Below are 72089 nucleotides of genomic sequence, written 5' to 3' on the forward strand. Positions count from 1 at the left end.
GAGAGAGAGGTGCGCCGTGGGTAGAGGCGTGCGACGCCAACCTCCGCTGCTCAAGTAACGAGCCAGTTTGGAGAATGTATTGAAAATTGAAAATGCGCGCTCACATGTCTGCCTCCACTCGCTCATCATTGTCGAGTCCTCCTCGCTCGTCTCCCGGCGCACCTGCTGCTGCTGGGCTGGTGAACCCGGCACCACATAGGTCCGTCAGTTTGGCACATTTAACAGCCTCCACCTCCAGAGACTTCAGCTTTTTTTCCCGATGCGTTTTTTACTCTTATTATCCATTTTAAGTTTCTGTTTCAGCAGCAGCCCGTCCCGCGACTCCCACCGCCAATGCCATGAGGTCCCGCCCCACCCTGGTTTGTGTTGTGATTGACAGCACTGTCAGGGCTCTCTGAGCCTGTCAGCCCATGATTGATTGACAATGACAAACAATAGACCAATAATATGTGTCGATGTTGGCAACACACTGCTAGCCCTCTGTAGCCAATTGGCCGGCCCAATTGGAGGGAATTTAGAGAGGAAGAAGAGAAAAAAAACAAAACAACAACATAGCGGACCAGACCGGCCCACATTGGGTCAACGGCCCACCGGGATTATGCCCGGTATGCCAGATGGCCAGTCCACCCCTGCCTCTGATCTTTTTCATTAAGTAAGATTTTAGAGATTATTGTATGGTTAAATCCATTGGGCACTGATAATACTTACAATGTTGACAGGTTTTGAAACAAAAAAAGTACAGAAACAACAATATTGTTAATGACCTCAAGTCCAATATGGACATGAATACAATTCAGTATAGCACTAAGTCTTTGATATAGAAGATCACTCCATTCTTTTAAAAGATTTTGCAGATTGATTGGTCTCTCTGATACTGTTTATAAATATTAGATCATGTTTGTGTAAAAGCTACAAAATAAGTATGTGTTGTTCCTCAAGGCTCGATTTGAGGTCCTACACTTTAATCACAGCTTTAAATTGCCATGTCTTCTGATGACCCAGGGCCATTTTACACTTTTTTATTACTTTTTAGATATCAAGTTGTGGAATGGAATCATAGATAGATAGAGTACTTTATTCATCCCCGAAGGGAAATTAAGTGTACATCTAATTATAGCTTACATACATATTAATTAATTAGATATAATGAATTAAACTGATAAATCATGGTGAATCAACATATACACGATCATATAAAGTAGCTGTTATGGATGTTTGCTTTATGTTCTCACTTTGTAAGACTGACATCTAGTGGCTCAACATGGACAAAGCGACCCCTGCATGTTAATCAGAGTCTCAGCTAATTTCCTAATTCATCTCAGGAGGTGAGAGGTGGCTTCCTGTTTACGTCAGCGCCACCCAGCCAATGAGAGGCCGCCTTTTCTCCCAGCCGCTCAGCCCGTGATGCTGAAGAATGTCAATGTGGAGCCGAGTCTTCCCAATGCTGTCATCATCTTATTCGAGAGACTCACAATAATGTCGACGTCAACACGAAACAACACAACGGATCCACCTGGGCGGCTAGTGACGATGTGATTGACAGGTGTGGTTTGCAGTGAGGCTACTGGGTCGCGCTGCTTGAGGAGTTGAACACATATCGAGCTCACAAATGTTCGATCCCCCGGCGAAGGTAAACCACACAGACACACACACAGACACACAGACACACACACACACACACAGACACACACACACACACACAGACACACACACACACACACACACACACACACACACACACACACACACACACACACACACACACACACACACACACACACACACACACACACACACACACACACACACACACACACACACACACACACACGTAGATGTTCTGCATGCATGTATATCCGTGCAGCAGTGCTGGATGGGAACAGACACACAGCTGCGGTTGTGTAGAGACAATAGATTTTATAGATCCCGGATTCCACATGGCCTGCAGGTTTCGCTGTCACAGCACTCGTTGTCATGTGTTTCTGGTTTGAACGGATGTAAAAGCCTCCATTGCGGTGAGTGTGGGTCTGTGTGTGTGTGTCGCCATTCTTTTTTATAATTATTGTTAGTGGAGGAGCTCTCTCTCGCTTTCGCTCTCTCTCTCACACACACACACACACACACACACACACCGAGAGCTGCGTTTAGACCATAACAATCCGTTAATCGCTCCCGTCTGTGTCCGATCACATCGCCAGGGTCTTTAACCTCGATCCGTGAGCGACAGAATGAAAACAGTCACTAGATAGATAGATGGATACTTCATTAATTGGAAATGTAAGCAGCCAGTGGCAAACAAACAGTCCAACACAACAGCATAAGAACACTAAAATGAGTCAAGAAGAATTTTTTGGTGCAGTGAGAGAGAAGTCCGGCCACCACAACTATACTACAAAGCTGTCACTGTAAAGAAAGACACAAGTAACTTGAAGCCAAATATGCATAAAACATACAAAGGTGTGCATTACACTTACAACATAGCCTGTAGAATTATGGTAAAGCAGATGTAAGTGTATTTTTTTTTAAAAAGCGACAATACAAGACTAGCAATATAAACAATATAAAACCAAACAGAAACATACAGTATAGGCAGTAATGCCTATACTGTATGTGACAGTGACAGTGACAGTGACAGTCTAAGATTCATGTGTGCTATTACAGGTGTGTTTGTAGTGTATTTAAATGGTTCAGTGTGTAAGATTGAGTGACATCTAGTGGTGAAGTTGCATGTTGCAGCTGAATACCCCTCAGTTCACCCTCCCCTTCCAAACATGAGAGAAAAACAGTGGTAGCCTTCACTAATGCCCTGAATTAGTGAGTTAGGCCATCTGTGCCATGTGGGCCACTTTCGGGTCACATCCAGATTGCACCTAGTGCAGCGAATGTTTGCCAAAAAAGGTCAACACATATATTTTGGGGCCACGTTTGCCATTTAACATGCATTATGTGCAGTCCAATAAATGTAAAGTCCAGGACTTTTGAGTTCCATTTTTGTGAGATCGTGGTCTAATCTGTTTTGTTGTCTTTTCTTGTCCAAAATTCTTGTCAACACACATTTTTAGGGCAAATGTCAAACTGTAAATTTGGTTTTGGGAAATTACGGCTGTGAAATTTGTCATTGTCTGGATCTAAAAACTGTATTCAGACGGAGAAAGTGTTTGAAAGTGTATGATTTGAAACTAATGTGTTGCATCGTTTCATTTCTGTAATGTGTATGTTAAAACTATTTAACCATGCAGATATTTGAGGTTATTGCCATTCTTGACAATCATTTGCAATTTTATATTTTGTAATTTTCAAAATATTTTCATGATTACTAAACACAATACTGTACATGAAATCCTCAAAACTGCTCACTGTAGATGGTAGATGTAATACAACGAAATGTGCAAATAAAACTGATCCGTGCGTGCGTGTGTGTGTGTGTGTGTGTGTGTGTGTGTGTGTGTGTGTGTGTGTGTGTGTGTGTGTGTGTGTGTGTGTGTGTGTGTGTGTGTGTGTGTGTGTGTGTGTGTGTGTGTGTGTGTGTGTGTGTGTGTGTGTGTGTGTGTGTGTGTGTGTGTGTGTGTGTGTGTGTGTGTGTGTGTGTGTGTGTGTGTGTGTGTGTGTGTGTGTGTGTGTGTGTGTGTGTGTGTGTGTGGTAGGTCTATGTAGACAACTGGGACATCGCAGTGCTGGAGAGTTGAGTGATAGCATGAAGGGCCCCAGCTCCAGATGGGCCTTCTCCCTGGGCTTCCTGGTGGGAGCCTGCAGCCTCTACTTCTTCCTTCACCAGGTGTGGTTTGAGAGGAGCTACCCTGTGCTGTCGGAGGCTCAGGAGCGAGGCAGAACAGTCGGGGAGACACCAACCAGCTGGAGGAAGGAGGGAGCCGCTCTCTTCGGCCTGCTCCACCCTCAACATGCAGGTGCTTTACACATCACTGCATCAAAACAGTTGCATAAATATTTGTACATCCATGGCAAATAATTTCCAGATGCAGCACTGATATTGGTCAGCTGTGTTGGTTATTGGTGACAATAGGGCAGATCGAGTCGTTGCAATATTATTCAGTCTGCGTCCATCACCATCAGACAAGTTCACAAGTAACACTGCAACGTGAAGCATGGCAGAAATCTACAGAAAGCACAAAACCGCTATATACACTGTGCCAGACTCTGTTACTCTGCCTTGTTGTTATCTTAATGATTATCCACCAGTTTCACTTTAATTCCAGTAGTACATCGACCAATACACAAGTTTAGCGTTGGCTTGTGAGCATCTCTGCAGACTGTGGAGATTGTGGCTGCAGATTGTGGGTAACTGTAGGTTGCAGATTCAGTTGCAGGTTCCCGTCATGCACACATCTAAAATCTTAACGTTGCATCAGATGTGTGTAGAATCAGGAAGTCGGTTGGTTGATTCCAAACAAATTCAAACGTTAAGTACGACAAACAACTATAAAATTAACTTAAGTAAACGGATTTGCAAACTCGCCTACATACAATTTGAAATACAAATCAGCTTCTCATGGAGAATCACTAATAGTCCTGCTATTTTTTTTTTTTTTTTTTTTTTTTAGATGAAGACACCAGGGTGGCAGATGTGTTGTACCAGAAGGTCCGTATTCTCTGTTGGGTGATGACAGGGCCGTATAACCTGCAGAGCAGGGCCCACCATGTCAGGGCCACCTGGAGTCGCCACTGCAACATGGTGGTGTTCATGAGCTCCGTTCATGACACCGACTTCCCCACTGTGGGACTGGGCACTAAGGAGGGCCGTGACCAGCTCTACTGGAAGACTATCCGAGCCTTCCACTATGTGTACGAGCACCATGCGGATGAAGCGGACTGGTTCTTAAAAGCGGACGATGACACCTATGTGGTGGTGGACAACCTGCGCTGGATTCTGTCCAACCACACCCCCGAGCAGCCCATCTATTTTGGTAAACGCTTCAAGCCTTACACCAAGCAAGGCTACATGAGTGGAGGAGCAGGTTATGTGCTCAGTAAAGAGGCCCTCAGGAGATTCGTGGAAGGCTTTCGGACCAAGGTTTGCACACACACCACCCCTGTAGAAGACCTGGCACTCGGGCAGTGTTTGGAGAAGATGGGCGTCCAGGCTGGAGACTCCAGAGATACTTTGCACCGAGAAACTTTTCATCCATTTGTGCCAGAGCACCATCTAACTGGCAAGTTCTCCAAGAGCTTCTGGTACTGGAGCTATTGTTACTATCCAATCGTTGAGGCAAGTCCTTTATCCTTCTCTTCATTGGTAAATTGGGGCATCAAAATAGTACTCCAGAGTGAATAGGAAAAAATGATATAAGCAAAATTCAAATGTATATATTAAATGAGCTCAAAGTCTTAGAGAGTGTCCATTGTATACCATACTGTGTAACTGCAACATTTTCATTTTGGTGCAAAGTGGCACTATAAAAGAAAACGACACAAAGAGGTTTATGGGTAATTCCTCGATCAGACAGACTGGGAGTTAGTCTTATTAAAAGGGGGCATGTAAGGTTAGGAAGGAAAGCCCCTGAGACCTGGTGAGGAGAAAATCCTTTAATATCATTAGCGAACACCTACATTTAAAGGTAGAGAAATATTCTTTCATTTTGAAATACACAGTCTGGACCTACTGGAAGTGATTCATACGTAATGCACTGTTTTATCTTGCTTTACTAAATATTGGTTTTGCTGTCAATCCGTCATCAGTGTGATGGGAGCTGAATGAATATGCGAGTACCTGGCACATTTGAATTCTGGATCTGACCTCTGCGTCCAATGAGTGAATTGGAATAGGAATGAGTTCATTTTAAAGTACGCGAATGCAGCAGAGACAATGTCCCGGTAACAAAAGGGAAAATTGGTCAATTTGTAGCTGAAGATGCAACTAATTTATTGTGCTTTGCAATTATAATGAGTCGGGTCCATTACTGATCTCGTCAGAAGCTGCCTGTCAGTGTGTGGAGCTGCTTTGTCTCCGGCCTGTGAAAGGAAAACATTTACTTCTAATACTAGAGTAATTGTGTTTTTATCCCACTGTCATATGTTAATTTATAAGAAGGATAAAGCGGGAGATCTTCAAAATGTTCATTGTTGTGAACAAAAGCTAATTATCTAGGCTGTCAACCTCTAACAAATTTTCCTTTGGAGCCAAAGCCTGACATTCTCATCTCTACAATGTTGTTTGAGCTTCCACTGTTCAAAAATATTTTAAAATTGAAGAGCCACTGTGTTGAAGCCTTAACCCTTATGAACATGGGCACTGTAGTTATTCTTAAGTCAATGTTACACTGTTCTGTTTTAAAATACTCACTAGTGCACACAATGTGTTTTAATCGAACACAGAAAATAGTCCCAGAAAAATTCAGAATTTACTCGTGTGTCAGTTATCTCCTTGATAAAATAATCACTGTCTAAATGGGGAAGATTACTTTGCCTTCTCTCATAAATGAAACTGTAGATTTTTTAAATTGTTTTCCAGCCCTGGTGGAAGGGAGAAGCAGGACGTGTTTGTTTAAGTTTTTTCCTGGGATTTGTAGAATATCCCGGCCTAATCCTTTAAACAATCGGCAGCAGAAAATGTAACACGAGATGTCTTACATGACACATTTTTCCTGCAAGATTAAATCACCCCATGTATATTAAAATTACTGTATAAATGGAATGTGAGGTCTCAGAGCTGTGCAGTGTGATAAATGATGGAGGCTCACACTATTTTAAACTTTTAAATGAAAGTATTTCAGTAAGATTTTCTCAATTTTGCCTCTATATTTTATATAGATCCATAACAATGTTCTAAGTGTAGAATTTCAGATTATATTCACAAGGGGTTTAAACAAAAACATTGCTGTAAAGAACTTGGGTTTAACCTTTATACAAAGTCCCTCTGTTTTCAGAATCTCAAACAATTGGAAAGATTATTTTTAATACTTGGACAGAAATTGTTTGCAGTCAACTCTTATTAAATATATATTTTTTTCCAGGCCTTTGCTGCAGCCACCTTCAGTTGTTTCTGCCTTGTTTCACCTTCACAAAGTGAAAAATGTGCCCAGTTGGCTTGAAGATGGAGGACATCCTATTTATTTTCCTTAAGAAGAACTAGGTCCTCATCATTATCCATCATGCTTAAATACCACATTATATATTTATATTCTGTTCCCCTGAAGAGATGGTAAACTCGGTAAAAATTCGACTCTTGGAATCAAGTCCAACCTTTTTTGTAAGACCTCACTTTGATCATCAATTTTCCAGTTACATCTGAGGATGTGAAAATGTAGGAACCATCTAAAAGATTTTAACGCTTGATGTAATATTTTTGTTACACCGTTTTATTGAATTTAAAAGTCACATCCTGATGGCTTTTGTCTCAAATCCATTGTGGTAGAGTGTAGAAGTAAAAATATACAAATTGTCAAAATGTTTCAAGCTAAAATGCACCTTTTAGTAAATGTTTCATTGCTCTGTGCGTGTGTACATGCTTGTGTGTATTTCGCATGTTTTGTCATGTCTGTGTTCTGTGCTTTGTTCTTCCTCAGGGTCCACAGTGCTGCTCTGACCTGGCAGTATCGTTCCATTATGTGGAAGCAGAGCTGATGTACACACTGGAGTATTACACCTACCACCTGAGAGCGTACGGCTACAGGCCGCGCTATCAGCCGTCACTTCGCCGGGGTCTCAGCCTCGGGACCCTCGCACAGCCCGCTGTGACGGCCAGATTTAAAGGAGCTCAAGAGGTGACAGACGGAAGGATTCACACGACTGCAGCCTTTTCTGTCGGTGCCAACCAAACCAAAGGGAAGATGGAGTCGGAAGAAGGGGGGAGAGACCCTGTGAACTCACAACTCACTGAGAACAGGACGGCACTCTCACACGACAGAAAACACTGATCATGTGTTTTATACTCTGATGTGTCTGATTGAATCTAGAGACTCTTGTTTCTACTTTGACTCAGTGATGCGGCTGATAGAAGTCGTGACGGCTTCCACGACTGTGCCAGAGAGTGTATCACCACAGCCAGTGTGACACTGTAAGCCCTCGGCACAGTCTTATTCGGTGGCAGCTGCAAATGGCTCAGCTATTTTCAAAGAAGATAAACACCCTGTTTAGCTTAATTAAACCTGACATGTCTGAGGTTTGACACGACAGTCATAGTTGTGTGCTGGGGGCGATGCAGGATATTTTCATCTGTTTCATGTGTGGGCCAGTAATGCAGTGACGGATGTCTGTAATGATTTTATTTTTCATTTGTTTTAATTCATTAATTGTTTTAGATTTTCTGTAAACTGAGAACAGCAGTGACAGCCTATGAACACTTTGCTTTTCTGATGTTAAATCTGATATTCTGGTGTTACTGTTTAGATGTTTAAGTTTGTTTAACAAATTTTTTTTAAATGTTTTATTGTGTGTATTTTACTTTACTTTACTTTTTAATTTTTTTTTTTTTAAATTGAGTCCTCTTGGAACCCACAGTCAGCAGTGATTTTGTTTTCCTGCAGTGTGCACCTGAAACCCTGTTTGAAAACACTGCAGCCTCTGATGAACACAATATTATACAGAACTCCATAGAATTCCTCTTGTCAAGTCATTTTACACAACACAGCAGGGACACACGGCAGCGGATGGTATTGAATGTGACTGCCTGCTCTTAAGCCACGATTTTAAAGGATCAATCAAACAGCTGCAGAAAAATGCACCCATGTTTCAAATGAATAAATTCTGTATAAAAAAATTCTTTATTTTGAACTTTGAAGAAACAGAATGACATGATACAGAAATTGCCACAGTTCACGTCTGATGTTTTTTTCCGGGTAAATCAAATACAATCTGTGTAGTTTATGGTCATTCTCATGAGCCAGTCGAAAGTTTTACACGTAGGAATCATGTTGGTTTGGTCATTTTCATCAGACACTTGATTTATTGTTTGTGTTGTCGTCGATGACTGTTGTTTCAGTGTCTACAGCCCCTGAAGAAACCTGCAACAAAACACATGCACCACACATGTATCAGTATATATTTATATACACAAGATAATGGGTTAAAATCAATGATTTAATGCACAGTCAAACTCTAAACACCCTTTTACATTTGAGTTGCAATGTTCATTTTCTGTTTTGCATACAGAAGATATAAAGACATGTTATGAGTCAGCACCACTTAAAACAGGACATTAAAACTTGAACAGCAGGAATAGTTTTTTATCCTTTATCAGTCAGGTTTAGTGTGAATTTTATTTGTATAAGTGATGGAGACATAATGTTCTATCCATTGATTGAAAAGGGAGAGACACCCACCTCAGTCTGCACTTGTTCAGAAAAATGCCTCTCCTCTCTTGGTTCTCTCTCCTCCGGCCATTATCTGTGAGAGTAGACATGATAAAATAATCCCATACACTGCGTGAGACAAACCTGAAATCCCATAAAAGCTATAACAAGGTGATTGTAGATATTCGACTCTTGTAAACTCACTCACCAGGCTCTGAGTTCCTCCTCCCCATAAGACCAACAAATATGTCATGCATTTCTCCTATCAAGAAGAATGAGATCCATTAAATTGTGTTTTTTCAATCACTTCATTATATGATTAATAAAAGACAAAAGTCTTACTTTTTTGTGGAGACTCTACAATGTTGGCATCTGATAAAAAGAAAAAGGTTTGACAAACAAAAGTTGACGGAGAATTTATAAAAAAACATGATCAAATAAAAAACAGTCTCTTGAATTTTTCTCTCCAGATTTGATCATTAACGCAACAACATTGTTATTTTTTACTATTTCAAATTTATTTAATCACTGGTCGTCAGTTGGAAAGTAGACTCACCCGTATCTCTTCTGCCCATCAGTCCCACAAAGCTGTCGTAATCCAAATCGCTATACCTCTTCAGAATGTTCCGCTTTAGGTTGTCCAAACCTGCAGTCTGTGGCATTTATAAAAAAACACAAAAACATTATTTTCTGTTGAAGTATATTCTGGATATGTTTTTGGTCATTACGCACGAAGACACCTACATCTGAAGTTGATCTGCGCGATCCGGTTTCTTCGCATCTGGACTGGCTGTGCCGAAGTTTCAGGATGAAGAACAGAGTCACCAGCAGCAAACCTCTCCTCATTTTCTCAGCACCACCTACGCGATGAGATTTAGGGAATTCCCGTTTGAATAGACTTTTTTTCACGAGCAAATACATCACATTTTCATGAAGGAACCAGTTGTGCCTGTTGCGCACAGTGCGCTGCGTAATGGATGCGTAAAAGCGCATTAAGAGGTATGGTTAAAAAGATTTAGTAAATAAATACTCATACTTTCCCTTTGCAAAAAGTCAAACCCTAAATCCAAAATATAATAATGTGCAAATATTTTTACTTTAAGCAATACGAGGTGCATTTTTCTTTATCCTTACCTGATTTCTGTCGAGCAGGTGATTTTGTCAAAGAGGGAGCTGCGTGCGCCCTGGTGCCGAGTGGAGAGGGTTCGGATAGATCCTGCAGTGAGATCTGGAGAGGGCAACTGGAGCGTCCAGGCTTTGGGGTAAGAAGCAATAGCTGGGTACCTGCTTAACGCCAATCAGCAACTAGTGAGGAGGAGGGGTGTGAGGTCTTATATCACGTTGGGCTGAAGGCTACGTAGCCTGATAATTGATGGTCATGATGCTGCTGAGAGCTGAGAGAAGACTCCCCCCAACTAAACACGCAGGCGCACACCGTGATTAAAAAAGAAATTCGTCCAGGCAACGTCACGAGAACATGCATGTTCTTGGACCTCTTTCCATCTGGGGATTTTCTTATAGATGTGCGAAAAAAAAGCGGTATCAAACCAACATAACAATTTTAATAGAAGTTTCACTGTTTGAGTTGGAAACTGAACTAAAGTACATCAGTATCATTTACCCATCTCACTGCCATCACATGCTCCTCTAGGTGCCTTTCCGCTCCACTGTCCAGTTGACATAATCACTGACAAGATAATAATCTTTTTAGGAAGTCATTATATAAAACAGCTGCCCCTCCATGTCAGTACAGAAGACGGTGATGTATGTGACTAGACAGGCTCCACAGATGGGATTGCAGTTGACTGGTGGACTCATTCATACACAAATTATAAAACAAAACCAAAGATATATCCACCTACTGAACATATGAGCAGGTTAAGGTTCATGAATGAAAGAGACATTTATTTCCCCTTCATTTCATTCAAATTAAATGAAATTTTGAAAAAAACTAATTCTTAATTCAAGTGCACTGCTTTTAAAGTGGTATGTTTAAAAAAAAACTGTTCTTCATTTGAGTTAATCTTCCAGCTGAGACCACAAGTGAAGCAGTAAACGCAGAGATTATCAACACAACCACTGAACAGGCAGGCAGACGTGCTGAGTGGTCACGACTGAAATACAGACGTGCTGCTTGGACAGACAGATCTTCATACCAGTATTGACACGATGAGTAACGCGGGGTTCTGAGGATCACTTGAAGTCGTTTTCATGACAGCTAGGTTCCCCGTTAAGCTTCTCTGACAGATGGTGAGATGAAATGTCTTACACGAAGCAGCAGTATGTGATGTAGCTGCTCTGGAGCTGTTATAAAGGCATCATTTCTATTGAATTATACATAGGCTGGGGAATAACATTTAGTGTTCATGTAAATGAATGTGTGTGAAAAAGTACTTCCCTTGCATCATCAAAAGCTCAAAAACAACTCAAATTTAACCCTCATACCAAACCCATCGTTTTTTATCGCAATTACACGAGCAATTTACGCTGATGCTTGTGCACACGTTACGAATGCAAACAAGCATGAATATTTCAGCAAAGCAAAGTTTGAGATCATAGCGGTGAAGCAGGCAGCAGGGACGACTGCACATCGCTGTGGCCTCTGGAGACTGAGGCCTGATGGGCGAGGGTACGACACCAACAACAAAGCACCAGGGAAAATTCCACAAAAGGTGAACACTACCATGTTTAAGTAATGACTTCCCGTTCCTGTATAGTGTGTGTGTGTGTGTGTGTGGTGGGAGGGGGAGCTGCAGCGGTGCAGGGGATCGGGTGGGAGATCTGACAGAAGTGGGGGGGAAGTCGTTAATTGCACTTTTACATTATTAATAATGTTTTTTGGACCAACAGGGATCACAGGGAAAGAGAGCCAGGGGTTGTTTATTCATGACTAGTCAGGGCATTGGGAAGCCTCTCATTTAACTGGATATTGGGCCAGGTGTGCTGCAGGGCCGGACCGACGTCCTGCTATACATCACAGGTAGTCACATGCCCTGCGGACCCCGGGAACACTGTGACATGCACCCTCCGCTGCTGCAATTTCAGTGTCATTCATTCCCGGCACTTGACGCACATCAGAAAACGGCTGCAGTCCCCACAAGTCATGAGCTCCCTCAGCGCTGCAGACAGTGGAGAGGGTGATTGGACAGAATCGCCCTGACATTTCAACAGGACGTTAATGGTCGGCTCGGTAACAGCAGGTAGCTCTTGGTGTCTATAGGTGGACCAGTGTGAAAGAAGACTAAAGTAAAAGGACACAGCCCAGCTTCATGCCGGGTTGATTTGAATAGGTATGTGTCTGTGCAAGACAGACTTATGTCAGATGAGGTCTCATACTTATCAGGGTGACTATCAAGTCATTTGGTGAACTGGAAAACATTCAAATCGTCTTTTGTAAGTGAATAAAGGTTTGTCTGGAGTTAATCTATAGCGTCTGGGTTAGGGTTCTCCCTTTCAGATGTTTGCCCTATTTTCTCTGCATTGACGTATTGAATAAACAGGCTGAAAGGACTGAACTAACCTTGCTGTGGCTCATATATTAAGAGAGAAAATATTCATAAAAGATGTTCGAAGGCCAAATTAACCTCGTAAGCCTGAAAACCAACTGGCCCTTCACTTTGCTCTGGGGTGCCTGTAAGAACATGAGCAGACACATTCATTCTTCTATAGTGGTGAGGAGAGCAGCAGATAGAGCCTGGAGTACAGTCACACTGTTATTCCTCTCCCGTCCCTCTAATGGAGCTGCCAATCATCCATCTGTGCAGGCTTTCATGGCCTGAGAGGGCGAAGATAAAGAAAGATCCACCCTGGAGTTAAGAGGAGACAGTGACGCCACAGCTCTCATATGGGAGAGGTGTTATGAAAGGACCAGCGACCCCGGGCAGACGGAAGCAGTGCTCGGGGGCGAGAGAGCGAGATCGAAAAAGGTGTGCCAGAATTTGGCAGGACGTCGATTGAGCCATATTTGCGCACATGCAGGCTTGGGTGGACGCACGGCTCCTATTATCTGTGGCCAGTAAGTCCAAAGGTAGTTCCGTCTGTGTCAACATGAAAGCCGTCCCTCACACACCCGGTGGCCGTCCCTGCTGTTTGCTGTTGCTTGTGGCGACTGAATCTAGACGCCGATGCACACACCTGTCAATAATTGAGTTAACAGGCTCTAATCTAATCGGGAGGGGGGGGTTAACTTCGAGTTTTCTTCGACTTCGCCTCGGGGCATGCAAAATGACTTTGATGAATGCATTTTTTTCATTCCATCTACTCCTCCCTGATCTCTGACTCATGGGGTCCTGCAGTGTCACTTCCATCTAAATGTTAATTTGAAGGCTGTTTCTTTGAGACTGGCACGGATGCTGATTTGCTGTGAAGGTCTATTTGCATTGGTTGTCAGTGGGTACGAGAAACTGTGAGCTGTGGTGATGCCAAAACAAACCACAATGTCTATTTCCCCCCCTTTCTTTTCAGTGTTGTCAAGTGTTTTTCTGCTTCCTCCTCGTCGAACCGCTTTTCGCCCCCTTTAATCTTCTCTGAGCGACAGTAGTTGGCACAGAGGCCTTCGGGAGAAAATAAGACACTCTGAAAGGATTTAGGCTCCTGGACCCCTCCTCAGATTGGAACACTGTTTTGATCTTACAGTTTTTTCCTATCGTTTTCGGTCATGTACCCATACTATGGTCACTTTTCCCTATCACTTAACACAGTGGGCTTTAGAGACACACACCTCTGCATATCTGTTAACCTTTGGTGCAAAATGCACTACAACAACCACACCACAAACAATGCTGCCATAACTTAACACATGTTTCCTCTCAGAACACTATGACCTAAAAAACACTAACATCTTGAAGCATTGCCAATTGCATATATAAAATGTTGCTGTGTCCTCCAGTTTGGCATAGATTTCCTGTAGTGTTGCATTGAAAAAAAGAGAAAAAACACAGACAAACACTTCTTTGGACTACAGTAATAAAGTTTGTAATATTACAGTATGACAATCCAAGCCAAGTATCTGCTGACAGTGTTCATATGTCGGTTTACCTCCCACAAAAGATGTCACAATTGAGTGTGGTAAATGTACTGTAATTGTAAATACAGTAAATACTGTAAGTGTTTTTCAGTTTTTGTAATGCAAATTACATACAGTAAGTACGTAATATATGATCCAGAAACAAATCACAAACACAACAGTTTTTTGAAAAATGTGTTCTAACAAAAAATGTCCTTCCTCCTACTCCACCTCCACCTTCACCTTCACCTCCACCTCTTCCTCTTCCTCTACCTCTTCCTCTTCCTCCTACTCCACCTTCACCTCCACCTCCACCTCCACCTTCACCTTCACCTCCACCTCCACCTCCACCTTCACCTTCACCTTCACCTCCACCTCCACCTCCACCTCCACCTCCACCTCCACCTCCACCTTCACCTCCACCTCCACCTTCACCTCCACCTCTTCCTCTTCCTCTGCCTCTTCCTCTGCTTCTGCCTCTGCCTCTTGCTCTTGCTCTTGCTCTTGCTGCATCCATTTTCCTATACCAACTACGTAAAGAAGTCCAAAGCAAATGCCAAAGAAGGCCCTTTTTCAACGAGGCACAAATTACATGTAAAACACCTGAGTAGGTCTTTAGCTGAGTAGGTCATTAGCTGAAATGACCACCAGGTGTTTTGCATTGCAAAACTTATCCTCTGTGTTTTGTACAGATCATTGTATGTAGTGTTGCTTTTACGTAAAAAAAGTAATTCCATGCCAATTCACCAAGAACTATGGATCACAGGGGGAAAAAAATCTAAATTACTGTAAAATAAAATAAATAAACTATAAACTAAATATTTTTTCTTATTCAAACATGTAACTTCATTTGTCTGTCCAAATGCAGCATCTTTCCATCTACAGTGATCTAAATTACTGATAAGTTAGGTTTTGAACAGAAAGTTCACTGTTTTGAACAGAGTATCTAAACATTGGTAAAATATGCTGTAGTTCCACAGCGTTTTGCCGGTAGTGAACATTGACTGGGGCAGGTATCCATGAAATTTGGAAGAAGGCGTCATTGCCAGCATTTGTATCTTAGCATAGGGGCAAGTAACCACAGTTTGGTTCACATGGTCTACTGGTATGCTCACTGTGTGAAGTGTTTAGGGAATGTGAACATGGTTTAGGTAAATTGCCTAAAACGATAGGAAAAAACTGTAACAGAACAGCCTATTTTCCACTCATGATGCCATGAGAATACTCTGGAAGACACATTACCATCTTGTTTGTCTCAGACACAATCAGTGCCTTTTATAGGCTACACACTGTAGTCGAGGAAACAGATGCAATCAGACACTCGAGTCGTGTTTTCAACTCTAGAAATGTGTTTTTCTATCCTGAGGAGGTTTGGTGTTGGAAATCAGAGAAAAATTGCAGAATTTCATCTTTATTTTCAGCCAAATGGTTCACCTTTTACATATTTACATATTTTACAATTGATGGATACATGAATGGAAATAGGCTACATGAACAGATGAACAATCCTCAATCAGCATGCTAATATATTTTCCCCAGTAATATCATCGAAACTTACCTGACTAGTCCTGCACACTACAGCAGGCCTCAATGGCTCTGCTGTAGTGTGAAGGATGCTGGGAATTATCTGTGCATGTGATGGAAGAATGCACAGTGGAGGGTTGACATTCAGCGTGTGCTGCATTCCATACATCTTTTAAATAGAGTTTTGAATGATGTTTTTATTGCTCAGCGTTGAATTTGCGTATTTTTATTTTTTTTCAAAATTCCCAAAACTCCCGAGCTTAACTTCCCATGGAAAGTTTTACCGAAATACCGAAAACTTTCCGCCCCTTTGCAACCCTAGTTCTCACCCCAACCGGTTCTGATGGAGGTATATTCCAGTTAATGAGGGAGCTTTTTCTCTCAACAGTCACCAAAGTGTTGGTGCTATACAAATAAAATGTTATTGAAATGTTACTCAACATTTATAAACCTTTGGGTAGCAGCTGTTGTATCTCACAGCTTTGTATTTGCATCCAATTTTGAATATTGCTCATTTGTATCCAACCCACCATATACCAGCAAGTGAGTGGATGAAGTGTTTGACGACACAAACACTTTTGGAGTTTCAGGGGTAAATAGTGTTGGTGCCAATAATACAATCTAGTGACCACTTCCTCAGGTTTCTGTTCTTGGCTGACAGATGTTGAACCTTACATGGTTTTCTGCTGTGGTAGTTCATCCACCTCAAGGCTCAACATGTTGTATATTCTGAGATGCGTCTCTTCCTGTCTGTCATCTTAAACCAGACTGGCCATTCTCCTCTGACCTCTCTCATCAGGTGTTTCCATCCACACAACTGTCACTCGTAAATCTCTCTATCCCTGAACTTACTTTGTTTGATGCTAACAACCAATGCTATTGTTCTATGAGCTGTCCCCCCTAGATGAACTACAAAAGCAACAAAAAACTATTTTGGTGTAGAGGTGTAAGGATTCCATCTTTTACACAGGATCTTCAAAGTGAACAAATTTTATCCATCATGTCCACCACTAGTAAACAGCTGTATTTATCTTCCACTTTGCTCCAACTGTCTTAACAACTTGCCTCTCATTCACACACACTGATAGTACAATGTAAGTTGCTGGTCTTACCATTGGGAGCCATTTGGTGACTTTGACATGTGGGCAGGAGAAACTTTTTTCTCTTCCCTGATTCCTTGGACTCCTATAACATGTCCCCCTTCTGGAAGAAAACAACCAGCATCAGCCTCGGCTACCAGTGCAGAACCTAACATGAATAATCAGCCACTAATGTCACTGACCATGTTGTCTGGGTAAACAGCTGTTGTGCAGTTCAATTCTGCACTTTTCAACGATACAACTGCTTTAATGTGTAGAACACAAGCTTTTATTTGAGTAATTGTGTTTTCTCTTAGCTTCCTGGTTTATGTTATGACACCTGCAGCGAGAATGATCAGCACCTGCACTATTGAATCTGACTTGTTTGCTGTGCCACGTTTAGATTTGCATGTTTCCATTCTTTAGTCTGAGTTTAATAGGTTCAGTGTGCAGTGCATGCATTAGGACGTTAGCTCAGGGGAAAGTAGAGCTCCAGACTCCTCCCCAGCACAGGTGTCAGGTAGTTCCTAATCTTCAATTAAAGCAAACTGCTAAGTGGCAGAGCAGAGCGGCCTCCACTCCACTGAGAGGAGAGGATCCCTGCATGCACTGTGGAGACAGCTTTTTACGACACCGATTTTTACCAAAAGAGGAAAATTTACACTTAATTATGTAATTAAGAATGTAATTATGTCTGTGGACACGACACCAGTCTCTGTGGACTGTGAAAGTGCCTAACTTCTTGGAGTGGACTCCTCAAGAAGGACGCTGCAAGGTGAGGAGCCACTGGACCGAATAAAGCTTACCTGACTTGGAGAGACAGCCAGGGAGAGAGATTTAAAGGACTCTCCTCCATCTGCTGCACAACTGCTCAACTGTCTAGGTGGGTTCCATTCCATATCTGGTCACTCCATCAAGCTCTTTTTTCTTTTTTTAAAAATTAAAAATAAATAAATCTTAACATTTACACACAAGCATGCACAGCCTCAGGGTTTCAAAACTGATGTGGAGCCAAAACGCTGATGTGGTCATGGGACATTTTGTTTTATGATCACTGTTGTTAAATATAAACACAGTATTATGGATGTAGCCTGAGACTAGCTGACTGCTTTGGCCTATCAATCAATCAATCAATCAATCAAATTTTATTTGTATAGCCCATATTCACAAATCAAATTTCAAATCACAATACTCAATCCTTAACCCTCAGCAAGAGTAAGAAAAAACTACTAAAACCCCTTTCAACAGGTAAAAATACGACCAATATCAGCTAAGTAACAGGGTTACCTGCATTTCTCCAACTGGGGGCTCAGTGGTGGAGTGGCCATCTTGCATGTGTTGCAGAACAGTTCAGAAATGATTTAGATAGTTTTTTTTATGCAGAGGTTGTACTGTCAAAATGCACTTCCTCATTATGGGACCAATTCACCAGTTTCCCATAACTACGCCGGCCTTCCTGACCCCTCACTGTTTAGTGTTGAGTGTTTTAGTGTCAGTTGTACAATTCGCCTCCATCTCTCTTCTATTTGCATTTAGAGCTCCTATTGCTGCTGTCTAGTTGAATGGTGAGAAGCCTTTAATTTCATGCATTGTAAATTAATTCCATATTTTTGGGACAGCAATCTGTGGTTCCTCTTTATTGCAGGTTGAGTGTCACTCGGGGTCACATACGTTTTCATGCAAGTTGCTTTTTGAATAATTCTGTGCCTGCATTATTTTGTTGAGCCGTTTTTATTCTTGCTAGCTGCAGCTTTCAAATCAACCATTTGTCTCTTCATATATACACGTGTTGTGACTCTTGCCTGATGCTGCACAAGAGGCATGATGACATAACCTGAGAATTCACCATAGAAGTCCCAAAATTCATCTTTTCTTCTTTCAAGGTAAAAAACGTAGACGGTAGCAGCATGAGTCACGATGGTGGTGTCAGTTTTTGGAAATCTGAGAGGATGATGGGGAAGTAAAATGGGGTTTATTGCCCATTATGCTGTGAAAGAGCTGGAAATATTTGAGTTGAGTCTCCAACACACCTTGATATGAGGCTGAGTGACTGTGCCCAGGTGTGAACTCTCTCCGCTGCTTATTTCGTTTCTGTTCCTCCGGCTCGTAAAATCGTGTCAAGGGAAATTATGGAATCATGAGATCAACGTGTGCAGGGTAGTGACTGAGACAGAAATTGGAAACCATGTAACACTAGATTGTTGCATTATTCAACGTGATTTTGTTCCCACTTCTCACTATGCGTTCTTCTGTTTGAGTAGTTGACCATATAGCAGTAATGACGACATGACAATTTTTAAGCTGGAGATTAAATACACACGAACACCAAAGTGCAGATATTTTATTGGGCTGTAATGTGACACATGCCCATGAGACAATGTTGAAAATTTCCCAGGACAGTGCTGGAAATACGATAGGTCACATTGATCCGACCTCCTCTATTGCAATTACCCGAGTCATTTCCTGGGGGGCGTTGGATTAGTTCACTGTTCTTTGCTAATATGGTCAGTAGGCTCCATATTAGTTACATAAAAAAAAGCAGAAGAGGATTTAAAGTACCATCCACCACTGGCTGCTGCCCACTGTACGCTCATTATTGCAGAATTTCAAAGCAGAAGACTGCAACAGGGATGAGACTGGACCAAGGGTGGAGTCCTGCATAAAAGGTAATTTCAGAGATCATAAAAAACTTGTCTATACATGGCCTCTGGCATTTTTGGGTTCCAATTTGTCTTTCCTTCACAGGAGACCAAGTCGATGAAACACATTATTCATGGAGCACTCACCTCGTTTACTGGACACATTCCCTGCAAGAAACAGCAGTTATTGCTTTCATGGCATGAGGGGTCAGCTGCTGATGAATCCTGACACATCAGCACTGTCGGCTCCCTCAGCTCAGAGTGTGTGAGGCACACAGACGTCGGGTAATCATGAAATATCACAACAAAACTGCTTGTAGATTGTAAGGGGTTGTGCGGTATTGAGAGAAATCAGTCAAATCAAATAAATACATCGATGTAAAAACATACTTTTCATTCTCGTCCATGTAACTCTGTACAGCTCTAATCATTTTCAAAACCAAATTTTTTCAAGATTTCCTTGGACTTTTTTGGTCAAATGTGAAGAAAAATACATTTGTTTTAAAATCATTTGCCCTGATTATCTAAGACCTTGTTTTGTTTCAAAAGAAAATTAATTTGTAAATACCCATTTAAGTTTAGCATACTTTAAATCAATGTTTAAAACCAGGATTTGAGACTGACGCAGAAGGGTCCTCACATGGTCATGATAGTTTCAGGTTGTGTTGGTTCATGTAGCAGTAGTATTAATGATTGTGATGACATTTTTATATTAGCAATGGATCCAAGTAGGTTTGTGTAATGGCAATAAAGTAACAAAAACAGCCCCAGGTACCAACTTATTTGTATTATACACTTTACAATCCCTGGCATAATGTATGAATGCCAACTGGGTATTCTCGCAAATAACACTTTTTAATTTCTTGCGTTGCCCCATTTCATGCAAATTGAAAATCTGTCTTCCGTCAATGGCAAATATTTGTGTTGCAAGTTTGAGAATGCACCAGTTTTATGATTTGCATATGTTCTCATTGCATCTGACCATTTGTGGGCGCTCATCTGTTCAAAGTGTGTGTCCCCCTCAGTGAGTGCAGCATTTTCATTTTCTCTGATTACTGATCATGCGTGAGCAGATTTGACTGTGTCTTCCACAGCCACGGACAGACAGATAAAACCAAGCCCACCCCCTCAACCGCACACAGACACACACACACAGTCATGTCTCCAAGACTCCAGAGGACATTTCATGGACTAAGATTAATTTCTTTGAGTCACACTATAACGCTCAACGGAAACTATAACTTGCCCAAATCAAACCTTAATGCCCCTGCCTTAAAATGTATCATTCACATTACCATATGACCGTGTTAACAGATCAAGGTCCCCACAACATGAACAATACGCAAACCACTCACACACTCACAGATGACTGATGGCCCTGGGCTCTCCTCTGTAAATGACAAGTGCCATCCATAACAGGCAGGCAGGGGCTGGTAAAGTGATTACTTTCATAACACACAGTGTCCTGGTAAACACAGCTGGCACCACGTCTGTCACCCTAGACACGGAGGCAAATTGCTCAGTCCATGTAAAGTTACAGAGGATGTTTTAGGTTGGTCTTAACAGATGGATGGGCTGCACCTTTATTCCACCTCACTGACCGAGGCAATGGTCTGAGCCCGAGGATGTCAGGGATGGACGAGTATGATAAACATTGATAAGATACCAGGAGGCACGGGGGGAGCAGATTATAAACTCATTATATGTCACTATCTGATAATCACATGCATTATAATTCATTACAAATCTGGCACCGCTGTATAATGAGATTTTTATCTGACTGCTGCATATCCTGATTCTAATGACTGTACTGTGATTTGTTTATCATATTACAGTATTAGTAGAAACACAGTGTATTCTCTTAAACATTTCAAGTCTTTACATACCCATGGTACACCCACTCCACTTTATACATTTGTCTGATTGGACCTGTGGGTGCAGCATAGACTGTGTACATAGCAATTCAGGTCTCGAAACTTTGGGACGTCACTTACAGTCAATTCTGTTTCACTATAAGAAAGTATCAATGTTTTTAACGGCTGTTATTCTCCAGGTTCTGCATGAGTTTGTCAAGAACATCCATTTTATGTGTTAATGCCGTGCAGCTGCCAGTATCATTGTGCATTGCATCATGGGACAATAACGTACTATATACTCAAAGTATGAACACTGACTTTTTCAAGTTATAATTATTATATTATGTTGAATCCAAATGGGTGTTTTGGGGTTTCTGCAAAAAGATGGAAAAACATGTTGTTGATGGGTCATGTCCCACAATTAAATATTAAATATATATATATGTGTTTGTGTTGGACATATACAGATTCATACAATTCAAAGTTCACAAAACAATAGTCACTAAATTTTAAACAAATACTGATGATTAAGAATTCACATTCTGTGGCTGTCCATAAGTGTTGAGCCAATTAGTCCAAACAATTAATACCGTTAGTGTAAACACACTACATACTTAGAACTAATACTATTTGTGATAAACATTGGAAAACCACAGGTACAATTAATGACAATATATTTTCAGGTCTCTTTATCGTGCATTGTCACCTATTTTATGAAACATGCATCATTAATAAGCTGAGCTCATTCATTGTCTTTTTCTCCTGCGTGGAAATTGCTCAATTGCTGTGAAAGTACCCAGCTGAGCTCAGCACAACTTCATCATCAGCCAGAATAACTGAAAACACCAGCGTGGACGTGTTGATAGAAGAAAGAGGGAAGGAGCCGCGGGTCGTCAGGGATTCCATTAAAATAAATGTAAAACACTGACGGGGAAAACATTGATTATGAAGAACTTGTTTCATCTTGAAGTGAAATGAATGAGCAAACTGAGTGAATCATCTTTGGGGCTGAGGATTGCAAATGACCACAGCTGCTTTGTGAAAAACACATCTGTGGTCCTCTCTTCCTTTTTTTCTTTCTTGAATTTGTAGACACTCCATTCCAAAGATAAACACTTGCTCACACACGTCAGTTCTTCGGGTCTTCATCAAGACTCAGTTATTTTCTCAATTATGATGCTTAGGGTGATTTTTTTTTTTAATACAGCGGCGTGTGAAAGAGATATTGCTACGGAGCTACGGAGAGGAAGACACAGATGTCAGGGGACATAAAGATAATTAGTGAGTGGCTGTCACAACAGGATACTGTTGAATGACAACATTGTTTGTTTCCCTCCATCAGTAACTCATCATCAAATTAAAGGTGGCACTTTATCCTTCACATTACATCCAGTGTCTCACCATCAAGCCTCAGTGTCACTGTTTCCCCGTCTCCCACTTGTCCCACCATTGGTTTCGTCACCACCGTTCCCAGAAATGCTGGGGGGGTTATAAATTGCATGCATTGTGGGAGATTTAAATAGAACATACTTGGGAGGACATCTGTGACGCACTGTGCCTTTTGGGTAATCGCGTCATTAAGGAGCTGTACAGTATGGACAGTGGTGGTGTGGACAGCTGGGCAGGAGGTTGAATACCAGAGGGTGGATGTGTCAAAGTGATTCTCTAAACATCAAGGTTGTTGATAGAAAATATACATTATACAGGATTTTATTCAAAAATGAACAATGTTGAAGTGGAATGTTTTTCAAACCTGCCGATCCAGGTCCTCCAATGCGACCTCGGAGCCCATCGTCTGACGCTGAATGGTTGTGTAGTCCTGGGTATTTATTTGCGTCCTTTAAGTTGTTGACTTTTTGAGTAAAAGCACATGTGTAGTTCTTTTTGATGCTTCAGTTTAACTGTAGTATTGCATGACTTGATTAGAACAGACCCTATAGATCTGTCTTAATTCTCTTGTTGGGATCTCCAGTGATTTTTATTTGTATTTTTTTTGTCTGCTTTAAATCTTATTATTTTTCTTTTTAAATTGTTCTACCGATCAGTGGCTTTTCTGTGTCTTGCTGTTTTAATGATCAAGTTTTATTCAGTTTGTACTTCAACTGAAATCCAGTTATTATTATGGCTGCGTGATAAATGTGTGTGTGATACTTGATGTATCACCGTTGTCCTTCTATCCACTCGTCATTGAGATGGTTTTTGTTGCTTAAAACCACCTCCGTCTTTTTATGGAAATATAAACTTCAAATAAAACACCACATAAGTTTAAAATATTGGACCTCAGCATGTGCACGACAAAATATCTGCTTAAAAGACTGAAGGCTGTTTTATCTTTTGTGATTTCTTTGACTCATGACTTCACTCAGTCACGACATTAAGATTATTTCCCCAGCATGCATTGATTACGTATTAAACTTGTCCAAAGACCTTTCTTCATAGTCTAAGAAACACACAGTAGGACTTGATGTGCGTCTTTAATAAAAATGTTGCTTTTAATAATAGTTACATTAGAGCAAATCACAATAAAGGTCCATGTAAAATTCTGTGCTTGCCTGAATAATAGCATTGGAAGCAGCTTTGAATTGTGTTAATAATGAGCTGCGGTTCAAAATGGCTCCATGGAGCGGCTGCACCTCGAAGTTCCTAATTTCTTCAAACTGGGAACATATAAGTGATGTACAACTTATTACCTTGAGTTTATTGAAAATAATGATAAACGTTAACACTTACAAAATCTCATAAAACTGCTTAAATTTAGTTAACCCCGATTTGTACAGCAGGAGGGCGACTTTTTAAATTAAACTTCAAATGATTTACATTTATATCGGGGACGTTCAGTTTATTACATTATGAAAATTTCACAATCCATAACCAGTTCCAGTGTCCAGTATACTGCAGTTCTTAGTGTTTTCCTCGACAGTTCACGCATGATATATAAATATATTTTCACTCATGTACCTGAAATTCAGCCATAAATAATTTGGGCCTTTTAAAAACTATGTAATTGTCTAATGTTAATCCGCTACTTGCATCAAGTTTACAGTATTTAGCTTTAAGGGTTAAAAAGGACTGCAATGAAATGATGCTTGGACAGAGCTCGTCTCTGACACTTGACAGATATTCAATAAATGTCCTAATTTACAGCAGTTTATTTATTTTCTAAAGTCCTGTTCTCACTCAAGGACAACAATCAATGTTGGCTCACTGTCAATTTTCACCCACCACACATTTTATTAAATTGCTTCCATCACTGCTCGAAAAACCGTTGATTAGATTCACCCTTGCCATGGCCTGTGCTGCGTCAGTGCAGGGGGGGGGGCGATTTTCCTTGACCGCCTACTCCAGCATGAAGCACGACAGACAGGTCTCTCTCAACCGTGGCTTTTATATTGAACTGCTGCCATGCCAACGCTACTGAGCCACCCGGTTGCCATCGGCTCGGCCCCTTGAACTGATGTCAGACTGTTAAAGCTCCTCTAAAGACAAGAATGTAAGGCTCAAGATCTACCGCCCTACACCAAACTTAAAGCTGCATCATATAATCCCCTTGTATCTAGAGTGTGGTGATTTGGGAGTTTAGTTATTGCATGTATTGTTGAGGATGTAATTTCCATGAAGAAGACTAGATGTTAGGCCGGGGACTGATCCCTCTGTCTTGTGGCCTACACACATTCCTGTCTTGAGGTTTTCACACAAATACTGCAGCCAAGTGAGGGTAGATACATGTTTGCCACAGCAAGATGGTACCTTTAGTGAGAATGGAGAGAACACAGAAACAAAAAAACATCAATGAAACAGGGAAAAAGACCAAGCGCTACAGTTGGTCTCCACACAATTTCATGACTAGTTACAGAAATGAGAAGACAGATTTGCTTGCGTCAGCGTTTTCTATCTCTCTCCTCCCAGCCTGCACTAGTTATCTCTGATGCACTCGAACCTGCCAGCTCATGTTGGTGGAGACAGACAGGAGAGCACACGCCTGGATTCACCTTAACTGTAACGCTGAGGGAGATGTGTTTTCATGCTGATGATGTCATGTTCCATCCCACTCTGCCTCTGATACGGTGTTATCTTAGGGTTCTGACATTTTGCATTTGGGATCACATGTTTGAGCTCGTTCACTCTGGAGATGAAATGCAGCGCAGAGTGTACACACTTTGAGTCGGTGGCAAATGTTTGCTCGGGTGATGTCTCATAAAATGAATGGCTGTCATGATCGTTCTTCTGTCATAGGCATAAAGGCTTTTAAAAGCTTTTATATTATATTCATGTGGACTAAGATATTAATCATGTGGACTCATATCCTGCGTATGATTCCTTTAAATTCAATTAAATTTTATTTGTGTAGCGCAAACACAACATAAAACATATTCACTCATCACACTAGGACAGGATCAACAGTGCCATGCTCTTTCAACAATATCACAATTGGTACCTTATTAACATTCCATGTCAGGGTTAAGTTAACATTCAGATATTAGAATATATTGAAACATTTAATATCCAGTGGAAATCTGTAGCAAACAAGAAGAGCTTCCTATTCCCTGCTGTATTTCTAATCTCAAATGCATCAGATTTCTTAGTTTCTGAGTCTTTTCAGTCCTGAAAAGAACATGTTCCCTAATTAGATTGGAAACATGCGCAGTGGATGTAATTATAACATCTCAATCATGCACAAAATTCATCTGGATTGTTTTATATCGTTTTTTTTCAAGGAGGCTGCCAAAATGGATTTGTTTGATTCTAGATGGCGAACAGCTGTCAACAGCTTCTCTTCTTTTAAAAAGCAGAGAGGGACATTCTTGTTTTCTCATAAGTATCAAAGATCAGATCTGTCTTGTAGTTTTCGCTTTGCATTTACACCACGTGTGATGCAAAACTCTTCACAGAGCGAGGGAGCCGGCGAGGAGGAGAGGAAGGGAGACTGAAGAACATGGGCTCTTTTCTGCAGACTTCCATTTAGAGAAAAGTGCAGGTTCGTATCTCTACCTCTTCAAATTCCATTTGAAGATCCCCGACTGGCCACATCTCAGTGTGTTATTGTCACATCTCAATGCAGGGAGCTCTGAAGATAAGAGCTTTTTGGTCCCCCTCTCATGCCTATCTAGTGCAAACCAAGGTCAGTGCCATTATGCTTTTGCTTTTAGGACCTGTGATCTTTAGAAATGAAACAAAAAAAAGTCACCAGTTTCTGCAAAAAGAAGGAAAAAACCTGGTGAGGGCACTTCATGTCAAAAAGTAATGATGTTATAAATATCTGGCAAAATAAAATGCCACAGTTAAGATACTGTATTTCAAATTCAATGTTGAAAACCTTAATTTTCATTATTTAGGATGATTATTACTATTATTTAATATTACAGACATATTGCACAGAAGGGCAGTGTCTGTATTATGTGCTTAAAACAGCCTCAGCAAACGAAGATGGTCAATTAAGCTGTAAATGCTTTTGAATTTTTGAATTCATAGGACCAAATAAAAAGGGGAGATTAAAATCAATATTTATAAAAGTGGTTATGTTCCCACAATTCCCGCCAATGTGCAAGAGTTTCCTCTCTAAATACTGTTTATTCTATCTCAGGAGGGTTAAAGTTTTAGAGACTTTGATAATAACCTGTGATATAAAGAGTCAACTTTGATTTTAAATCCACATAATTCTACTTATATGAATCACTTTACTTTTACAATGACCGTCCAGCATTAAGAAAGTAAAGATGGTAATGATACATACTGTATATTGGTCGGCTGTGCACAATGCACTGGATAGGTACTTTCTGCAGATATCAGTACTGAATGTCCTCGATCATTGGTCTTCATTTTAAGTCTAAAGCACTGCGTTGTTACAGAAGGCTGATGTGCAAATATGTTCAACTGCTTGTGCTGTGTTGAATAAAGAGCTCTTTGTTAGTCTATGGACCTGCTTCCCCGTCAGGACAGCAGGACCATCTAGTGGCTGATTTTTATATTGTTAAAAGAGGCAGAGAATTGCAGTCATTGTAGTTAGAAATGTTTTAAAAAAAAAAAAGTCCCAGTGGATTGACACAAGGGTCGTGTCTGACAGGAAATCAGCAACGCTCTGAAGGCAGAACAAAGTCGCTCTTCATCATAAAGCACAATGCAGCAACAGTCTTCTGACTGAATCTGCTCTTCACGGTGGAGTCACAAAGTCTCTTATATTCTGGCCCCTTTCTAAAGAAAAGCTGAACATCTTGAGCTTTGTAAAGAAACATGACAGAGAAGTTGTATTAGATTGCATTCGACTAAATTGAAGGAAAAATAGGCTCTTTAAGCTGCTCAAATTTGTTGTTTTCTTCTTCTCAAGCAGCATATTTACAATGCAATGGAAATGAGCTAAACCTAACTTGGAGAACAGAAAACAACAAACATGAAAACTTAACGTAAAACAATCCGGTGCAATAAAGTGTTCTAAATTTGGGCCCCTGGTGCCGACTGTGGCCCTCTCATGATGGGATGGTCTGAATCATGACATCATGGGAGAAGCTCCCTCCACTGTTTATAGCTCCTTCTTCTCCAGGAAACAACACTTGAGTTAATGTCAGTGAGTGTTTACAAAGAGATAAATTTTATGCATTAACAATAGAATAACACTCTTGAAACAATGATGGAGTATATGTACATTTAAAATGGAACATTTCCACATGGAAACAAACAATTTCCTAAGAGAGAGAAGAACCAATGATTGTTTAGTTTTCAGTCTTAATCTTAAAGGGATAGTTCATCGAAAAATGGAAATTCACTCATCTACTCACCACTATGCCGATGGAGGGTCGAGTGAATTATCCCTTTAAGGTCGTGATTTCTAAATGTTTTGTCTGGTTTTCCTTGCTCTACAAATTCAGAAGTGTCTGTTTGTAAAGTGAGTTGAGCACTTTCATACACAATCGATTCCTGAAGAGGTACAAATTTGTCAAGACAACGTTTCTTTGTCCATCTGCCACTCCTCAAATTTTTGCTGTGGCCTCCTGGAGGAATGTGGACTCCAGAAGCATCAGGCAAAAAGGCCGGTCAATAAATCATTTTCTGACTTCACTCCACAGTGGAGTTACAGTGGTAAGTTATCAGGCATCTTGTGATTAAATCTGAACACGTCTTCCCTTTTGTTTGCAAGCAACAGATGTGACGTTGGTGTCATTTTGGGATAAATCTCCACAGACAGTTAATAATTGAGCGACTCCTTATTAATGGAAGCAGGTTTTACTGAGTACTTTTGGTAATTCACAGCTATAGAAGCTCCACAATATGCAGGACTTTACTCTTTTTTTATTTAGTTTTAAAATATATATATATTTGTGGTTGCACAAATTCTCTCCTAAAAAATAAACTTTGAATTATTTTATTTCTTTAAAATTTGGATTCCAGCTTTACCATCTAAAACCATTAACGTCAAGTCAACCAAACAATGACTCATTCATAAAAAGCACAGACGTTCATTTCATTTAATGATTTATTGACATGTACTTTTTTTTTATTTCCACCATGGTTTCTCTTGATACCAATAGTATTTACCATAAAGTTTCTTTTTCATTTAAATTACATTTATAATGTTTTACTCACATACACATTTATTGTTTCATTTTCTTATTGCAATAAACAAGAGTAGCCAGAATGAGTCAGGTATTGCTACAGTTCGCCATACAAACTCGTTGTCCCCCGTGACAATGAAATTCAAAAAATAACTTTATTGGCAAGACAAAAAAATTACACCATAGCCTCTCTATCTCTCTCTCTCTTCTCTGGGAGAGACTGAGGGCAGAATAAGGCTAAGGCTAGGAGCCTAAACACAGCTAACATGAAATACCTGCCCAATAGGAATCTAACATTTACTTCCCATACGTGAATGATGAGATGGATCAATGGAAATAACCACAGACTGAACATGTTAAGGACAATATGAACATATCTGTGGTGCTGCTACTTGACTGACCTACCGGGGGCAGGACTTCTGTACTTTGTCAGGTTGGGTCATTGATTGAGTCTAATAGGAATCCAGGGTGACTGATAAATCTTCCTAAACCAAACATTGGTGCAGGTTTTTTTGTTTTGATTTGTTAGGGCACTTTAGCTCCAGGTCACTTCTGTCTCTGATTGGTGGGGGAGAGGGGGGTGAGAGCTGGTCCCAACACACACAAGGGTACATATGGTAACACACACACACACACACGCACACACACACACACACACACACACACACACACACACACACACACACACCAATGGGAGAGAGAGAACGGATCCTGGAAGAGTTATCTCACACGCAGCATGAACTGCAAAGGAGGCTTCGTCCAGCAACAACAGAAAAAAGAGCACGATGGTGGAAGCTGACTCCGAGCCAGCTTCTTCTTTAAGTAATGGCATTGATAATGTTCCTCAGGACTTACACTTAAACACATTTCACACACAGAAACAGAAACAAAATGCAATTCAGTAAGTTGAACAAAAAAAAAGATACACATCTATCTTTAATCCCTTGATACCTGGCATTGTACCCTGTTCCCCAAGCAGAGATTACCATAGTAAAAAGGCCCTTTAATATGAAGGGTCGGTACCTAAACCCAGCTCCACCTCTGCCTCTCCCTCTTTAAATCCCTGCGAGGGCTCGCACTCGCCTCGTGGAAGAACCGAAAAGTCTGTCAGCTGGCATGCTCCCGGTTTACACATGACTCCAGACAACATGTCACAATGCTAACAGGTCACTCTGATCAAAATTGCTCATTGCATTGCAATATTCAGACGAAGGTAAGACATTAGAGCTCATTGCTTCTCAATGAAAAGGGCACAGTGTACATCTTGTTCAGAAAAAAAGGGAGTGATAGCTTCAGGCAGTCGAGCGAGACAGGTCTGCGGCCGCCGAGCTCAGCTGAGCTCCTGTGGCCGCCCGCTGAGTTAGATTCTGTGTCTATCTGAGTCGAATCCACGATCCATTAAACTCCACCCCCTTTCTGCTTTTCCCTTCACGGATGCAGATATCAACATTTTTCCATCTACAAAAATATTTTTTATTGTGTTTTTTTTCTTATTTTGCTCATTTGTACGCATGATATAAACACGAACAGTCCTAACCAAACAAAACAAAGTGCTCACCAGTCTTTGCAGAAGAAAACAAATCATGGTGTGTTTCATGGCTTTCAGTCGTAAGACAGGAAGTATTGATGGACGCCTTGGGCTCAAACTCCCAGTGGCCTGTCTGTGGGCTTCTGAGCTCGGCTGGCACTCCGGCTCCACGTCATCTCTACGAGAACGTATTTGGCTTGGCTTTCATCTTCCTTTTATTAATTTGTTCCCTTTCAGCATTATGGTTGCCAGCGCCGATGTGCCCTCGACCATAGACTAATTTAAACCTTTGGATACGGGGGAGGTGAGGAGGAATGGGCAGGAATGGAAGAGGTTGACCCAGTGATGCAGAGGCCTGACCCTTCAGGAGCTTATTGCGTGGTGGCGGCTGCATGCAGAAACAACACAAATACATCGGAGCTCAGGGTCACACCTGAGTCAGACCTTCACACCCACACAGCCAATCAAAAGACCAGGGTGAGGTCCAGCATGTCAGTAAATGTTTTTTATAACTTCATGTGAATAGAAGTCTCAAGCTTAATGTGTCATGTTCCTAGACATTTCTCATTGCTGGGAGTAAAAGCACACAACCTTCCCATCTAATGGAATCTAGGCTGTGCACAGGGATTGTGTGTAATACAGCAGTACAGTGCGTACCAATGTGTGAATTCTGTTGTTTTCCCCCTTGTCTCTCCCCTTTGGAGAGGTTCTGCTCTGACTGATATGAAGGTTGGCAGACGTGCCCTGTAGCGATGCATGTTGGTGCGGTCTATTTTAAAAAACACCGATTCGTTCAGGCCTGTGTGTGTCTGCATGCCGCCTGGGGTCAATCCCTCCACTGACCCGTGCCAGCCCTCCTCTCACCTCGCCCTCCCAGGAAATGACAGTGGGGAGCGCAATCCCCCACAGTCACTTCTCTGCTCCCTTAAACCCCCCACATTCACACACACACACACACACACACACACACACACACACACACACACAGACACACACATACACAACACACACACAACCATCAGACGTGCTAAGATGCGGCCACCACCTGCCTGTCAGCCTGAGTCATGCTGTATCTAGCGAGAAGCTAAGTGTCACAAACTGAAGAGTCGCTGGCCTCCGGTGCAGAGGGGGGGGGCATGTACAGTACGGTGGAGGCCACCACAGCTACAGGACCCTACTGACATAACATTACTGACTTGGTTTTTTTGAGGTGCATAGGATGAGGAGAACACGTTGAGCCGTGATGACTGAATAACGATGTAACACTACATGTGGTTTAATGTTTCTAGAAAGGTCTGCATGGGTTTTGTCTGTAGCGATCGAGACGGCCGTGACAGGGCCACAGTGCAAGGGAGAGGGACCGGGGGGGAGGTGAGAGATGCCCAAGGGAGTTCAATGCATAATGAAGATCTCTCCTCTGCTCATTCCATCGCCCACAAGTCTTTGAAATGAAGGGAGAGTTTCAGGTAAAGGGAAGAAAGAGAGACATAGACTTCTACTCCTCTCTGTGGCTCCTTGCCCTTGTTTTTTCTCTCAGTTCGTTATTTAAATGATTGGATTCCCCGACCCCCCCCCCCCCTATCAATTGCTGTTTGTTGATCATGTTTGTATCTTCACAGTGTGCTTTTGGAGTGGCTGTTCCTGCCTGGCCGGAGTCAGCCGGTGATGTGTCAGTAAGGGGAGAAGAGGATTGGCCCGTGGGTGGTGCGCATGGGCCCCGGAGCAGGTCTTAGGATGGCGTGGCTGAGAGGTGGGCCTTGCAATAGGTGATGATGATGATGGTGCGCGTGTTGCCCGGACGCTGCCACTCGGAGGGCCATCTGGTTCGACGAGGCTGCAGCGGCCATTGCTGCAGCAACAGCCAAGGGGCTGGGCAAGAGGCCCGCACCCAAAGCTTTGGTGAGATCCTTGGAGAAGGTCAAAGTAGACTAAAAACAGAAGGGGGTGAGGCAGGAAACACAAGACGAGGGGGAAGGGAGAGAGAGGGATAAAAGAATTAGAACCAGAAGGTCGAAACATGTCGGCGAAACAAATATAGATCTTCTTTTTCAGACTCTTTGGATCAGTTATAATGCAGAGATTTCAGACGCAGCCAAAAACAGAGCGACCAGATCACCATGCTTAAACCACGCGTTCTTGTGTATCACTGTGTATTTGCTTTGTGGCTTTCAGGTTTGTTGACTGAGTCAGAATTAAACTGTGAGCTTGAAAGGTTACCGTCAGATCAGCTCCCCTGTGCTTCTTGTGTCGGCTGAGGAGTGGGTTAGGCTTGCCCGCCATGCCGTCCCGGTGCCTTCGACTTGATATGTGCTGGGAGGAAAGAACACAGGAGGACAGATTAGCCCCACTTTCTGTATAAGTATAAACATTTTCCAGTCAAACGGATGGAAAAATCCAGCCACTTGGGTTGATTATCTTCCTTCTACCTGTTTGAGTTGTAGTTCGGAGTTGACCCGCACGTTGCAAATCTCACAGTGGAAGGTTCTTTCCTGAGTGTTGGGGTCCACCGGCCCCCCTCCCTGCTCTCCAATGGGTTTGGGGCCCAGGCGAGGATACGCCTTGATGGGGCCCAGCCCGCTCCGTGCCTCCAGGATAGTTTTGTGTTTGGTACCTGCACAAAGAGACGCACACAAACAAATACACGGCAATGTCATTAACCGAGATGAAATGACCTATTTAGAAGCTAATGGAATAAAATGGAGTAATACAGTGGAGATGTATCACTATATATAACATATGAGTCATGCTGCTTCCGCCTGACTAAAGGGAAATGAGCGTGGACAGGGTTTCTCTGAAGCTCAATGCACTGAAATCAGTAACAGCCACAAAGATCAGAGCATAAAGAAAAGAATATGTTTGAGGCCCTTGATTCTCCAGTAAATCACAACATATGCAGGACATAAATTACAGAATGTGCTGCAATATCACGTTGTAGTGCCAGCTTTTCACCAGTAGATGGCAGAAGTTGGACAGCTGTGCAGCTGATGATGTGGAGGACGAACTCCAAGCCCTCTCTAATGTTAATATTATAATAACAGGTCTATTATGTTTGAATGAGGGGAGAGGTTGAGATTAGGTCATACATTATTTGCAGTATGTAGTAAATTTCCTCCACCACATGTGCCAACACCGATGAAAGCACAAAACCACCGAAGCGTCACCTTCAAAATAAATAATTTTGGCCGTAAATGTCAAAGTTTGAAATTTGAAGGGCAGGTTATTATGAGAAGCAGGTTTGTCCTGGCCTAGATTTCAGAGTCTTTGCTGTAAGATCATTCTACCTGTGCTTTTCACTGTTTCACAGTGGAAACAAGTAAAGATGTTGAGTTCTGAATGAAGTCCAAGCTGTGTAATGGTGCCTGCTGTTGAAAGGCCATTGTTTCTGTCGACCATCAATAATGCTGAGCGGTCAAAACAATGAGCAGCTTCATTATAGAAGTGTGTTCAACAAAGTGGACATAAATCGATATATAACACATAAACTCAGACATCTTAATGTGCTGACCCCCTGCGTCCTGTTTTAAATCCAATTATTATTCCTGCAATAATAAAACTTGAATACTGAGCAGTTCAGAAGAAATATCTTCTGTCTGACGCCTGTGATAAATGATGTCCACACACTAAAAATAATTACAGATATTCTGAACTGTGGGGATGCATGTTTCATACTTTCATGTATAGCATTTCTATGTTCAGCATATTTTTTATAATCTCAACAAATGCCAGCGGCGGAATTGGCAACAAAGATCTGATAGCGAAAAGAACCACTATTACTTTCCATTTCAAGTGGTCTGCAAAGCAGCAAACGACAAGAGTGTGCCAGAATCGATCTCATTAAATAATCACACGTTTTGTTCCTGGCTGAATGAACAACTGCTTGGCTCTCTGAACTCAGAGTAGAGTCTTGCACTGTCACTGGCCCCGGCTTTGAATTGGAGTCACTCTCTAAAATCCCTTTGAACAGAGTTAAGGTTACAGAAGAGAACGGATATCGTGGCGGTCGTGGCTGGAAGTGCGGATTTTGCTTGTGGCCAGAAAAGTGCTCCTGGGGTGTTTGTTTTTGTCTTTGTTTTATTTTGGTCTGACAATGGACGGCTCAGTGGTTTTCGTCTTCGTAAGGTTGACTCACAGCGTAAACTGACACACATGGAGACAAGGAGCCTTTGCAAACTCAAAAACATGCAGTGTGTTGACAGGAAACTGCATAAATACTAGAAGAACATTACATAGGCTTCATCAATCTTACTCTTTTCTCACTTCTCTGCAGTTTGGTCTGTGTCACGCATTCTGCTCATGTCTTTGTGTCTTGCACGGCATATGCTTGTAGGTTGGAACTATGCTAACATGCACCGTGGTGATTTTTGAAAACAATTGAGGGTGATTGCTTCCAGATCATTTCGCTCATAGAGTTTCAGCCATTTCCTCTCTTATTAATCCAGGGGATCAACTTTATTAATTATCTAACCAGGCTGTGGTTATGTTTAGAAGCTATAATATAGTGTGTGTTTGATCTCTTGCTTTACTTCCATGTGCATATACATAGTCTATGTGCTGGTGGGCAGATGTGATGCAAATGTACTGTAAGGAAGTTGATGCTACAGAATGAATCAAAGCGTGATATAATGTGAATTCTTAAAGCCTTCCACGGGTTAATCGGACCATGAAGTGAGTCCATATTTATTGATTAACACTTCAGCATTAAGAGTAATCGGTTGGCTGCCTTCTAACAATCCTCAAAGGAAGCGGGATTGAGTTCCACTGATGTGGAGGCCGTCCCCTGTTGTGTGTCGTAGTTTTTCTACGTGGAGTAGATGTTCGTGTTGGAGAGTACGACTCCCTGAAGACAGGGTGGAGATCCAGCAGGTAGAAACTACTCTTAGAGGTACACAGGGACATAGGCAGCGCTGAAGTGTGTCGGCCATAAAGAATTAAAGCAGGCAGACAGAACCTCGGGGGATATTTGGACCCCCATGAGAAAGTGTCGTCATGTGTGAAAGCTGTCTGACTGAATGTTGAGGCTGGTGTTGTAGTGAGCTCACACACATAACCGCCTATTTATCTTTTATTTTCCCTCTAAATCCCCCATACAGTGGTTACACGCCTAAACCATCCCTCTCTACAACTTCTCAAGAGAAAGGCTCCAGGCTATGAAAACCTCAGTTGTTTTTTTAAACGTCTCCTGCTGCCAATGACAAGATAAATCATGAGTCTCAGAGTCGAGGGGAAAGCTGTCTTTTGGATAATGATATGTCTTGTGTGATTGGGGTGTTGATGTGTTAGCAGCGTGCCGTGGGAGAGAGCAGACACTCTCAGGTGAGGTGAGGCACCTTGACTGAGCCGCTGGAACCTGGAGATCAAGGCTCGGTTACAGAGGTGCTGCCCGTCAGTGTCAAACAGATCAGCTATCTGCTGATCAGGGTTATTCTCAGCATCCTGTGCTGGGTCGCACTCAACCTGAAACTCCTACTGAGGACATTTCTTCGATTGACTTTATGCGTGAGTGTGTGTGTATGTGCAACTTTGAGGAGGATTAGCTCATATATATATTATACATCAGTCCATTAAATATTAGTAGATCATTACCTACACTAGTAAACATGTGATAAAAACCAAGGGGGATGTATTTTCATTGCCATTTGTTTGTTGTTGAGCAGGATCTGAAATTGTGTGAAATTTGGTGCAGATCCAAATAAAAATCAGAATCTTTGAATTTCAATGTGGTTTCATAATGGGGCTGTTGGGCGTTGGCAGAGGAATTCACTCTACTGAGGGACATTCTAGTTCTTTATGAAGTTACTATTCCTTTGTCCTGGCAACATTGATGTTAAGCTTTCAAAGTTGTGAAATAAAATTGAAATTTTCATTTCAATTTCAACTCTCTCCCCACTTTCCACCCACCTCTCTTCTCTCCCCCATTTCTAACTTCTCACCCACGTCTAGTCAAGGACAAATTACTTTTGACACACACAGGTTGGGAAACATTGTGTTTGCATCAACAAAATCAGCAGTGTTTTGAGAATCCAACCACAGAGACAAACCAGAAACACAACATCCAAAGAGAACCACACTCAACCTCTCGTGGTTTGAGTGACAGTTAATTTCAGGCAGCAGTCAGAGCTCACACATGAACTCACCTTTGTTGTGGGCCTCCAGCTGTGACAATGAGTTGACTGCCACCTTGCACAGTGAGCAGTACAGCAGCTTCTTGGCCTTGTCCTCCTCTGTCTCTGGGTTGGACGGGCTGCTGGAGGCCGAGGCGGCGCCGGCTCCCGCTCCGGATCCCAGCTGCTCCGAGGGGGCGCCACCACTGCCGCAGCCTGGGGAGGGGGAAGGGGGGATCAAGGGAGGGGTGAGGGTGGGCAGGAGGGGGCACACTGTGGGCCCGGAGGTGTCCATGGGCGTGGCGGGCGGGATGGGAAGGGTGGGAAGGTTTGGAAGGGGCCCCGGGGCCAGCAGGTGCACATTTAACTGTGAAAGAAGCCGTGGTTCATCTATAAAAAGCAAAGGAGAGAAAGAAAGTTAGCGTCAATTGCAACGTGTGGAAGAATATAAGCACTTTTATTGTCCAAAAAGTGAATTACACACACAAGAGAGTCAGACGCCATTGTCTTTAAGCTCTGTGGTGAAGGCTGGAGTACAACTCTACCATATCAACACCCAGCTGAACGAGGCTCCACAGATCAGACAAACCAGCATCAAGCGCTCACAGGCGGAAGTGCTTTCTATTTCCTACTGTACAGGCCCGTTCAGAGAGCGCTCCTTTTAATTAAAGCTACACATAAAGTGGTTCCGAGGAGGAAAACTCATGTCCCACGTGTTTCAAGGGATGGCCATGTGTTTAATATGTTTCAAGGCTTTTTGAAGTTTGCGGGCCAATCTGTCACTGATGTGGTCTGAATATCTTCCGAAGCGAGGAATAGGAAACAGATCAGCTCAGCCTGCATGTGCATGTTTCCACTCTTTTTTTACACACCTGCTGTTTTTGGCAGGGGTTGAAGCTAAATGACACCTTCTTTGTCATAGGTCAGTTCGGTGAGTCCAAAGAAAATATCATTAGGTGAGCTCTGCTCTCACTTCCTGCACACGTCTCTCTCGGCTGTCTCTCCCTCTCTGCAGTTTCTTATTATTGTTTTTTCTCTTTTCCCTCACGGAACATGTTTATGCATACATTTCCAAGCACATGTTTCTGGTCAGCCACTCCCATGCGCAATGCCTTCGGTATTCACCAAGCGGTGGGCGTTGGCTGAAAAAAGACCCCCTAAATTTGGGTGGGGTATTCTGAACTCTCCAATCAGGAGGCACCAGCAGGTCCCTTTCTCGAGCTCTCCAGGATGTAGCGCCAAAGACAGACAATGCAAAAAGCCCTAGTGGATTATGGTCTTAAAGGGATAACATGGAGTATTTCTGTGAAGAAAGAAGTATTGACTTTAACTACTCGGTTTCCTTTTTAAGGATCACATCGCTTTGTCATTTTTGTCACATGACAGAGACCATATATGGCCCCTGGAGTTTTCTGCTTTTGTTCCACCCTGGGACTCTTATGTGACTATATGGTAATTTGTGCATTGTATAACTACAGAGCTGCTCTGCCTATTCTATTGCATCATCTCTGGTGAAAATGCCATTTTGAGAGCTTTCCATTCCACTGCTTTCCAGGATCAAAATTCCCTTTCTTTCCATGGAGAGAGTTTCCAGCTGCAGAGCTGCTGGCTGCATGTGGCGTTTGTCAAACAGATGTTTAATTAAAAAGGATAAAATCATTTCTTGGGCCGACTCTCTGCAGCAATATCGAGACCATAAAGCAGGATCAAAGTGCTGTGTGCAGGCCTGAAGTGGTAATTGTGACTCTTAATGTGCCTGCTTGTGCCACTGTGCAACGGAGCTAGTTGGGTTGAGTAGCTCAGAATGACTAGGCAGAATAATAATGACGATACGTAATTTCCAGTATGGATGTCGACGTTTGCCCACACGCAGCACAAACACATGACCATTAATTCATAAAATGTGGGGGGAACAACACGCAGGAATCCACAGAGCCAACAACATGTGGTTTGAGTTAAAATCAAGAGAGGAGAACAGAGGTGGCTGCCCAGATAGAAGTGAGGGATAACCTGGAGGACCGCCACGCCGAACCATCACATCCAGTCACCATTACACTTCATACCACACTGAACGTATCCTGCACTCACCCCCCCTCAGTACAAGTTCAGCTTGAGGCCAACCCCTTTAGGCTGCCTAGCAATGAAGCTACAGTCATGCACTGAGTCTGTCTTCAACCCAAATCCCCTCCTCTCAGTGTCTCTTTTTGACACATTTGGTGTCTAAAATCCAAAGCCTGCAAGATTCTGCACAGAAAAGACAAAATGCTTTATTTTTCCTCACCCAAAACTCAGATTATCCAATTTTTCAGAGTTACTCGATTCTTCAGAAAGTGCTGTAAGTCTAATTACAGATTGATAAGGCAGTTAACTGACCTCTGTCCCCTTGTAGCTGGCCTCACAGCCAAACAGAAGAAGGGATTATTCACGGGGAGAGGTCAGCGGAGGGAGATAACTCAGTCCAGATGCTTTACACTACAGCCTGGTGTGTCTGCATGGACTTAATCCGCTTCAGGAAATTAAAGCTATGTATAGAATGCAGTCCGTGGGGAGAGGTTCTGTTGATAAAGCCACGGGATTGAATACAGACAAATTCAAATGCAGGCCCAAGCAACTTCCACTGGTGGCGGGGGGGGGGAGAGCCAATGTTCATCCCGATTCCTTAGGGGGGGACATCCTATCTGCTCGCAAAAGCTTTTTGGAAAATTAAAATATATCTGATTGTGGAATTGGTGTGGAAGGCAGAAAATGAAAGAGTTCCTGCCTAAGCTTTTAATATGCCTTTACATCACGAAGTCTGTTACTCCAACTGGTCCTCACAAAAAAAGAAGTACAAGGGTGACGCGAAAAGAGGAATGAATGGAGGGTGAGATCCCATGTTTGATGTTGGAAATAATGTAAAGTTGAGAGCAAAATCACAGAGTTATGGCCGTAGTTAAGGCCAGTGCATGCTTCGGCTTTTTCAGGGGCCCGGAAGCGCTCTTGCGCTTGCCCCTTACGTGCGTCACCCAATTTTTCTAACTAGACGGCAAAGTTCCGCAACCCTCACGCAGCCCGCAAGGCTGTGATTGGTCTGCTTTCTACATCCTTTCCGGAGTTGCATTTCCGGTTTCATGACCCATAATACCGGCAGAAACCACGGAAGATTTAGAAGAACGAAGATGGACCAAATAGAAGAGCCTGGCAGAAGAGAACTCCGAAAACTATGACCACTAGTATAACCCGTCACTGACTGGTGGATTTGTCCGCCCGAAAAAGGCTATGAGGAGCCGCCGTGGCGATGTAAATAAACAGTCGACGAGGACTACCACACACAAAGAAGGGCCGACTTCGACAAAAGACATTACTCCGCCTAGTGGTCTTGCGGTGAATTGCTTTGCATCAAGCGCAACCCTTGGAACCATAAATTAAAACGAGTCCTTTGAGTCAGCTGCGTGAAAAGCCGCAGACGCAGTTGCAAAAGCATGTGCCGGCCTTTAATCCTGAGTTTGGGAAACAACATTATGAAGTGACACAAGTGCTTTTTTTTATGTAAATATCCAATCAAAACCGTGCAATTAAAATCCAGGTAACCAGATTACAGAGGTTTACGTTACTTTCAGTTTCAAATGAACAGGTTTGCCTCAGCAATGGGGTATTGAGTGAGTGCAGGTATAGCACTTTGTAGGGCATTTGTGTATGTGTGTGTGCGTGTGTGTGTTTGTGTGTGTTTGTGAGTGTGCTCAGGGGTAAGAGTTACAAAGGCAGGATGACATTGTCTGCCACCAGTGCCCTGCTGGTGCCCTGCCAGTGCCCATTCTCAATGATTAACGAGCAACGAAACGTAATGCAAGACCCCAGCCTCATTCATTATGCAGCTTGGTGCTGTTTTCCCCCGTCTGGCCTACATCTGAACTCTGAGTCGCACACTCCCACACAAAAGCACACATACACACTGACAAGCAAATTATCTTTATCAGATAGCCGTGTTATTGCAGGTACATTTCATCAAATAGTTCACCACGGAGAAAAAAATCGGGTGAATTCCCAGAAACTAAACAGTCCAAGACAAACAGCCAATGTATCAGCTCCGTGTAAGCCGACACTGCAGTCACCTCACTGCCGTGCAACCCTAGCCCTCACTTGCAAGTCCTCTGTTTAATTGACCTTGGGTGTGTGTGTGCGCGCCCGGGGACTGTTTGTGTGGACTCAAGCGTGCTATAATATCAGGGTGGTTTTAACAGGACCCTTCATTAGTGTGGGAGTGGCAGCGGAGGGATGAAGAGAATGGGGAGGCAGGGAGGGAGAGCAGGGTTTCTCTCCAAGTAAACAGCTGCCGCTCCATCGGCCAAACCCTCAGTTCTCCACGCCAAATCCCCCAGAGCCAAAGGGCCTCGTCTTTGGGGGTTAACACCGACCACGAACCCGTGAAGAAAGTCCCGACCTGCTCTGGCAGCCATTCGGTTGAAGAAGCAAGAGCAAAACAAAAGAATAACTGACCTTCCACTGTATAAGCCGTCAGCAAGCCAGTGTTAATGTTATATCCTGTTTATGGCCATCACTATTTCATGTGACTGTGTCCACGAGAAATGATGAGGCGTGAAAGAAAAGATCATTATTGCCAAGCTTAACTGTGTAATTGTTGAATGACTCACAATGAGGATACTGTTATACTGTTCAATATCCCATATCAACAAATAAACCATTAGGAAGAAACACACGCTGTTCTAAGGGATTTGGACTGTGAGAAATACTCTTCTTCTTCGTACTTCTCCATGTGTATAGGGCTTGCACCGGCCAAACCACATTGTTTGTGTACGTGAGTTTTGTCTACGTGTGTTTGTTTATGTGTGTGGATAAAGTTATGTGTGTAGCCCAATGTGTCTTTGTCAGTTTCCGGGTAACTGCCCCCTGCGTGACCTGTGTATGTCTATAGATGCATGCATTCCCATTTGAGGCTATGCACAGATGTCTGCTCCCAGAGATCTGGCCCCATATACCATGGAGCGGTGGGACACACAGGATGTACATAGACAGACACACAAACACACACACACACACAAGCACAAGTAAGCAAGCATGCAGGCAGATCAGGAAGAGATGAGGTTTCTAGGGTCACGAGAAAAAGGCTTGGACGGAAAAATGCATTCTTTCACATGTTGCTACTTTCAGATCTCAATCATGGCCCGGTTGTTTTGGCTCCTCGAGTTCTCGGAGCTCACCCCGGGAAGTCTCACTAATGGCGATAGGCCTGGAGCTGATGTCAGATCCCCCATGAGGGAGAGTGAGTGAAAAAAAAAGGGCTGGCTTCTTACTAGTCTGGATCAGCAAGAATAGATTTGAAAAAGTTATTTTTATGGACAGTAAAATATAAAAGTCAAAGACAGCACTCAGGCTTTATTTGCCTTTTATTGGACCTGTTTCATCTCCGTTCATCATCTTTGCTCGGTGCCCTCTTGTCAATAAGGTGGAAATGTCTGGTAAACAGTCAGCGACAGGAACCTTTTGTAAATGTCACCGATACACGCCTGGTCTATTCATTCCCTCGTGTTTGATCCAAAGACAGAGCGGTGACACTGAGGCAATGGAAAATCTCCTGAGTGGAGAAAAGAGAAGGGCAGAGGCACACATGTACCCCAGTCTCTGAACTATAGCTTGAAATAGGAAGATGAGCATGACAGGGAGAGAAAAATAAAAACCAACTAATTCTGCCAGATTACTCCTCACATATTTCAGATCAGCTGTTATCTCTGTGCTTTCTGACATCTGGTCCCATTCCACAATGGGGTCCTCTTTATTTTTCTCCCGTTATCCCCACGTTGGACTCAAGCAACATGGTCTATTTTGTTGTTGTGGTGTCACACTTACTCGGTCACACAAAGAAAAACACATGGCAAGAAACTGCCACGTTTTCATCGCTCAATGCCAACACACCCACTCACAGTCTGAATGGACGAGCACCAAACCAGTTTCATCTTGACCAGCTGAACAAAGCTGTGGTTGGACTGGAATAATACAGAAAACTATCTGTGGTGGGGTGATGATGCGTCTACTTTCATCCACCTGTCACTCTGAGAGCGAGACACCTGACATCTGGGTTGGTTTACTCTCTCTCTCTCTCTCTCTCTCTCTCTCTCTCTCTCTCTCTCTCTCTCTCTCTCTCTCTCTCTTGCTCTCTCTCTGCTGCTCAGCTGTTGGCCAGACAAAATCAATAAAAAGTGATCCCCTGGCATGTTGTACTAAATTAAACTGAAAAAGAAAAGCCTGTGATGTAAACTGATGGTCTAACAGTAAACATCTGTTTTGAGCTTCATACACGTTCTTTTTAATCTATTTTAAAGTAGGCTATGGTTGGTGATGTAAATATTTTGCCTCTTGGCAGAACTGACTGCTAAGTGCTTGTAAACGGACGTCAACATGTTCCTTAAAGCTCAATTTAATACCATTTAATATCTTGATTAAATTTTATGTGTCTAGATTCACAGGAACTGATTGCTTCATCGGTGTCCAACTTTTAACGCAACTTCCCCGGAACTCTGAGTCACATTTAGGCATTTATGAATTTCTTTTTTTATTTTCTCCATCCAATAAACGTTGTTAGTGCAAACACTTTCTGGAGCTTTGTGTTGTTGGCCATAAAAATAATGCCCGAGCCAAATCAGACCACACACACCGTGCTGATTGGCACACAAGAAAAACAACACACTGCAAAAAGCTGCAGTGATTAGATGTCTTTGTTATTCTTGCACATTTTCCAGTTTTGTTTCCCGCAAAACGATAAAAGCCACTAAACAAACTGCATGGATTGAAAGGATTATTTCTATTATTTTTTTGTGTTCCAGTCCTGGCACTATTTTCTGCTCTCTCACCGGCTTTGCTGGGCTCAATGTCTGAGATGATGCTCGGGGGTCCGGGCGGAGACGGGGAGCAGGAGGGGGGCACAGTGTGAGGCTTGTCCCCCTCCTGAGGACGAGTCTTGGAGGTTTCGATGCCTTTGACTCTCCTGGCGTGGCGGTTTCCTTTGTAATGCGCTTCTGCCTGACTCTGCAAGAGAACACGGGACAAAGTACAAGTTAAATTTGCAAGCGAATAGGTACAAAAAAAAAAAAAAACATTCCAAAGGGGCTACACATGCATTTTATTATGATGTAATCCAATATACTGAGACTGGAGCCACAGACAGCAGGCAGGTTTACAGTGGACGATCAGATTGATTACCAGCATGGGAACAGAAAAGATGCGATGGTGCAGTGAAGGAGACACCTGAGACATATACCTGTCTGCCCTGCCTGCAGCCCAGTCCTCTTAGCAGGTCTCCAATTCAACAATAAATAAATCATGCAGTATATCCTGACTTATGCCTATTGGGGGTGATCTGTTTGTCTCCATTGGACTAACTGCTCAGCTGAAAGACACATCCTCTGTAGCCTCTACTGTACTTGACTGACATTACTAGAGCCCTCCTGAGCGACAGTATGACGCCATGCTATTTGTCTGGAGAACCTATAAACCCCCTCACTGACCGGCCCTACCTCCTACAACACATACACATTATTATCAAAAATATTATTAATATGGTCCCAGACAAGTGAAAGTTCACCCAAAAATGAAAATTTACTCATTATCTTCCCGACACTATGCAAATGGCGGGGTGAGTGAAGTGTTTGACACCATAAAAAACGTTTGGAGTCTCAGGGGTAAACCGTGTTGCCGCCAAATCCAATACAGTTGAGGTTAATGGTGACAATTTCTTCAAATATTACAAAACAACAAAGGTAAAACATAAAATGCCCCAATAGTGCTCCTGTGGTGTCATCCCAGTGTCTGTAAGCCCCGAAATATAAATTCCACTCGAAGAGAGAACGACTCACCGGAGGAGGATAACAGCGGACATTTAGGAACAACACGGTGTAAATGATGGTGTTTCGAATGGAATTTGAATGTCGGGGCTTGCAGACACTTGGATGATAACACACATGCATATTAAGCTCCAAAAGTTTTTTATGGACCCAAACACATTTATTTTGGAAACTGAAGATCACCGGGGATTCAAGCCAAGAAGAAAACAACGGCGCAAGCAGGTTTATTACAGAAGCTTTAGCCGCTATATATATAGATAGAAAAAGCTACGAGCTAATGTGTTTGTTCGGCGCGTAAACAACAGAAGTGAGTCCTCTGACAGGAGACTGCAGCGGAGTCTGTCTCCAGTCTGTGTTTGCTTGTGTCTGCAGAGAGGTATGTGAGTCGGGGATAACATGGTGGACGAGATGTGCCTTGGCTATACTGAGCTGTCACAGGTGGTCTGGCCCTCACAGTGTGGTGACTTTAAAACAAAAACACAGTCATACACGCACACACACTCGCACGTTGGCCGGGTGGCATACTACATGAGACCCTGTTTGCCATCTGTTCACCCGCACTTTATCTCCCCTCTTTGACTCCGATAGCTCCCTGCTGTCTCCACCAGTCCACTGTGTGAGCAGTTGTGCCAAATACTTTTCGCATCGAGGGGCCAATGATGAAGATGATTGTTAAGTGGCTGGATTGCAGCTCGTTGCCGGGGAGAGGGAGCGTCATGGTCTTGACTCGTGAAGAGCGGCTGACAGCTGCCATAGGTGCTGAAAGGCTCAGAGAATTTGACTGACACTCAGGACGTCACGCCGGCCGCAGGCTCAGGAGAGAGGATGGACCGGCTCAGGGAAGGAGGCAGGGGGTCGATGAGTTATGCATGTGAGCCCCGGTTGTGTATGTTTGCCTTATGCGTGCCTGATGGCATCCAGGACACAAGCTGGCAGGGTAAACCAGGGGTTTGGGCTGCAGTGATTGAGAAGATCACATGAGTCTTGTAAATCATGAAGAAACATCGGGCTGTAACCGTACGCTGTCAGAGGGGTCTTAAGGAGCTGCTCTCGCAAAGCCAGCAGATCAAGGTGGAGGGAGCCGTGGGTGGAAAGAGTGGTGGGGTCAGCTGAAAGAAAAGTGATCTCTCAGATGAGGAAGGGAATGCGGGTAGATAGAAATGTATATGGTGGCGAATGGTGAGGCAGAAACAAGAGGCTTTCTTAACCTCTCCCAACCAAGCCTAGGGGATCAACCGCCAAGCTGCTGAATGACAGTTTGAGGTCCTGGATGGAGAGAAAGAGAGGGAGAGAACGGAAGGAAAGAAAAAAGTTCCTATCCAGGGAACAAGACAAGGTGATTCAAAAAGCTGGACGGAAAATAGGAATGATGTAAAAGAGAGAGAAAGACAAAAACTCCGACACGAAACATTGCGCAGCATCGGCCTGCGATGACCGTATTTCATTATCACTTCCCAGCATGACTCTGATTTTCAGAGGAAAGCCGTGTGATGTTCGAGCCCAGCTTCAGCTGCAGCTCCAGATGAAACGGTTGAGGGGGAAGAAAAATGAAGAGGAAGTTAAAAGTGAGAGAAAAAATTAAAAAAGGGAGAAACAGAGTGAGGGAGAGAGTCCTCAAGGAGAGAGGGATAGATGAAGGAAAACGAGTGAAGCATATCAGCCAAAATCTTGCTGCAGCGGCTGTGACGTTGGTCAATGCAGCGCGACGGACCCTGTGATGTCACTAATGCAGCACGCCTCCAAGGTTATTCTGCATAAAACCCCCATTTAGCACCTCACAGCACCGCGCAACACAGGGACAGTGGGGCACAACCCCCCCCACACCACCCCTCTCTCCTTCCCCTCCAAGCCCCCTCACTCCCACTTTCCCAAGATGCACTGGGCCAGGCAGAACCAGACACTAATCCATGCCCTTGACAAATGCATCTTATAATAAGTACTGGCAGGCAATTTTAGGCATTTCTACACTGTAAATAATGCAGTCGGAGAGGGGGGAGACGGACAGAAAGACGGGGGAAGGTTCCTGGGAGAGAGGAAGGCGTAGAATGGGCGGGGGCGGGGGGGGGGTCACAGAAGAGAAAGATCAAATGAGATGAGTAAATTATTGCAAAATGATGCGTGAAATGAGGGGCGCACAGGGCGGGTGCATGGAGCCAGAACTGGATCCTTTTGAAGACAAATAAATTGATTACGACATAATATGTTAGCCCTCATCTCCATCTTCGACCCAATCCGCTCACAGTTAAAGACAGGGAGATGTCAATATCAAGGGCAGAACTGGAAGAAATTAGGCTTGAAACGGCGACGCAGGATTCTTCAATGTGTTTCCTGAAATATTCATCCTCATTTGAAAGTGTGTAACAGCGAGGAGTGTGGGTGGGAGGTAATTCTACAGCAATATGGAGGCAAGCTTTTCTCCCGCCGAACATGATGGAAGAACAGCAGCCTGCTGCAAGGGTGGCGCTGCGGACACATTACGTCGCAGTGGGGGGGTTTTATTCGAGCACATGTGATAGTGACAATGACAACAGCGAGGTGGCGTAGTCCTGCAATCCCTATCCTGAGGATGAACAAGCATTGTGCAGTATTCACTCATTTATCCCTGCAGAAATGCTCTATTAAGCATTACAACACAGTGTTGTACTTAATATGGTTTACATTGTGCTACATATATGATAAGAGTAAATCCTGACATGTTTAAGGTTTCCATTGTCTTTTCCTCTTCGCTCTCTACTTCAAAACAACACATTTACTGTTACGTTATGTATTTAAATTCTACACAGATGCGCTGCATATTTTAACCTCATCCAAGAGGACACGTCTTAAATAAAGATGCCACTATTTGATGGCTAGCTGCAGGTCTCGAAGTATTTCATTGTGTAAACATCTCTGTTCAACGGTTTCCTTTGCCTTGGAGGACTTACAGCAGAGGACTGTACAAAGAGCAGGCTTCACATCACAGCCCTGCAGCTCCCAGACCACACGGAAACCATGATTGTAGACCTGAGGAGTATTTAAAGCGCGGGTCCACTCCTTAATGTTGTGTATTGTGGATGGATGCACGCCCTAGACCTGAAGTCTGCACCACGGAATATGGAGAATAAGCCAAATTATACGCTGCACACATGACATTTGGCGCTGTCGTTGTCGTGTGTCTGTCCTCGTGTGCAGCAAAAAGACAAAACTGATCCTGAGTTGTTGTCACTGCACCTCAAATGCTTCCATATGATTTTTGTTTGCTTCATTTTGTCCATCAGTAATCTTTGCAAGTTGCCCAGGGGCACGCCCTGCCATTAAACTCACATTACGAGTTTGGATAAGCTACACCATATGGACAAACTGATGAAACTGCTGCTAATATTAATTGATAGAATTATCGTAAGCATGGAAAAACATAATTAAGATTTGAAGTCATGACTAATGCTAATGTGAAATTAACTTTCCACACGCTCTGGATCTCAATCAAGCTTCGTCCGTGTTGACGAGTGAGAGAAAATCTCTTTGAAAAAGCTGGAAATAAAATCCCATCTCCAGCTTCTTGCCTCTGCCTCTTGAAGCTTTGTGTAGCAGTGATTATACTTTTAAACTCTGCGCCGTCTTGAAACACAAATAAATTCCACTCATTCCACACATCTGCCAAAACAAAGCCCAAACAAATGTACCACATCCTCCGTGACAGTACGTGCTTTCAGGAGAACAAATGGGATAGATAGCCCTCCAACACATTCCTCCGGCTAATGTGTTTGTGAAAGGTGGTGGTGGATTGTGATGTTGGATTATGATCACAACTTGATTGCTTAGATACACAATATTCCTACTCATGTACACTACTATCATTGGCAATACATCTTTCATTAAAGTTGTCATTACTGCTCCTTCATCTCTGTTTGACATTTTTGTATGTATTAATACTGAAACATTGATATGGTGTAGCTCATTGATGTTGTAAGTATTGTTATTTGTTGATGTGCTGAGCTACACGCAGCATCTATTAAACCAATTTTATTTTCCCCTTTTTCTTTTTGGTAGTGTTACTCTTGCTGAGGGTTAAGGACGGAAGCTGTCGCACCTTTTGAAGCCCTATGAGACAAATTGTAATTTGTGAATATGGGCTATACAAATAAAGTTTGATTCACTGATTGATTGAAGGCGTGAGGGACAGAATACAACATTTTGAATGCAGCGTAGGGAAAACGAAACAACGTGAGACATGAAGGCCGAGAAATGCTGAGTATGTGCTGGTGTGTTTGTTCAGCGTCCCTGTACCTCTGAGTTGAAACGGATCTGGCAGACGTTACAGGAGATGACTGGCCGCTTGGTTTTGACCAGAGGAACTCCAAAGGTGTGGTTGATCACCGCCTTCTGCACCGGGTCCATCTGACAGAAAATAACAGGGGAGGAGAAAGAGAGAGAAACGAGAGAGAAGATAAGGAATCCGTGAGCTACAGTTCATACTTCATAATGACAGGGGTCACTGTGCTCCGCCCACTAAATCTCATGGAAAAGGACAGTGTGGGGTAAAGAGGCCCCTAGTTTTTCTGCCCTTCTACAAAGACCACTTTTAATCCAAAGACACGAATGTTAAACGTGTCTTTCCAGTGTTTATTGTACGTCTGTGTTTATAGTCAGCAAACACGGATCAACACTGTTGACAGCTTGTTGCTACAACTGAGACACCTGTTGCACTCTACCTAAGCTCAGGCTGATGATCCTGACCAAGTCGTAGCTTCATACTGTCCCCGTGCTAATTGTCTCAGCTAGGACGTCCGTCATCTATGTATAAATTTAACTGACTTTCTTTAGCATGTGTCGGCGGCTAAGCCTCCGACTTAAATCCTGACCCAGACACCAAAGGCCTTGTCTGTACTCATCTAAAAGGGCTTCCTTTGAGTTATTTATCTGAGTTTGAAGCTGAATTTAACCCGCGATTAATCGTTAATAGACCTTAGCATTAGTCTGGAGTCAATGACTGGTTGGGATTTCCATAACAAACAACTGTCTGGCAGGAGGTCTGCAGATGGAGCAAGCAACATTTAGAAGATCATGTGGTTCGGTGCGAGTGAGCAAAAGAGAGGACAACAAACAAAAGTTCTGGCCTGAAGAACAATATTGACACGGAGTGTGTGTTTGTGTGTGTGTGTGTGTGTGTTTTGAATTCATAAGAAGGAATGTTCCAAAGAGTTCTCCAGGTCTGATGCAAGTCTGAGGGTTTAGGGGGCCTGACAAACTCTAAACACATTGATGAATTTGGTTCATCAATGTGTTTAATTTGGCTAATAAACAAGCTACATTACACCCAGAGCCATGCTCTCTTGTAATATTCAAAGACTCTCTGCCTGAAGAGTGAAGAGTTGGGAGAGGACGATATGAATGTCCTCACAGCAAGGACAAGTTTAAACAATTTGAATTTCTGCACAGAGCTTGTTCCTCGGCAACTGCAAAGAAACAGGGTAAACAGTAAAAGTAAGAAATGGGCGGGGGAGGGGGGGGGGGGGCAAAGTGGTTTAGCTGGGTGACAGGACAGCCGAGAAACACACCATCTGGAGGAGGAGTGGGAGAGGAAGATGTATTGGGAGATGTAGAAAGAGAAGGGGAGGAGGGGGGGACGAGAGCTAGAGAAAGAGCGAGGCAGAGGCCCAGGGCCGGACATCCTCACATCGCACATTCTTATCTCATTTGGCTCGCTTCACCATACTCCTCATTCCATGACTTCTTCTACGTCTCTCCCCAGAAACACAACATCAGCTCTGTTGCTGTTGCTGCGGATTCACATAGACTGAGGAGTGGGGGCGGATGATATAATTATGCACTGGCCATCTGAAACCAACACAATGAGTGTAATTAAACACACGTTTGCATCAACAATCAACTCAACGTTGTGAGTCCAAAGACCACCAAACGCCACTTTAACTCCATACTCAGGGCGTCCATGCTGTTACCCATCATCGCCCCTTCCAGTAAAATGTGAACAATAACAAGGGGTGGAGTAACTGTACATGTGAATCATGGGCCTTTCCCCATCCCCGTCAGTTCAGTGCAGCACTCTGGGTGTGGGTCACCAACGATCCCTCCAGTAACTCCAGCTGTTACTAAACCCACTCTCCAGCTGCCAACAAGCCTTTTTGGATGGCTGCTCACACGGCCTCTCAGCCCAACGCTCTCCAAAACATGTCCTCATGAAATAGGAGTGGAGCGCTATGATGTAATTGAAGAGGAAGTTTCCAAAACACGCTCGGTTGCTTTGACCGGTTTTGAGGAAAAATCAGCATTGGGGTTTGAAATTGGCTGCAAAGTCCACTCAGTCTGAAAGAAGAACAATTAGCACATAATAGTCACAGTTGTCTTGTTGGATAAAACTCAGCTGGGTGAGTTCTGTTAAAATTCCATGTCTCTTAGAGTCGGGAGATGTTTGGACGTGGTGAGAGCGTTGGATGCGAACCACACAGATCACTGACCTCAAGCATAACTCAGTCACTCACTTAGACATATCAACAGCTCCACAGGCCTTTAAGACCCAAACACAGCAGAGTATAGATAAAAGAGCAACAAAGACTCCTCTGGGACTTGACTGACCTAAGTCTCAACTACATCCTCTTTCTTCTGTCTTTCACTTCTTTTTCGTTATAGCTCACTTCTCCCCACTCTTTGGTTTCCCCTCTTTCATCCTTTCTGTCGTTTTCTCTTCTCTCCCTCTTGTATGTTTGATCAATTTCCTGCAACAAAATGCTTTAAATTCTTGAATTCCATCAACACGAATCCTGTTGCTGTGTGACTCTTGGAGAGACCGTGCACTGTGGCAGTCACAGTGGAGTCTTGCCGGTCGCCAGAAAAAGAAGAAAACACCCCTTTGAAGTTCTACACCACGTCTGGGTTACGTCCAGAAGAAACCAAAACAGCGAAAAAGCTCCAAATGTTCAGGTTCTCACTCACCTTCTGCTCCTCCGGGTCTGTAGGAGCCTGGAGCTGCATTGGTCCAGTGTGTGTGCTACCGGCCGAGGTGAATTTGTGGGTCTCAGCATGTGTGAGACTCAGAGCTAGTGTTGCACCTTCCTCACTCATTCAGCCTCCTGCTCAGCTGCCAATTCAGAAAACAACTAACTAACTAAAAAACTTGGTGCCTAATGAATGAAAACCAGTGTCTGCTGCAAGGACGTTTTCAAATCTCTCCCTCACACATTACCTAACAAGTGCCTTTCCTTTCTGCTCAGCCTCCACCTCCTCTCCTCTCAGCTGCTTTCTCTCTGTCTCACGCGTCCCCTCACCACGCTTCCCAGTTTTCTCCTCCCCTTCTCTCTCTTGCTCTCTCTCTCTCTCTCTCTTTCTCTCTCTACCCCCTTTCTTCAAGCATGCTCAGACTGTCCAGATGCAGCCGAGGATTTGTGTGTCCCACTGTCCTCTTGCTCAACTTTTCCCCTTTTCCCCAAGTTCACACAATCTATCAAAGGTCATCCATCATCAGCCAGTGGAGCCTTTCCCCCCGGCCCACAAATCCCCCACTTCAGTCATGTGTGAATAAACACAATACTATGAGGGTTTATACAGTGGTTTGAACAGGTACAGTGTGTGATGTCTTTCACATAGGCACGATACACATACTGTGAGCCCAAACAGGAACTGGACAAAACGAACCTTTAACTGGTGCTAGTTCTGATTGATCCACCTCAGTGTGAAACCTGCAGAGGCAACAAGTCTGATGAAACATCAACGAATCCTGGGATGTTTAATACTGAGATAAAAGTGTTATGAAGGAGGAGCCGCGCTGTGTTTAGCAGGAGAGGGAAACAGAGATGAAAGCTGGACCGACGGCAGGTCACATTCAACAAGTGAGCGCGCAGCCTTTGCATGATCCGACACCTTCATCAGAAATTCCTGACTCTGCTCAGAGGCTCAGAGCTGTGTGTGAGCGTGTTCGTCTATATCAGGACCCGCTTCTGCAGATAAATAATTCAGCCTCATCACTGTCTACAGGCACATTGGAAGAGACAGGCAGGTAGAGGACAAATCACATTAGAGCACCATTAAAAGCTGAAAATGGCTTCAGGAGAGGCCATTCCTCTGCTGCAAGGATAATAACCCTCAACCTGAAGTAGCGTCTCATTAAGACTGTACAAACTCAGCACAGATCACTTATTAAGAGAGAATGATAAAATAACTAGCTGCCAGCTCTGTGCGGGAACATCTCTCATTGTAACTGCTGCTATTACGCTGTGCTTTCACTGAAATATTGTGAATATCCGTATTTATAACTGTGCACCGGTGCGGGCAGACACCAAGAGGCTTTGGAGATACATCTCAATGTGAAATAATAATGTAGTTCAGCCTCCTTTCATACAGTTGTGAAGAGGAAACAGAAAACGATTGTTCAAACATTTTCCAGCCCAAAAGCCCAACAACACATAAAATACAGTCGGGGATGTAAACAGAGCGGCAAACTCATTAAATCTGGGACTTCCTGTATAAACTGACTCAACTACACGGCAGTAAATGAAACAGAAAGAGTTCTCTGGGAAAGCTGAGGGCCACGACTTCATCTGTTGGAAAACATCAAGACGGCGTTTTCATCAGCAGCATCCTCAGTTGTATCCTTTCATTTATTTACAGCCGAAAATATTCCTGAGTTATACAGTAATCAGGCACCACCTCCATTGTTTTCAATGCAATAAAATGTGCCCGTGCAGTTAAGCTATAAGGTCACACTGTCCTCCAAGACCTCTCCTATGGCCCCATCTCCTGGACACAGGGCTGTAAAACACCCCCCACTCAGGCCTGACTCGCATCAGCAGCAGCAACAGCCGCTTTTAACATTCACTGCGTCCCCGCAGACCCTCAGACGCAAGTTGATGTTCTGAGGATGAAGACGGAGAGCAGAGGGATGTTACAGAAAGAGGAAGAGAGAGATTCCGAGGGGGGGTGGGCGGCGCAGAGGCAGCGAGACAATAATGAAGAAAGAGCGAGCAAGAATGAGTTCCAGGGCTGTGCCAACAGATGCAAGAGAGGAAACCGAGTGGCTGCATCATTTCAGTATCTCTATTAATCCATGTCTGCTGGGTGCGCTGCAGTTTTAAGATCAGAGCTCCCACTTATATCCTGGCCCCGTGGAGGGCAATTAGAATGACTGTATCGTTAAAAGAGGGTTTAACAGTGTCTGGACTTGTGTCACTATCCCTGTAGTAACATACATGGCCACAGCACATGCCAGTTAATTCCAATTAGTGACAGGAGATTGCCGTGTCTGGTCTTTGAAGAATACAGCCAACTAAACCCGCATGACATGCAGAAAATAACTCCGGTGCAGACATGGTCCAGGAATAGCAGTGCCCCACATACTGCACATATACAAGGTTCACTTATTTTACATATTGCTGACAAGAATTGTGTTGACAATCCCTAATGGAGTCTGGAGGAGCAGGCAGCCCATTATGCTGAGTTGGTGAAATGCCAAATGTCTCCACAGTCTAATCTGAATTATAAGATGTTAGTCGGGGGCCTGGGGAAACAGGAAGATCCCTCTCCGTTAAAATAAATACCACATCAAACAAGCTGCGATGTTTGAAGTACATAGCTATAAGGATGGCCTTAGAGCCGCTCTTTAATTCTCACGTCTTTGATTCAAGGAATAGGAGAAGGGTGTGTGTGTACAAGAAATAATACAGTCTCGGGAATGTCTTGCTTCCCTTATAGAATGAATTTTGAATGTGGGAAAAGCAGCCATTCAACAAAGAGAAGACACAACTTATGCATTAAAAATGTATAAGCTGCACATGGATTGTGAAATCATCATGAAGGTAAATACACAGACACTACAATGACAACTTTAATGTCCTGGATTCAATACAAGGCTGATCTCATCATCTTGTGTGTTCCTCACTGCACCGGCTGAGTTAGAAGACTGCAGTGTGAGTGTGTGTGTGTGTGTGTGTGTGTGTGTTGCTGCGTATCTGCATCAACTCTCACCGTGCTGAAGTTGTGGAAGAGGTTCATGCTGTGTGCAGGATGTTGGGTCTCCATGGGGAACTGCAGGAAGGGCTTCAAGTCCAGGTGGGGCTGGAGCATCGTGGGGGTCCGCAGGAACGTCGGCACCGCCCCTCCGGCCCGGTTTATTCCTCCTACAAGAACGTAGAAGGCAGAGATAGATAAATATACAAATCATGTTATACCTGAGTGTATAACATTGTTCAGAGGCACAAGGTTCCCATGGTTGTTTAGCAACGTAAAGACATTTGTGCAGGTAATAAATGTCCTAGATATATTTCTTAAATATAATAAAAAATTGTCTGCTGTTGTTCGCTGACTACTGACTTCCAAAAAGCACAATGGACCATTTTAGCTCTGCAAAAGCAATTATTTCTCTATGGACAGAGTCAAGTTATGTGGCCCCCAGTGGAACAGGCAGGCTCCAATCTGTGTGACAAAGCATTTGCCGTTAACAGCCCTGCAGTGATTGCTGCGGACAGACATCCTGCTTTCTCCTGACAAACTGACAAGACTTATACACTATGGGTTTGTGGGCTTTACGGCGTTTGCAGCACCGAAGCCTAAAACATTCACATCAAGTGAAGCAGGAAAGCCACAGAGGCAGTGGGGAATCCTCCACCTGCCTGCCAGTCTCCTCTCTCCTCCCCTGGGAGACATCTGCAGCTCGATGATAATGAGTTTCATCTCAGCATGTGTTGCTTTATGTCAACACGACCCATGCACCAGAGCTGGATCACTTGGTTGCATCTAATTTAGGAATGAAAGAATCGTAGACTCTGATTCCCCTACGCCCGTCTGACACATGCTCCTCTGGCTTTGATTGGATCCAACATACTGTTTGATGGGATAGAAGAACAAAGACACCTGTGAGCAGGTACTACGAGGTTACACACACACACACAGACACACACACACACACACGCACACCTGTGCACTATATCTCAGTGTTTAATTCTCCTACAGAAGCGTGCCGTGCTGTCATAATGATACACAGCTCCCTCTTTGCGTTGCTGCTCCCATCTGCCTCCTCTACCTCTTTCCTTATCCCTCCCTCGTCTCCTCTTTAACCTCTGTCAAGGATGATAGTGATGGGACCCACACAGCAAAACTCAGCCTCAGCAAGCTCTTAGATTAAGCCTCTTAATATCCGCAACTGGATTTTCTGTGGCTTTCAAATTCCCCCGAGACTTAAAGCTCTGCCGCTTTCCTTTTTGGGTCTGCTCTAAGATATACGCTTTCCCTCTCTCCCTCCCTCCCTCCCTCTCTCTCTTTCTCTCTCTCTCTCTCTCTCACTCTGCTTCCTACAGCAATTTGTTCCTCTGCCCACCTCCACGCTGTCACACGATAATTTGGTCATTATGTGGCACCTCTGCATTTTCATCGAGCTTTATGTCGACTGGATGTGATCAGGGAAATGATACGGCTGTGGAGTGGAGAGAGAGAGTGTGTGGGGAAATGCAGTGTACAAAGTTTGGATTAGAGCGAGTGGATGAGAAAGATGGAGAGAGATTGACTTTGTCAGACTGGGTGAAAGTGCTGTCTCAGCTGAAGCCCGCCTGCCTTCTGCTGCGCATCTGTGGGCCTCGAGGTGGAGAGGACTGCATCATTACCTCTGGTTAGGTAGGGAGGTTCTTCCACTGAACCAACCACTAACACACACACACGCACACACACACACACACACACACACACACACACACACACACACACACACAAACACACACAACTATTCTTCTAGTATCAGAAACAAGTTAACTGCCTTGTGCCTGTTGGTTTTTCCAGCTGGTGCATTGTTTGTTTCACTAGCCGACTCTCCCACACACTCCACTCCATTTGTGTTTCAGTATGTTCCAGTGTTAAAACTGGACAGTGATGCGTTTGTGTGTGTTGTTCCAAATCATTTCTCAGAAGAACAAACAGCCCGCCAGCTAATCTTCTGTCAGTCTTTTAAACTGAGCTCCACCTCGAGGCCGTTGGCTGTGATGCCAGAGGATGGGAGGTCCTTCAGCTGCTCTCTCCTCTACCTTTCCCCTTCATGACTGATGAAGGCAGTTTGATCCTCTGGGTCTGCTTCAGTAACAAGATGACTAATCCACTGCCTCTTGAATGCATTTATTAGGGGCACTATACCACATGTTGATACACAGCCCGGTGCCTGTGCGTGTGGGCTTTGTTGTTTGAGTGACACCCTGTCAGCTGTAGTTGCACAGTCGTAATGTTTGCCGCTCCCCAGCGAGTCTGCACTTGAACAGGGAGGCTGTTCCTGGCAGTGGGTCAGCCAGCCTCCGGCATGCAGACACACACAGAGACTGGATGACCAGGGACCACAACATGTCTCTGCAGCAGCAGGAGGGGCTGCAGTCTAAAGTGAACGGAGCTGAGGATCAGCCAGGAGAGAGAGGAGCAGTCGTCCTTGCAGCAAAGACAGTCTGTCCCATTGGGGGGGGTGCTTGCACGCGTGGAGCAGGCACGTGTGTGTTTGCCAGTGTGTGTTATTCAAGTGTGTGGCTGCTTTCTTCTCCCAGTGTATAATTAGCCACATTAATTTAAACCTCTCTTTAGGGACCTTCTCACAGTGTAAATCAAACAAATCGCTGTGTAGCAGTGTGCCTGTGTGACCCACACAATGTTTTTTTTTTCTTTTTGCATATGTGTGTTTGCACAGATTGTGAGTAAATGCATATTTGAATGTGGTCCCACCAGGCTCGGCTCTGCTCATTGACAAAATCTTGCATTAGAGCCAGAGCTAATAAAACGATAAGTCATAAGTGCTTGTTATTTCAAACAGCTGTTGTCTAACAACAGAGAAAGTCAATCAAATGACATAATAAAACCACAGCACTCTGTGTACTAATGTGTACATACCAACCACACACACACACACACACACACACACACACACACACACACGCACACACACAAACACAGCTTTAACACACTAGTAGCCTAATAAACAGCTGCTTTTCTGTCTTTATTTTATGGCAGTGATTAGAGATGTTCCAATATTATTTTTTCTTTCCCAATACCGATCTGCACACCTGTGTACTCACCGATGCCCAAAACAGCATTTATGGTAGAATCTGATGCTGGTATTAATATGGTAATATCTCAAGCTGTCATTTTTAGGGGTTGTAGACTGTCGGTTGAACAAAACAAGAACCTTTGGAGAAGCAACCTTTGGCTTCAGGAAATTAAAGAATACTGTTTTCTGTCATTTCATTACCAAATCATTAAAAAAAAAACAATTGTGGACAAATTGGCAATCAATAATGGCAAAACCTGTAGGCTTTAACTCTTTGTGGTGCAAATTAAGACCTAAAAAGCTAATTGCACCACACAGAAGTAAGTGAGGATAAAGAGTATCTTTACTATGTGTTTCGCCAATATTTCCTCCCTCTGTCCTTTTACCTGATTTTTTTAGCTTGTTCTGCATAGATGCCCGAGTGAAACAGACTGACAGGCAGGCCGGTCTGGAAGAGCAGACAGGACTCGGTCAGTGATTTGGATGCTGTTAGACCCTCAGTCATGCCAGGAACCCCCTGCTCCACCAGCTGCCATATAACCAGAGCCCTTAAACAGCCTAAAAGCTTGTGGCTGCAGCTCATATTCATATGTGTGTCTGTAAAAGCTCTCACACAACAGGCAAAAACCAATACTTGCATTGCTGTTTTCCGCACAGACACAGATGACAGTAAGAAAGGATAGAGAGCTGGCCATGTGCAGGTTGAGACAGAGGGGGAGGAAAGAAAGATGAAAACTGGTGCAGTATAGACAGAGTGGAAAGGGGGAAAGGAAAGGAGGGTTAAAATTAGAGAGCAGGCAGCAGTGAGATCAAAGAAGAGAGTGACTGATTCTCCTATTTGGAATAATTTGCCAGCCTGCATGGCCCTGATAAAGCTGCTGTTGGTCACATCAGCTCTTCCACTCTGGAAATACATACAGTAGGACACACACACAGAAAACAGTGTGTGTGTATGTGTGTGTGTGTGTACATGCATGTATGTGTGGTTTGTACAATTGGAGGAAATCAACATAACAGTAAAGTGCAAATAATAGATTGGGGATCATTACCATCATTCTTATATTGTTATAGTGTGATGTGTCCCTATGTCCTTCATGCAATGATTATAAAAATTGTAATATTGTTGATGATAGTAGAAAACAAACCTCTGAAACTATTACAAACTAAAAAAAATCCCATCCATAGCACCATACTGTTCTAAGATACTGCATTACATCATACAAATATTCAACATTAATAAATAAGGCTATTTTGTTTGTGCAGAATTGTGTTTACTGTCATGAACGTCTAAGTCTAGAAACAGAAGCTGACAGAGGGAGAATCTTAAAAATATCCCTGTCGGGGGTTTTCCTTGGCTATGCTGCAAAACAAAAAGCTGTTTCTAGAATCTAGGCTGAGAGAATCTTTTCATGTCTCGAGATTATCTAACAGGCTGTGTAGGTTGTGCCACACTGTGTTCAGCCTCCTCTCCCATGGGCGTTGGGTGCATTCAGGAGAGAACAATAAGAGCGGGGTAAGTTGGCACACGGCGGGTTGGACCGGCACAGATGTGCCAGGGCTGTTGGCAGCAGAGGCCGGGGAGAGCGAGGCGGCAGCAGTCAGGCTGCCAACTTGCCTTTCTGCAGGGCCGTAAAGCGGGCACCTGTCCTGCACATGGCCCAGTGGGGGGGGGGGGGGACATCAGGAAACACACACACGGTTTAGTTCTAGCTGATGATGTTCTTGATTATGGAATATCACCAACAGAGACATAGATATGATTCAAAACATCTGATTACAGTTAAGTCAAGTTTATTTAGCGAAACAATACAATTAAAGAAGACACACTGCGGAATACCAGAAAATTATAAAATAAAATAAAAATGCTTTATGATGTGGATCAAAGCAACTAAAGGACACTCAAACGGCCAGAGTATTCAGTCTAAATATGTCGACAGAAGGGGAGTAGTACTGGGGGCAGCTAGAGAGAACTCACCCTAGCCCACACCCTCACCCCTCAGCCTCACCCTCACCCCTTAGCCTCGACTAAGGAAGTGGAAAGGGCCCAAAGAAGATATGTTTTTAGAGGTCATTCCTTTTTGTGCTTTAAAAACAAATAGAAGAACCTTAAACCTGTAATAGACCATACAGCGCCTTACTGGGGATTAATAAGACAATAACTCAGAAATACTTTTCGGGGGATTCTCAAAGGTTTGTGTCAAGCAGCAAGTAATGATCATAACTGTTTTAATCAGCTGTGTGTGTGTGGTGCAGAGATTTCAGAGAAATTACTGTCTCAGCCGGAGGAAACCTGCCCAGGCTCCATGTGTTCGTTGTTGACAGAACTCTGAGACGGTGGGATGATTTGAAGCGACCGGGAGCTGGGAGCTTCCTCATAGACCCCAAAATAGAGTTTCTCATCAAACCTCCACTCTCTCTCTCTCTCACTCTCTCTCTGTTTCTCACACAAGAGGGAACAGCAGACTGGTACTGTAGAAGCACCATTAGCGGCTGCTCAGACCCAGTCTGACAGATCAGAGGATGACGGCTGTCTGCACATTGACAAACTCATGGCAGGGAAACAAACTGGGGATGCCAGACTGTTTCATAACCACGGACGAGGAGGAGAATCCTCGTGACCAAAATGACTGGTTTACTTTTACATATTGCGATCAGGAGAAGCTGTCAGATTTTGTACTGTTTCATATGTGTTGTGTAGAGTGTGACGGATGGCTGCCCATCTGTCTGGCTGTCCACCTCCATTTCTCCGACCATCCCTCTCCCTCTCTAAATTCGTTCCTCGCCTCCCTCGTGATCAGCTCAGTGTGTATTCGGTGCTGTACACAGCTGTGCCCAGGACTGCAGGAATAGCCAATTCATTTCAGCGGCGGAGGCAGCAGGATAGAGAGTGGACACAGAGCACAGGAGGGAGAGAGAGAGAGAGAGAGAGAGAGAGAGAGAGAGAGAGAGAGAGAATGAAAATTTGGTCCTGCTCCATTCAGTATTCCCTTCCAGTCTCAGGCTCAGCAGGACATTGTGCCTCCCTTTCACCTGACCACCGGCCCAATCAACAGGATCACAGGCCTGGCCAAAAGCTGCTGAATGGTACAGAGATAATAACACACACACACACACACACACACACACAAACACACACACACACACACACACACACACACACAATCTAGTACTTCTACCTTAGTGGGGACACACTGAGGACAGGGTAATAATACCCTCCCTTGCCTCTTACCCAAACCTTAACCATCACAACTAAATGACTAGTCTTACCCCTCAAACAGCTCATTGAAAAAGTGACGTCCGACCAAAAAGTCCTTACTTTTTCAAAACCTCCTCACTTCATACCATCTATCCTAAAAATGGGTACCCACTAAGATATGAGTACAAGCCCACACACACACACACACACACACACACACAATCTTCTAAGGTTCAATCTAAGGTTGGCAGATGCATACGTACCTAATAGATAAATGCTTGATCACACACATTGAAGACAGAAGCATAAGTCCATGCACACACACGCACACACACACTGTTCCAAAAGACTGAATGCACACTTACACCTCAGTGCACTCCGGTTTGCACATTTAGGATTATGAAGTCGAGCCCTTTAGAGGCAACATTCCTCTGACTCACATGTCACACTGGCTTTATACCTGCGTCCATCATAAGGCACATGACTCTGTTTTAAGTTTGCCTCCCCTGTCACCTTGATCATCAGTCCTAAAGTCCTTACTTTTTTTTAGATTTCTGCTTGCTGTATTCTGAGCTGCTTGCCTGGATGTTCCCGTCACAGACAGCGGTGGCAGCAGCATCCCTCCTCCTGATCGCTGCCTCAGCCTGAACTCACAGCGCCTGACTCACGACGCACTTCATGGGAGGAGGTAAACAAGGCTCACACAGCGCTGGGAGTCACACAGTGAAGCTTCCCACCTTCACACAAGCAGGCTAAACCTCTAAACCCCCGAAACTGGAGCAGGCTTGACTATCAGTGACCACAAGAGGGTGCTGCTGAGCCCCGCTGTAAATGTCAGAGCAGCAACTTCAAGTCCATTCTTTGGCATCTGAAAATGATTATAAAACATAACTGCGTGTTCCTATCAAACTTTATCTCCACCCATCTCCTCTAATCACAGTATGCTAATTTCTAGCTTCCTATGAAGGGTAATATATGCACACAGGGCAGGTGGATGGTGATAAAGATCTGTTTGGTTTGCTGCAGCCTGGAACCGCTGGTGTTATGCTACGTTAAGAGAGGATTACGCGGGGAAAGCTGAAACTTTGTGTGAGTGCCAAAAATCAGAGTTGGCTTCTCTGTTTGCGTTAGTGTTGTGTGTGAGGTATGTCTCTGTGTGTGTGTGTGTGTGTGTGTGTGTGTGTGTGTGTGTGTGTGTGTGTGTGTGTGTGTGTGTGTGTGTGTGTGTGTGTGTGTGTGTGTGTGTTTGTGTGTGTGTGTGTGTTGGTGAGAACCCGTTTGAGTTACATACCTTGTGGTGTGAGGACATTTGAGGAACGTGAGGACATTTTGACTGCTCCTCACTTTCGGAAAAACACTTTTAAGTTTGGGTGGAATTGGGTTTGGGTTATCATTAGGATAAGGGATGGGATGTAGGCATTTAGTTGCACGGTTAATGTCAGGGATTAGGGAATGCATTATGTCGATGAGTAAGGCAGAAGTACAAGTGTGTGTGTGTGTGTGCGTGTGTGCGTGTGTGTCTTCTTGACAGTGTGCACACTGTGGGGAAGTGTAAAAAAGGTTATGAGAGCTTAGTTACTGTGATATGATACAGTGGTTGCTGCTCAAGACTTCAGCACAGTGCTAAGTATTAGTCAGAACATGTCTCAGTGCTTAATCCAAATATAAGCACTGCAGTGAGACTCATGAACACGCACGCACACACACACACACACAGACAAACACACATACACACACACACACGCACTGCACACATTCCATAATGTGCCATGCCAGTAGTAAAATGTGATGCTTTACCTAAATGCCTTATAAATTAACTGTAGCTTTTCTTTTTTTTAATACTTTGCGAGCATCGGTGCAGCACAATCAACATGTTTGTGTCTGTACATTTTTCTCCGCGTCACTGGGAGGGTGTTAAACTTTCCCCTCTAATTGTAGGTCTTTTAGATTTTACACCAACCTACCAATTTTGAGAGCAGCAATTTCTCTAATTTCATTGTACTCTTAAGTACGGGTAAAGTACAGCCTGGTGCAGCACGTGCACGCATGTGGTGTTCTGCTCTGTGGCTAGAATTGAAAAAAAAAAAGTACCAGCATAGTGAAGGTCAAACTAAGTTAGAGCAGCTTCAAAGTCTCACACGCATAGTTTACATTTTTAGGTGAAAGGACAAATGAGGGTGAGTCCCCTCCCTGCACACAGTCACACAGCAGAGAGCCAATCTGCTGCCACTTGCAATCTGATCAGAGAACTGAATTCCAATGCAGAGCAGCTTTTATTCCAAAATACTAACAAACAACATCCAGCACACATAGCAGCTATTGAAAAACACATAGACATACTTTATATAAGGCAGGGTAAACCCTCAGTCTCGCCCACAGAGGAGTATCGTGCATAATGACAGAGTGCAATGGGGTGGTAATGACACCCTAGTAAGATAATATGATAGAGGAAGGCCCCCAAAAGACACCCCCCCCCCCTACAAAAAACCCTACCTTGATCTCTCCTAAGTAGCTGAATCAAGGCCAGGAGGATTTAATTGCCAGTCTGAATCTTTGGTATAGACACAGAGGAGCTGCTGGGGACTCCGAGAAAGATAGTGCGAAGAACGATGGAAGCTCGGGGAGGAGACATGATGCGAATATAATGCAAAGGAATGAAGGTGAAGACAGTGTGTGTCTGATACCCTTGCCTACGATGCCTGTCTGTCCTCAGCGCCACAATGCGAGTGCAGGTCAGACGCATGTGATCGAGCCACAGAAGCAGACGCACACCCCCTTTAAATCCTTCTGTTAAATCCCTGGCTGGCTACTCGTCCAGCAGTGACTGAACTTTTGGAGACTGTTGGCTTTTTGTTGCAACACACAACCACAAGAGGCACACTCGCACACTGACAGACACACACAAGCGCACACATCTAGTGGTCTGATCTCTGCTGTGACCTTACTAATTCGTTCTGTAGATATGCTGTAGCGCTCCAATCGCCTCTGCAAAGCTAAATCCTTTGGCTGCTTAATTTCTCTTCTGATTTTACGTTGGATCTGTATTATCTATCCATCAAAGTGCAGTAAAGGTGGGCTGGTAAAATGATCCAGGTGTATTTCTTCCCTGACTGATATCCTGGTTGTCTCTGGTTTCACCTTAAATCAATATCTGATAAAGATAGTAATGCCACTTTGGGAGAGTGGCCATACGTCTGACTTCATGTTGGAACCTGCACCAACACATTCAGGACGGGTTGAATAGGTTTAATGAAAATATTATGAATGTGGCCTTGTTACATTCCAATGTGATATTTATCACTGCAGCACCTTTTGCGATGAGAGCATACGGTGTAATTACGTTTAAACTGTAGCGCAGGCACATAATCATTTCGCAGAGCAAGGATCAGCAAGTGTGCAGCCTGTGTGTGTGTGTGTGTGTGTGTGGTGACGCAGAGTGTTGGTGCTGTTTTGAGGTCAGTAATATCAGACGAATAGCTGTCAGGGCTAATGGATGAGGACAGCCAGGAATGATGGGAACACAGAGAGAACAGTGCAGCACAGCTCGATGCAGGCCGACTGTAGAGATGGGGCACGCAGTGTTCACACAGAGAGAGGGTCACAATGAGCGCATAAAACAAACACACAAATATGAGCAAACACACACCACTGTGTGGTTACCCTTGTCAGGGCACAGGCTCACATTCATTCCCCTTTCGCACTAATCCTAACCCACATGGTCAGACAGCTAACCCTGTTTTATGTAACTTTAATCCCAGTATAAACATGGACCTTTTACCAAAAAATTCAACCCTTGAAAATAATCAAGGGTTCTAATCAAAATAATCACTGCCGGTTCAAGATAGAATGTGTAACAAATCTTCATTAAAATGTCTACAAATAGACCTCTGATATATTTTTGTTGACTTGTGTACTGAGAGGTGAATGTTTCCAAACCATGTTCAAACCAATAATTTTTAGGCAAGAGTCGTTTTCAGACATGACCTTCGGATAAAGTCTGGAGAATTGGGTCCAGACTTCACCCACGGTTTGTCTTTCACACATGCACAATGCAGCGAGGTCTTTCAGTTCAGATGTGTTCACAACAGCAACAAATCCTCCACGTTATTCAAGCCAGAGGTGGTGCAGCCGGGTGCAGCAGGCAGAGGCAGGAATTCATTTGTATTTATTCCACTGCAGAGATCACGTGGTTTTACAACACACAGAGAGTCAGCTCTTATCACCCCAAGTTCTTTTGACATCTTCGTCTGTGTCTTCTACGACAACGTTTTTCACCTTGAGATATTTGGGATTTGTTCTTTTAGGTTTGTTTTCGTTCTTGCATCTGTCGTGTATAGGAAGCATCATCAACTCTCTCGCTGTGAATCCAGCAGGGACACTCCTGCTCTGTTCTCTTATCAGATTCTACGGAATTTCTACGGATTTAAGAGGGAGCCAGGCAGATAAAGTCTGCAGATAATCCGGAGTCTCTCACTTGTAAATTTGTGTTCACACATGCACCTCCTCCAGAGAAGGTGCGGAGAATCTCCAGAGTTCAGTGCATGTCTGAAAGCAGATAAGGCTAGTTAGCCAGTCAGCGGTTTTCCTTCCACTGTTTGTATTGGTCACACCTTTTGATTCATTAAGCACAAAAACACAGAGGAATCAAGCGATCCAAGAAGATTATGGGACAATAAATGGTGCAGAAGACAACAACTCCCATCATCCTTTCTGCTTTGTGATGTCATCAAACTAGACCTTTTGTGTAGACTGAGGGACCCCTAGCTGCAGAAGTTACATATTGTACGTTTTAAAACGTGGATCTGAAAAGTTTCATCGGATGTTTCACAGACGACCAGTGTTGGAGAGAGCTAGTAGGAAACGTTTCTGTGGACATTAGATACTTGGCTCTGACTCTCTACACACACTTTTTGAATATGTGAATATGTGAATGTGACAGTATTCGCTGCCGTCCTCACCTTACTAGCCTACAGGTGACACATTTGGAACTTCAAAGACAGATCTTTTGGTGAAGCATAGTGTTTATTTTCATATTTTGGGGATAACCTGCTTGACTCACTGAATCATCCAGCAGCCAAAACCACAAAAAGGTTCACAGCGGATTCCAAATTAATCTCTTCCAAACAGCCCCGTCCTCTTTTAAATTCCCTGCTGCCTGCTCTCTTTATTTCTCGGGTTTCTGTCTTTTTATGTATTTTTCTTTTGTAATGAACGCTCCTCCCTTGGCTGACGGCCAGTCAGGTTTGTAAGATGATCAGAGAGTTTGTTCAAGGGAGATGTGTCTGAATGTCTCTGCATGGCTGAGGGCGAAGTCCTAGTCAGTGATGGATGTACTGTTGGAATGCTATGGAGGAGGAACACGAGCAGTGTACCTTGTGGTGTCTGCTGAGAGACACTGATCCACTGCAGTGGGGGGGGGGGAGATTAGACATGCAGCACTGGTAGAAAGGAGAGAGGAGACGCTGCCTGTATATCAGTGCACAGGTGAAGAGGCATGAAGAGATGGAGAGAGAAAAAACAGAAAAAGAGGGAGAGACAGGGGAAAAAAGGACAAGGTGACATTCGGAGCCAAAGAAGGCAGCCCACCGTAACATGTATCCTCTCCCCCTCTCCCTCTCTCCACCTGTCCTCCGCCTGTTCAGAACCGCTCCTACTTGTTCCTTGCCGCCCAGCCCCCACACCCAAACCCACATGTCTCTCCCATCTCCTCCCCTCCTTCCCTTGTTCGAGGCAGCGGTCACAAGTGGAACAATAGCCAGCGACTTCATTCCCATGCACCTCCCAGAATCCTGCGCCCTCAGGTATGGAATTCTATCACTCAGCCACAAGCAGGTGGACCAACCCAAATCCACTTTCGGAGGAGAGCAACAATGGCGCCAGATCCTCTATGAGATTACACCACAAGCCCTAAGGCTGAAGAGAACAGGAGAAGGCATGAAGGGCTGGCAAAGGGTGGATGTGGAGATTAGATAAAAAACACACAAAAAAACGGAGCAGTTTGAAGAACATCAACCATAATATACCCCTGCCCAGTGTTTGCCAGTCCATTTCATTTCTTCCGGTCCCCAGGGAGGGTAGAGGGCAAAATGCTATCAGCCAAATAGAGTGGGGGGGAGGATACTTTGTGGTTGACGACCCCTGCTTTCATTGCGGCCCTGTAGTGTTGTGTCATTGAATATGGAGTAGCCTGACAAACGGGCATGTCCTCTAACACAGTACTCTCCGTTCATCCTTGGCCAGTCTAACCACAGCCCAATCTCTTAAAGTGCTGGGGGGGAGGTGTGGGGGGGGGTCTTCTTTGTAATGTCCCTTGGCAGTGGTGTGACCACAAATGACACTGTTGTTTAAATCAGCATCCATCATCTCCCCCTATAAAGAACTGCAGGCAGCTCCGGAGGTTTGCTTATATCTGGATGAGCCGCCAAGAATTTGATGGAGGTTAATACAAGAGCTTATTTTTTAAAAAGAATGCTGGAGACTTTTTGAGTCAAACGCACACTCAAGTCCCCCATGGATGTGCAGATTCCCCTGGCAAAGCTCATTATATGACAGAGGGAAACCTCCTTGAAACAGACCGGAGCTCATTTGTCAAGACATGTGAGCAACGCAATCCCTCTGCTGTCTCCTGCACTGAAGCTAAGTCGAGAACAAGCTTTACGGGATTTCGCGCCTCCTCCCGCACCTTCTGCTCAGCTGAGGCACATTCAGCATATTTCTTTCCACGGTAGTCAGGTTGATGCATTATTCAGTGAGCACCGGGTTGATCTCGGTTGTGATAAATCTCTCGTCTGTGGGCATGTGGACATAAGCCCGCAACCAACTCACAAACAAACTTCCACTCTCCGGTTGTTGATTCACAGCGAATAAAAAGGAATGAATCAGAGCATCCATGAATCACACCTCCACGGAGAGAACTCAAACAAAGCGTACGGTGGATGAAAGGAGCTCGGGCTTTTGAGCGGCTCTCCAAAGCGGGCACGGTAATGAGAGTAATGAGGATATCAGATGCTGAATGTGGTGCAATATGCTTGTTAAATGTGACAGCTGAATTACATCAGACGTTCATCCCCGTGAATCAAATCCCCGCTGCAGAAGCCAATATGATGTCCTGTGGCTAAACATTTCCTCGGCTCACACTGACATTTAAGAAGGCCCCCCCCCCCCACCGCGCCATCGTGGTAGACATGTTCAGACTCATTGCGTAACTTACAACACGGGGCAGCAAGGACCTCCGCAAATCTGTTCAGACGCTTTTTTCCTCTCAATTCCTCCTACTTCAGTAACATGAAATACTAGATGACTGTGGTGCTACTTCAAATGAGTAACTAAACTTCAAGTTTAACATTTTGGGAAATGCTTTAATTTGCTTTCTGGCAGTAAGATGTCAAGACTGATACCATTTTTCAATATCTCTGTTCAGCAAAAGATTCACTGAGTTAAGTAAACGGCAGAAAATCCCCCCCGAACGTGTTCACTACAGCTGCTCTCAGACATGGAGAGAAGGAAAGGGACATATTCCTGAAATTGCTCCAGACATTATCCGTTGCTTTTACTGCCAGCCCCAAGTAAAATGTCCGGAAAGTTACCAAGTGAGCCCAGGTGAGAATACAACAGGAAAAATGTAAGAAAGACTAGATTCAAAAGCCTGTGTGTAAATGTGCTGTAAACAAAAACATGTGATTTCTGCAATGGAATTTAAAGGTCATGTCCTGCGTCCATCATGTCCACCCGGAGATTTCAAACCCATACAGTCTCCTGCTGATCTTTTTATATGTTTTTATAAAACTGAAAGTGTATGGATCTAATTTTCTTGAATCCATGTCTGAAATTGGCTTAATCAACCTGCTATATATTGTTTGCCTGGTCCAAGGCACTGGACAAACATGTCCTAATATTATTTTAAGGTTAAGTATGGTTTAGATTAGGGTTATTCAAGTAGTGGTTATGTTTAAGGTCAGGGCCCCAAGGGATGTAATGTAGTGTGTGTGTGTGTGTGAGAGAGAGAGAGAGAGAGAGAGAGAGAGAGAGAGAGAGAGAGAGAGAGAGAGAGAGAGAGAGAGAGAGAGAGAGAGAGAGAGAGAGAGAGAGAGAGAGAGAGAAAAGGTTGAGGGACAAAGGGAGAACGATTAACAAAAACCTGAGACAGAGTGCTGACTTGACATAATCTATTTTTGTTGTGTCATATGATTGAAGGAGTCTGCACCATCACCCACTCGACCTGTTCCTCCACCTCCTCCTGCGCCTCCCTCGCACTCACCAACCCACACACCCCCCCTCCCCAAAGCCACGATCTGGCATTTTTTTCTGAAGATCAGAGGGAGGACGGGAGTACGAGTGGAAGAGAGGGATGTTGGTCCAGTGGTGTTTTCTGAGAGAGCAGAGTCAGGGAGCAAGTTCAACGCCGCGGTTTAGGTGCTGCTCGGCCAGGGCCTCATTGTTATTATTATTTATTTTTTAATGAGCAGCGCTGCCTTCCCCTCTGCCATACAAAGGCCTGATTGAATCTGGCGTTCCATTAGCATGTTAAAGAGGCCCGGCATCATCTGTGAGCCGCTGACTGACAGTGGATATCATCTCTGTAATTGCTCTGTATACTCGGGCCAGAGCCGACTAGAGAGAGAGAGGGGACGCACACACAGAAACACACGCACACTCGCACACAGCAAGAGAGAGAAGGACTGTGAAGGAAGGGGGGAGTTGAAGAAGGATGAGAAGGGAGGGATTAGAATTTTAAAGAGGGGGTGGATGCAGAAAAGAGGGGGAGACTTGATGAGAGGAGCTGGAGGATCAAGCTTCATCTCTGTATATCTCCATTTGGTACGGCTGGGACCCCCTGCAGAGAGCTGGGACTAGTCTGTTTGAATATGGGGCTTTTTTTAAAGTTACACTCACAGCTCGCGACACTTATCAAAGCAGGGACAGTGGCGGCGTTTCATAACAGAAGCCCTGCATGTACGAGGCTGTTATACAAGGAAATCGTGCCGCACAGATTCTACTTATTTTATCGCGAAAAATCTCAGAAATCCACACACGAGACGGTGTTGTGTGAGCAGGAACGGTCAAGCACCGCCGGGACATGACCTCTGTACCTGACACCTGTACGTGACACATTCTCCTCTCTGTCAGCTCTGCACCACATCTCACCCTGTGTCCTCTGCTCCTCGCCCTGCCGCTGTACACAGATTGTGTTGGCTCGTTCCCTCTCTCTCTCTCTCTCTATCTCCTTCTGTTTTTGTTCTCACTCTATTCTCCCCAACTCTTTCACGTCTACTTCCTCATCCCCTGCATCACTGAGCACCACTCCTCCTCCGCCTCCTCCTCCTCTCCTTCCATCGCCCTTGCTCTTCCCTCTCTGTGTTCCCTTTGCCTCTCCCTCTCTCTATCTCTTTCTCTTTCTCTCCCTCTCTCTCTTTCCCTCTTTCTGAGTGCCCTTCTCTTTCTCTGCAGTAAATGGTAATTGAACAAACAGTGTGGCGGAGGAGAACTGCAGAAAAGATGGTTATCCCAACCCCACATGCCATGCATCCTAAATTAGCCCCCTCCCTCTCTCTTCCTCTCCGTCTCTCTCTCTCTCTCTCTTGCGCCCCCACCTCTCTCTCCCCTCCTCTGCTCGGCTGTGACAGTGACGGTGTGACATGTGTACAGTCCCACAGCATCATCACCCTCATGTATTAATATTGGAGGACAGCGCAGTGTTAGCGTGGTGAGTGAGTGTGCATGTGTGTATGTGCGCGTGTGTGTGTGTGCGGAGGTGTGTGCAGATGTGCAGCGCCAGCACATGTCCAATCCTGGGGAGACCTGGTGACAACAAAGGATGACAAGCTCACAGAAGTGCTCTTATCCCAAATCTGCACAACGTTGCTCACAGGAACTCTCAAGAGTGTCAACAAGCCGCACGTAATCCCAGCTCATTGTGTTGCATTTGCTACTGTTTGTCCCATCGTTATATAATGGGATCGGTGCTGTGTGAACTTTATGTCTGCCAGTATGAAGGAGTTTTTACTTTTTGACAAAAAAAAACAAAAAAACACATAACAGGGGCTTTCATATCACAAATGACAATCCACAAAGCCCAATATGCTACAAAGTCTAATTTAAAAAGACTGGATAGATGTACTAATGACATTGTTAATGTGCTAGGTTAACGTGTTCAGGTTTAACTTTGAAACAAAGAATCAACTACAGGAGGCTATAGTCGCTGAGCTTTATTGGTCTATGAATCTTCTATTTTAAACAAAAACTGTATGTGTTCCTAGCCTGAGTTATTTTCAGCTATTTCTAAACTAATCTGCCGGAGTAGCTCTCTGGTATGAATGTGTGGATTTATGTTATTTTGGGTCGTCTCACACTCATAAAGCTCCGACACACTAACAATTAACTTCATTCCTTTGCTCCTTTCCAGTGAAAAATGCTGCTGTGGTGGAGTGCAGAATATGAGCTTTGTAAAAGTAAACATGGATTTCTAAGTTTAATTTAGTTTTAAAGAAATACAGTGGCCAAGTGCTAAATCTGCTTTACCCGCAGTAAATCTAAGGAACCGTATAGTGCTAGTGACCAACAAGAGGTAGCACGGACAGAGACAGGAGCAGGCTCAACAGACTGATAAGAAGAGCGAGCTCTGTCCTGGACTGTCCTCTGGACTCCATTGAGGAAGTGGGGGACAGAAGGATGTTAGCCAAGCTGGCGTCCATCATGGGCAACACCTCTCACCCCCTACATGACAATGTGGGGTCCCTGAGCAGCTCCTTCAGCAGCAGACTGTTACACCCACGGTGTAAGAAGGAGAGGTTCCGCAGGTCCTTCATCCCGGCTGCAGTCAGGCTCTACAACACCAGCACCACCTGATAATGTTGTAGTCCCTGTCTATTATTTATCTCCACTCAACCTCTCACCATAGCTGTATTTGTATTTTTATTTTTCTTATTTATTTTTTATTTTTTTACTCAGATCACTACTATGCACAATAATATTCAACACTTTACATCTATATTTATATCATGGTCACTTATAATGGTTACATTGCAATATTTATATTTTCCTTTATACTATCTTGTAGTATTATTTATATTATGGTCACTTACTTTTTAATTATTTTTTCTGTATCATGGTCACTACTGTTGCAATATTACTTATAATACTTTTGTTTTCATTACAATAACACTTACATCACTCCACTTTCTCCCCAGTACCTGCTTTTGCACAGTGTCTGTTTTGCAGGTTGTTTTTTGTTTTTGTTTTCTGTATATTTTTACTCTCATTATGTGTAGTTTAGTAGTGTATATATTTTGATCTTTCTTTTTTATTGTTGCTTCGGCACTGTTATTTAAATTCTGTTTTTCTCTTTTTTGCTGTAACAAGTGAATTTCCCCGTTGTGTGGATAAATAAAGAAATCTAATCTAAATGCTATGAAAATGATCTTATTCAAAGATCTTTTATTTAGTCAGACATTTACTGTACCTTTTTTTTACCTCACAATGAAGATTTGTGACCCCATATGGGAATGAGCAATTTTAACATTTAGTATTATCCATACAGCTCG

General features: G+C 43.7%; 3 protein-coding genes across 3 annotated transcripts; 1 reads left to right on the forward strand and 2 right to left on the reverse strand.

Annotated features, from left to right (window-relative positions):
• Positions 1-1398: 1398 nt before the first annotated feature.
• Positions 1399-9592, forward strand: c1galt1la (core 1 synthase, glycoprotein-N-acetylgalactosamine 3-beta-galactosyltransferase 1, like a). The gene is made up of 4 exons (XM_061074864.1): positions 1399-1630; positions 3645-3905; positions 4560-5224; positions 7521-9592. Exons 2-4 carry the CDS (start codon positions 3695-3697, stop codon positions 7869-7871), a joined length of 1227 nt encoding a protein of 408 aa, XP_060930847.1. The 5' UTR covers positions 1399-1630; positions 3645-3694; the 3' UTR covers positions 7872-9592.
• On the reverse strand, positions 8889-10091 carry tac3a (tachykinin precursor 3a). The gene is made up of 6 exons (XM_061074875.1): positions 9990-10091; positions 9802-9898; positions 9588-9617; positions 9454-9507; positions 9276-9339; positions 8889-8957 (listed from the first exon to the last, which is right to left on the reverse strand). Exons 1-6 carry the CDS (start codon positions 10089-10091, stop codon positions 8939-8941), a joined length of 366 nt encoding a protein of 121 aa, XP_060930858.1. The 3' UTR covers positions 8889-8938.
• A 21925-nt stretch (positions 10092-32016) lies between these two features.
• znf385a (zinc finger protein 385A) lies at positions 32017-54424 on the reverse strand. The gene is made up of 7 exons (XM_061074868.1): positions 54311-54424; positions 48623-48733; positions 43367-43541; positions 36555-36911; positions 32847-33031; positions 32638-32730; positions 32017-32348 (listed from the first exon to the last, which is right to left on the reverse strand). The coding sequence occupies exons 1-7, from the start codon at positions 54407-54409 to the stop codon at positions 32091-32093; spliced, it is 1278 nt and encodes a 425-aa protein (XP_060930851.1). The 5' UTR covers positions 54410-54424; the 3' UTR covers positions 32017-32090.
• Between the last annotated feature and the right edge of the window lie 17665 nt (positions 54425-72089).

This window comes from Limanda limanda, chromosome 7 (assembly GCF_963576545.1).
Source record: "Limanda limanda chromosome 7, fLimLim1.1, whole genome shotgun sequence".
Lineage (NCBI taxonomy): Eukaryota > Metazoa > Chordata > Actinopteri > Pleuronectiformes > Pleuronectidae > Limanda > Limanda limanda.

What these genes read in the sequence shown, in the direction of transcription:
- tac3a (XM_061074875.1), bottom strand. Translation starts at nt 10,091, where the DNA reads ATGAGGAGAGGTTTGCTGCTGGTGACTCTGTTCTTCATCCTGAAACTT. An exon ending in CGCGCAGATCAACTTCAGAT is followed by an intron (nt 9,899 to 9,989) that starts GTAGGTGTCTTC and finishes TAAATGCCACAG; the next exon opens with ACTGCAGGTTTGGACAACCT. An exon ending in GAGGAGGAACTCAGAGCCTG is followed by an intron (nt 9,340 to 9,453) that starts GTGAGTGAGTTT and finishes CTACTCTCACAG; the next exon opens with ATAATGGCCGGAGGAGAGAG.
- znf385a (XM_061074868.1), bottom strand. Translation starts at nt 54,409, where the DNA reads ATGCTCCAGCCCCACCTGGACTTGAAGCCCTTCCTGCAGTTCCCCATG. An exon ending in GCTGGAGGCCCACAACAAAG is followed by an intron (nt 33,032 to 36,554) that starts GTGAGTTCATGT and finishes CTCTTTGTGCAG; the next exon opens with GTACCAAACACAAAACTATC. An exon ending in ACAGGGGAGCTGATCTGACG is followed by an intron (nt 32,349 to 32,637) that starts GTAACCTTTCAA and finishes TTCTGTTTTTAG; the next exon opens with TCTACTTTGACCTTCTCCAA.
- c1galt1la (XM_061074864.1), top strand. Translation starts at nt 3,695, where the DNA reads ATGAAGGGCCCCAGCTCCAGATGGGCCTTCTCCCTGGGCTTCCTGGTG. An exon ending in GCTCCACCCTCAACATGCAG is followed by an intron (nt 3,906 to 4,559) that starts GTGCTTTACACA and finishes TTTTTTTTTTAG; the next exon opens with ATGAAGACACCAGGGTGGCA. An exon ending in GTTACTATCCAATCGTTGAG is followed by an intron (nt 5,225 to 7,520) that starts GCAAGTCCTTTA and finishes GTTCTTCCTCAG; the next exon opens with GGTCCACAGTGCTGCTCTGA.